We start from the raw sequence: 72,089 nt of genomic DNA on the forward strand, positions 1-72,089 counted from the left end.
GTCCCACTTCGGGCTCCCTGCATGGAGTCTGCTTCTGTATCTGCCTCTCTCTCTCTCTCTCTCTGTGTGTGTGTGTGTCTCTTATGAATAAATAAAATCTTTAAAAAAATAGGGCAGCCCCAGTGGAGCAGCGGTTTCGCACCACCTTCAGCCGAGGGCGTGATCCTGGAGACCCAGAATCAAGTCCCATGTGGGGCTCTGTATGTGCCTGCTTCTCCCTCTGCCTGTGTCTCTGCCTCTCTCTCTGTCTCTATGAATAAATAAATAAAATCTTTAAAAATAAATAAATAAATAAAATAAAAGGCCTCTCTGAGAATGCGGCTTGACAAAGCCCCTCATGGACTGCCTCTAATCTGTTAGTTTTTATTTGGGTTTTTCATATTCATTGTGACTGAATTCTAAAAACAATGAAGTCCTTCATTTGCAAGGCTTTGAGGCTCTCCCATCTGAACCAAAAAGGAAAACATTTTGGCTGAGAATAGAGTGGGTTGGCCACGTGCTAGCGACAGGAGGTCCTTATGGTGAGTTTCTGGAAGTTTATGAAAGAATACGTGTCTCCAGCTTATTTTGATTGCCTAATAAAATGACCACAGTATGCCATTCATATCCTTCCAGTCAAGATATAGCTTGTTTGGGTTATAATATAATGTTTTTTAGTAAACTTTTTGTAATAAAGATTTATTTATTTGACAGAAAGGAGGGAGGAAAAGAGAGAGAGAGAGAAAGAATGCACAAGCAGAGGGAGCTGCAGAGAGAGAGAGAGAGAGAGAGAGAGAGAGAGAGGGAGAAGCAGGCTCCCCTCTGCGAGGGAAGCCTGACATGGGGCTCGATCCCAGGACCCCGGGATCATGACCTAAGCTGAAGGCAGATGCTTAACCGACTGAGCCACCCCGGTGCCCCTTTAGTACAGTTTTTAAATTGAAGTACAACAGAAAGACACACAAGTCAGAAAATCACAAATATCTAGTTTGATGAATTTATCTTAAAGTACACACACCCATATAACCACTACCCGGATCAAGAAAACACTAGCATTCCAGAAGCCCCTCTCAGAATCCTCTTCTGGTCACTATCCCAGCCCTCTCCCTAAACGTAACCACAATAATTTTAATCTTACTACCTCCATATTTTTTATGTATCCGATGGCCCAGACAATTATCTCTGGAGGGCAAAGTTAATCAGAAGCTGAGAGAATTGTTTCTCCACGAGTCATTCTTAAGAACAGTTCATCAGTGAGGATGCTTCCAGCTGCAAGTAATAGAAACCTCAGCTCAAACAGCTTACACAATGAGAAAATTTATGCTCTCCACATAAATGAAGACCTAGGGCAGAGGGAGCTTCAGGGTTAATTGAATCAGAGGCTCAAGTCAACAAGGCCCCATGTTCTTTTCATCTCTCCACTCGGCCATCTTGGTGTCTGCCCCATTCTCAGCTGGTAGCAGGACAGCAGTACTTTCTGTGACTCTCTCTTCCGAGTGGAAGCTTCTTCCAGAGGTATTATCCCACTGGTGAGGATGCGGACACATGTGCAACCAATCAGGCCAGGAGACAGGACTGCCCAATTCCCTTAGACTTACCACATAGGATGGGATGGAGGTCCACCCCAACGCTTCCTATGGAATGCCATGTAGAACTAATGGAAAATGTCAGACTTGATTCATCTATAAACCTGCTTTATAGTACAAAATGGTAACAAAGGTTATAACAGTGGAGGTTTGTGGCTGAAGGTACTGTTGGAGATTCAAGGTTACAGGTAAGTAGCTCTCTGTGAGGAAAAAATAAATTGACCGTGGCAAGATAAACACAGCAGCTCCTGCCCTCTCTCCTCTGAACGTCAGTGATCCTTCCTCTCAGAATTGCCTGTTTGGGCACTGAGTCATAAACATCATTTTAAAAGTTACCGGGATAGTGTCTGTTACCAGTTATGTTAATCACAAGACATAATGTTTCAGTATACACTTAGGACAAATCCTACTTCTTTACAAATCACATGATGGCAAGCAGCACACATTTAAATACTACCAGGTGTGTGAGTCACGGCTCCTCAAAGGACTGCAGTTCTTTCAGTGACCTTGATAATACCCACCTGCCATTTGGTCCCCCTAGAAGTTTGAATATCCTCAATGTTAAAATCCCTATGTTATTTATATTTTTTTAAAAAGATTTTATCTATTTATTCACGAGAGACACAGAGAGGCAGAGAGATGCAGGCAGATGTGGGACTCAATCCCAGGACCCCGGGATCACGACCTGAACCAAAGACTGATGAGATGCTCAACCACTGAGCCACCCAGGTGCCACCCAAATCCCAATTTTAAAATAAATATTATGAGTCATACATATATATATGTATTAATATTCATCTGCATATAGTAGTTGAAAATGTAACATATTTACATCTCTTTTATCACTGTGCTAGTCACATATTATTAGAATACTAGTGAATACCTGGAATCTATCATCAAAGAAGATCTGGGTAAGCAAGCTATATGCACCAGTGAGAAACAATCATAATCATGATGTACAATAGTCATATTCTTTCTGTTAAATGGTAAAATGTGTATGTCTGTATACAATATGACAAATAGAAGATAGGTTACAAAGATAAGGTATTACACTGGATATGTATGTAAATTTTATATATGTAAGTATATGTGCACCAATAATTTCACATTACGTAAAGAAAAAAAGGGTCTTTAAATAATCATTCCTGTGGGATGCCTGGGTGGCTCAGTCAGTTAGGCGACTGCCTTTGGCTCAGGGCATGATCCTGGGGTCCTGGGATCTAGCCCCACATCAGGCTCCCTGCTCCTTGGGGAGTCTTCCTCTTCCTCTCCATCTGCCTCTCCCTCAGCTCATGCTCTCTCTCACTCTCTCCCAAATAAATAAATAAATAAATAATCATTCATAGTGGATAAATACACAACTGATACTATTCCCAGCACCAAGAAAGAATGAACACACGGCAATTCCAACTAAAGAGTAAAAATTCCAACACATCCTCCAGAAAAATACTACAAAACTAATATTTTTTTCAAGATTATTTATTTATTTATTTATTTATTTATTTATTTATTTATTCATGAGAGAGAGAGAGAGACAGAGAGAGAGAGAGAGAGGCAGAGACACAGGCAGAGGGAGAAGCAGGTTCCATGCAGGGAGCCCAATGTAGGACTCAATCCAGGGACTCCAGGATCACGCCCTGAGCTGAAGGCAGGCGCCAAACCACTGAGCCACTAGGAATCCCTAAATGTATATTCTAATATGAGAAAGTACGTCAAGTGCACTTGATCTCAACAGGCCTAACACCCCCCGCCCCGGTTTCAGAAACTGTATTCTCTTTTTTACTAAAGTGAAAATATAAAATCCTGTGATTATCCATCATTTTAAATGTGTTCTAATATCCAATAACCTTCCAATAACCCCTGGATGTTCGAATGTTTGTTCTTGTTAGAATTTCAGTTCTTTCTCAAGAATAACATGAGGTATATACGTTTACTATTCCTTTGTATGTCAACTGGGAGTGTGTCTTTTATTTATAATTCCAAACTACCTCAGTTTGCTTTTTGGTGTTGGTTAGGCCTTTAAAAAAAAAAAAAAAAAAGATTTATTTATTTATTTATTTATTTATTTATTTATTTAAGAGCAAGTGAGAGAGCACACATGCACGTTCATGCAAGTGGGGGAGGGATAGAGGTTGAGGAAGAAAATCCTAAGCAGACTCCTCACTAAGTGCAGAGCCCAAGGTGGGGCTCAATCTGACAACTCTTAGATCATGACCTGATCCGAAACCAAGAGTCCAACACTTAACCAACTGAGCCTCCCAGATGCCCCTGGACTAGGCCTTTTTGAAATAAGTTGAGTATTTCACGATGCCAAGACTCCATAGTCAATTAGAAAATACAGATCTTCTAAGGAGGATCCCAAATGATACAAAGAAGCCCATTAATTTGCTCTACAAAGGTCAGATCAAGGTTGTAGCGATTTTAAAAATACTCTTTTCTGCCATGCCAGCAGAGGGCACATATTCTACGTCACTGTACAGTAGTTCCCTCTTCTTGACAACTAAGTTTCAAGATCCCCAGAGGATGCTTGAAACTGAAGATAATACCAAATCCTACGTGATTTTCCTATACATACACATCTATGATATAGTTTAATCTATAAATTAGGCACTATAAGAGACTAACAACAATAACTAATAATTTAAAAAAGCAATTTTAACAATAAACTGTAATAAAAGTTATTGGGAATGTGGTCTCTCTCTCAAAATATCTTACTGTACTTTACATACCCACACACTCTTCTTCTTGTGATGATGTGAGATGATAAAATGCCTACATGATGAGACAAAGTGAGGGGGATGACAGTCATTGTGAGAGTGTTAGGTTACGACTGACCTTCTGACCATACCTCAGAAGCAGGATCATCTGCTTCCTGACCAGAGGTGACCTTGGGTCACTGAAATCGCAAAAAAGAGAAACCACGGATAAGGGGAGGTGGGGCGACTATCCAACCAAGCAGATGGATTCTGAGCACCTACTATGTGTAGAACATAGAACATTGCATTAGGCTGGGAAGTGACTAAAGTGTACTGCCCAATCCCCAGCCTCAAGGACACTACAGTCTAGTTGAGAAGAGGAACACAGGAACTAGTCTGGCACCAAAGAATAAAATGGCCATGCATGTGATGGGCACTCTAAGAAAAGAGAAGTCAGGGGATCCCTGGGTGGCTCAGCAGTTTAGTGCTGCCTTTGGCCCAGGGTGTGACCCTGGAGACACAGGATCGAGTCCCACATTGGGCTCCCTGCATGGAGCCTGCTTCTCCCCTCTGCCTGTGTCTCTGCCTCTCTCTGTGTGTCTCTCATGAATAAATAGTTTTTTTAAAAAAAACTAAAATAAATTAATTAATTTAAAAAAAAAAAAGAAAGGAGAAGTCAGTGGATGGGAGTAAAATGAGGTTTCATGGGGAAAGTGAGACCTAGCATTTGACCGCAGCCTGGGTAGGATTCAGCTAGGCCAACATGGCAAATGTGCTGCCCATCCACTGCCACTCTTTGTACCTTCGGCAGGCATTGCGAATCAAAGCCAGTGTGGCTCCACTTTCCACTGAGCTCCAGCCCGAATTCAGTGCTACTGGCAACCCAGACCAGTTAACAGGAATCAAAACTCAATTGCATTTAGCCTTAGGAATGGGGTGGGAGGTGGATATTCTGGCTCATGGAGAAGAACTTTCAAGGATATAAAAGGTGGGAAAAGGGCAAGTGGAAGTAGAAGATGGGGAGTGGCTGGCTGAGAGCAGGGTATCTAGGTAATCAAATGTGATACGTAATATTGGGTCAAGTCATATAAGATATTGAAAAATTAGCAGTTCTTGAATAAAGAATGTGTTTGAGAAAGGCTTGGAAGGAATATGCATAGCAAATACAGAAAATGACTGGGTGCACCTACTTTTTTAAAAAGTCTTAAGAAAGAGCCCAAACCTCTGCATAGACTTAAGGGTGATAATTCTTCTCACGAGCAAAAGATTTCATAAGCATCCTGAATTCTAGGTTAGAAGACATATTCCTTTAGAAAGCATTGTTGCACTGTGTTCTCCTCTACGGTGCTGCTGTTCACCGATACCGGTTTCCTGATTCTTTTTAAGTGATTTTTTTTTCCCCCCTCTTTGGAAGCTTTCAGGAGAGTGGTTCTCAACTGTCATCAAGAATCAGGTTCCCTTAAAAAAAAAAAAAAAAAAGAATCTGGTTCCCTCAAAACAGAGATTCTGTTTTCACTGATCTGTGGCAGGACCGGATATTAGCATTTCTTAATGTTTCACAGTGATTTCAAGATGATCCAAAGTGTTACTATGGTCTGTGTTTTGGACTTTATCCTTATCCCTTCTGTTCTAAAATTCCACAATGATCAGAGTGGGAGTCCTTTTTTTATTCTTCTGAGCATTCAGGCATCCTTTCCAGCTCAAAAACCATAATCATTAGTTCTGGGATGTTTTCTTGCATTATTTCTGTGATAATGTCTTCATTGTTCATTTCCAGATCGCCTATTGAGATAGGGTACCTCTTTGTATAAACCTCTCACTTTCAATCTTTTCCTTTCTGTTCTATCTTGTGGGAGGATTTCTTCCATTTTATTTTCCAACCCTGCTATTGCTTCCCTTTTTATTTCTGCTCTCACTAAAACAAAAACAAAAACAAAAACTCAACCAAACAAAAATCTTTTACTTTGAAATAATTTTAGGCTTACAAAGATTTGCAAAAATAGTACAGAGTTCCCAAATAAACTTCATAAAAGCTTCCTCTAATGTTAATATCTTGCAAAACCAAAGTGCAATTATCAAAACTGAACAATCAACATTGTAAAAGTGCTATTATGTATAGACTTTATTTGAATGTCACCAGCTTTTCCACTGGTAACAAGGAAAAAGAACATTATCTTTTTCTGTTTCAGGACCCAATCCAGGATCCCACACTGCATTTAGCTGTCCTTCCTCCTTTATCACCTTCCCTTCCCCCAATCGGTGACAGTTCTTCAGTCTTCCACAACCTTGACAACTTTTGAATACTGGTCAGTGGCTTGGTAGACTGTCCACCAATTTGGGTCTGATTATTTTCTCATGTTTAGATTGAGGTTACAAATTTTGGGGAATCCAGTAGAGGTGATGTGCCCTTCTCAATACATCATTTCAAGGATACATGATGTTATTTATTGCTGGTGGTGTCTGCCAGCTTTCTTCACTGTAAAATTACTGCTTTTCTTTTTGTGATTAGTAAATGTTTTGAAAGAGATACTTTGTGGCTGGGTAAATACTGGATTTCTTCTTAAGCCTTTGTCTACTGGCTTTAGCATTCATTGGTAGCCTCAAGTTTGTAATTTTTAGAATTCTTATTCTCTTAATGTCCCTTTTTTTTTTTTTTTTTTAATGATAGGCACACAGTGAGAGAGAGAGAGAGAGAGAGAGAGAGGCAGAGACATAGGCAGAGGGAGAAGCAGGCTCCATGCACCGGGAGCCCGACGTGGGATTCCATCCCGGGTCTCCAGGATCGCGCCTTGGGCCAAAGGCAGGCGCTAAACCGCTGCGCCACCCAGGGATCCCCTTAATGTCCCTTTTTAAATAGCATTCTATGTTTGTCTTCATGGATATAGATATCCACGTTGTCTTCATGGATGTATCCATGACGTTATCAGGGGTTGTTTTTTGGGGAGGAGGGGGGCTGCTTTTCTCCTGCCTTATCTCTTCCTCTGACTTTTTCTCTATTTGTTTTGGTCTCTATTATGTTAAGGCTTTCCAAAAATGGTTGATAGCCCTTGGCTCTCCACTCATATTCAACTGTTAAGCAAGGCACTATAAATCTTTTCAGATGCTTTGCATCAGCAAAGCTTGTTGATTGACGGATTTCACTGCAGGGTGAGCATGTGGAAGCCACCAAACGTCACCATCTGTAGATCTTCTCTTGAATTGGTGAGTTTCTCCAGAGAGGAATCTTAACTGTATTCTAGGAGCCAAGGGGTGTGGGTGGAGGAGGTCTCAGCAACTTGTATGAGCTTCCACTTAATACCCACTTTCCGCTCCATACTTGCTACCGCCCTCGGCTTTGTCTTGTAATATTACGTCAGGGTTCTCTCAGGTTCAGCTTTGCCCAGGATTAGGCCTCTAACTTTCGTCAGACAGAGAAACAGCTGCCTCCCTGGGCAGGCCAGGTTTGACAGAGGAGGTCTATGTGTGTGTGGCAGAGGCGGGGGTGGGGGGTGCAGTAGTGAAACTCAGTTTTCAAGGCTGCTATACAACTTCTACCCTCACAGGTAAACAGTGCTTCCCATTTATGAGTTTTTTAGGGATCTGTGGTTTGACTTCATTCCTACTGGCTTTTCCTCCTGTAGGCATTTAGATTGTTTTCTATACTCTTCTAAGTTTGTTGGTCTTCCACCTTCCAAAAATGGCTTGAGATCTATCTTTCATCAGCTGAAGTGTACTCTCATTCACTTTGTCTTCGTGGATTTATATCATTCTTTATTCCTTACTCTCATTATTCGTGTGGCTTTTGGAAGGGAGCAGAGATAAGTTTATTCAAACTACCATGTTCAATCAGAACCCCATTTTTTTAGGGTGATCAAAAAATAATTTAAAGGGGAACCTGGCTGGCTCAGTCAGTATAGCATGCAACTCCTGATCTCGGGGTTGTGAGTCTGAGCCCCCGCTGGGTGTAAACATTACTTAAATAAACTTTTAAAAAATGAAATAAGTAAATAAATAAATAAAATTTTTACAAAACAATCTAAGGGCATCTGGGTGGCACAGTCAGTTGATCATCAGACTCTCAATTTTGGCTGAGATCAGGATCTCAGGGTTATGAGATCGAGCCCTGTGTTGGTCTCTGTGTTCAGCAGGGGGTTTGGTTAAGATTCTCTCCCTCTGCCCCTCCACTGCTTGTGCCCTGTCTTAAAAAAGAAATTTAGGGACGCCTGGGTGGCTCAGCGGTTTAGCGCCTGCCTTTGGCCTAGGGCCATGATCCTGGAGTCCCAGGATCGAGTCCTACATTGGGTTCCCCACAGGGAGCCTGTTTCTCCCTCTGCCTGTGTCTCTGCCTCTCTCTATCTCTCATGAATAAATAAAAATAATTTAAAAATCTTTAAAAAAAAGAATAACTTTATAATAAAGAAACCTAATAAACACTACCTCAGTCCATTGATTGAGGTCAACATCAACGGTCATAAGTCATATTGAGAGTATACCCCCCTTGTGATAAAAATGGCATCTTACCTCTGTAAAAGGTAAAATGCCTTCCACCGCCCCCATCCCCTGCCCGCAACCCTACAACCTCTGTCTATAATAAGAAAAATATCAAGTTCCAAGGCACCTGGGTGGCTCAATCAGTTGAACATCTGCCTTTAGTTCAGATCCTGGGATTGAGCCCCACATCAGGCTCCCTGTTTAGTGGAGAGTTTGCTTCTCCCTCTCCTCCTGGCTCATGCTCATTCTCTCAAAAAAATAAAATCTTAAAAACACTGAAAAAAAAAATATCGAGTTCCAACAGATGGCATCCTACAATGTACCTAATCAGTACTCAAAATTATCAAGGTCATCAAAAAACTAGAGTCTGTGAAATTGTCACAGTCAAGAGGAGCCAAAGAAAACATGATGACTAAATGTGATGTGCTATTCTGAAGATTTTTTTTTTTTAAAAAGGCACTATGTAAAAGGTGAGGAAATACAAATAAAGTATGGACTTTAATTGTAAAAATGTATCATAAGCTGTTCATAGGGGACAATAGGTGTCCACTTTATGAGAACTCTGTATTATGTGCATAGTTTTCCTGTAAACTTAAAACTGTTCTAAAAAATAAAACTTAAAATATTTATACAAGACCAATAAATATTGGCAGCTCAATCTATTTACAGAGAAAACAGGATGGTTTGTGGGCATGCATAGGTGAATGGGGTTTTTGGTTATAAGTGATGTGGGCAACATTAGGATTCATCTCAAAATTCTACTTGGGAGTCCTAGATAGTTCTTCAGCAAATCTGGCTATGGTTGTTCATTCACACACAGCGTGATAAATCATAATGAATCTACTTAGCTTAGCCTTCCTTATCACCCAGCTTAACGTGAGGCACCCTGAGAAATGCAGAAGACAGAAGACCTTTCCTTCTAAGAGCTCACAGTCCATTACTGAAGACACTTGAATACACATGTACACACACAGTGTGTGATTGTAGATCTGCCTTGGGTAACTGCTTCCCATATGATCTCCCTCCCATTCAAACCTGGGTCCCCAGGCCCTTGATGGGACCAGAAGCAGACACTGTGATATTACCTGGCCAACTATGTTCTCATTTATAGGAATTAATTTCCATTAGACATTTGGACTGGAAATTATTATAGCCACCTTGGTTGCTACTGATCTTCTGATTTCTAGTCCTAGTTCCTCCTGAAGTCCAACTATGCTTCCTACACTTGAGTTCCATCAGATATTCATAACTGATTCATAACAAATAGGTTCCCTTCCACCTATATTAGCTTATATAGGTTTACCTTATTCTATGAAAAAAAATAATTGAGGTGCCTTGGTGGCTCAGTCCATAAAGCATCTGACTCTTGAACTGAGCTCAGGTCTTGACCTTAGGGTTGTGAGTTCAAGTCTGGCATTGGGCTCCATAGTGGGCATGGAGCCTACCTTTAAAAAAGGAATAAAAAGAGAGGCATGTAGGTTGCTGTTGATGAGGCATCTGATTTTGGCTCCAGTCATGATCTTGGGGTCCTGGGATTGAGTGGGGCTCCACTCAGCAGGGAGTCTGCTTCTCCTTCTCTCTCTGCTTCTCCCCCTGCTGGTGCTCTCTCTAATAATAAATAAATGGAAACTTTGGGGGGGGGTGTGCGAAATCTGTGTATCTTTTTAAAGTGAATAATATTTCTTCTTTCCAAAGATATTTAGCACAGAACAAAATGTGAGTTTCTGGCCTATGGTAACTAGGGTATACTTGGGAGAAGCTGAATCCTTACAGACATTACCAAGGCAGGCATTTACGGTTAGATGGATTGCAGAGGCCATAGTGGTCAGTATATGGGTCTCAGAAACCAAATTTGAATGAGCTTAAGACAAAAAAACAAATTTACTGACTCATATGTGAAAGGTCCAGAGGTAGAATGTAGCCTTAAATGAAAGCCAACAAAGATGTTCAAACAGAACTCCACTAGTTTACATGGATGGTCCAGATCATAAACAAATTGGCTTTATTTCTTCCAAACATTCTCTAGGACAGACTAAAGGGTACATTTTTGTACCACGATACTTTAAAGTGAAAAGAAGCATAGCTGAGGTGTTAGCTTATAAAACATAAGGCAAAGTGGTTCAATGAAGGGCAGGACAGGGGTTAGGATAAGACTTAAGGAAAAACTCAAGAGATTTTTTAAAGAATTCAGGGGGAAAAGGGGGGTCAGATTGGGAGTTTGGAAAGCTTATGCTCCTGTGCTGTTCAGGGTGTAGCTTCCCATTTCTTTATTTGTTCTTTCTTGGGTAGTTGTGTCTGGGGGCAGATTTGTGAGAAGCTTCATTTTTACTGTGGACACCATCCTGTTGCTCTGTAAGGTAACACAACTTCCCCTTTCTGAAAAACTCAGATGAGGAAGCTAGGTAAAAAACAACAACAACAACAACAACAACAACAAAAAACAAAGGTAATCTTCACTAAGGAAAAGTGAAATTCAAGCACCTGGGTTTCTTTGTGTTTCTCTTTCCCAGGCCATGTGGTTTTAAAGTGAATATCAGTGTTTCAGTGACAGAGATGAGGACCAGGAGCAAACAAGAGGAAATGGCTTTGAGACTGGCACCAATAAAAAAATGCCATATCACACCCATTACAAACAGCATTTGTTATTTACTTTATGTTGTGCTTCTTTTAATCATACATAAACTTGAATCATCCTTTCATGGTGTAACAATCTCAAAACCTGGAAATGACAATGTCCAAACCATAGGTACTGGCATAAAGTACAGGATTTCCACTGCTCAGATGTCCACATGATTTGTAGAGATAGGTTCCAAAGAGGCTAAGTTCCAGCCAACCAATTACCAATTCTCATTTAAAAAATATAAATTTAGGGATGCCTGGGTGGCTCAGCAGTTGAGCATCTGCCTTTGGCTCAGGGCGTGATCTCGGAGTCCCAGGATCGAGTCCCGTATTGGGCTCTCTGCATGGAGCCTGCTTTTTCTCCCTCTTCCTATGTTTCTGCCTCTCTCTGTGTGTCTCTCATGAATAAATAAATAAAATCTTTAAAAAATAAATATAAATAAATAAATAATATAAATTTAGAGGCACCTGGATGGCTCAGTTGGTTGGGCATCTGACTCTTGGTTTTGCTATTTTTTTATTTTTAATTTTTTTTTAAAGATTTAATTTATTCATGAGACAGAGAGAGAGAGAGAGAGAAAGGCAGAGACACAAGCAGAGGGAGAAGCAGGCTCCATGCAGGGAGCCCAACGTGGGACTCGATCCTGGATCCCCAGGATCAGGCCCTGGGCCAAAGGCAGGCGCTAAACCGCTGAGCCACCCGGGGATCCCCTGACTCTTGGTTTTGGCTAAGGTCATGATCTCAGGGTCATGAGAGTAAGCCCTGCATTGGACTCTGCACTCAGCAAGGAGTCTGCTTCAGGATTCTTTCTCTCTGCCCCTCCCCCTGCTCATTCATGCAAGCTCTCCCTCTCTCTAAAATGAATAAATCTTTTTTTAAAAAAATGTATCTAATAATGTAGTTCAAATCCAAATTCTCATGAATGTTTTCAAGAGACTTTTTTTGCAAGGGATGCAAGGATCATTTTAAACAAGTTGTTTCCAGTGAAACAACATCTCTTCAACAACCAAGATTTTTTTAGGGACTCCTAAGACAGTGGCTATTTTTTAGTAATCTACTAATTCAGAGAAAATGATTATTATTGATCCCATTTCATTGACCATACACAGAAACACCTATATATGAGAATTAGTAGTAGATACACTGAGCACATTATTAATTATTGTACAGTTGAAGCTTGGTTTTTTTTTTTTTTAAAGATTTATTCATTTATTCATGAGACACAGAGAGAGAGAGAGAGAGTGAGAGAGAGAGGCAAAGACACAGGCAGAGGGAGAAGCAGGCTCCAGGCAGGGAGGCCAACGCAGGACTCAATCCTGGGACTCCAGGATCACGCCCTGGGCCGAAGGCAGGCGCTAAACCCAAAGCTTGGTTTTTATATGAGAACCATCAGTAGAGGAAACAGAGAGTCTAGGACTAGATTTGGATCTAAACTCTAGATCTCATCTTAGTTATGTGGCCTCAGGCAAGTTGGTAAAATTTAGATACCTCCATCTACTGTGTAAGGATGCTTATAAGGGTAAGGATCAGATATGCTATCAAAGGTACTGCATGGCACATAGCAGGTGGCACATAAATAATAAATAGTATTATAGCTGTATCCTCATGTTTCATCTGAAAGCAAGTCTAGTCTTTCCTGGATGCATTATAAAAGAATTAAATTTTTAAGGAGCACCCGGCTGGCTAAGTTGGTGGAACATGCAACTGTTGGTCTTGGGGTTGTGAATTCAAGCCCCACATTGGGTGTAGAGATTACTTTTTAAAAAGTCTTTAAAAATTAATTTTTTTAAATGCTGGAATATATGTGATTAAGTTGACTTGTCCTTTCAATACAAGGACCAGTACAGGTATCTTTTAAGTAAATTAATGTTAGGTTACCAAAAATATCTGCAATTACCAACAGTTTAGTAGACTGTGTGGGTATTTCTTACCTTAAATTTACATAACTGGAATCACAATCATCTGCCTTAGGCTTTCAGGAAAAAACCAGGATTTCTCAAGCACCTGCCAAATACTCAGTATCATGAAGAGTGTAGTCATATGAATTATTAGGACTGGAGATTAAACATTAGATTCAAACATTAGTAGTAAGAATGGGACTATCCTTTCCTGTAATTCATGTGACAGTGAAATAACCAAGCCCTAATGAACGATATCTCTTTAGTAATGTTAGAAGGCTATCAGTAGGTTTTAAAGGTAATTACAAAAATTGTTTATTTCCCTTGTTTAATTAACACAGTCGCTAGAACTTCAATCTCAGTGTTTAATTTTCCCCCAACAGTTTAGCTATGTCCAAGAAAAACAAGCATTTGAAGACTGGCATTGCAGATAACAAAATATTATTACCTTGTACTGGCTTCTCCTTACCAGATGGTTTCAGTAAAAACAGAACTCCCAATTGGTCTACTTGGTTGCCACTTCATGTCCATTAATACAACCAAAGTCTTGATTTTTGCCTCCTGTGATTCTCAACTGAGCAACTAACTTCAAAGAAAGAGCAGCAGAAGGAGTACTAAAGAACCACAAAACTCTCCATAAACTTACACCAAATACAACATTAGCACAGATACAGGTAACTTTCATGCTTCTCAATTTCTTTTCTTCCAGAACACCCTAGGATTACAGAGCCAACACTTCTGCTTTAAAAAAAAAATTAATAACTGTAGTCAGGGCAAGAAAAGGAAAACAGTATCTTTATTGTGTGTAGTTCTAACAAACATTCACTGTGTGCACATTCCAGCAGAAAGAGACAAAGATCTTTGTTCCAAATATGCTGAAATAAAATAGGTAAACAAACTCCATTATTGAATACACAAAAAGGAATGTTAATATTACTCGTTCACAGTTGAGGGTGAAGTAAAAAAGAAAGGAGGTTAAATAGTCATAATATTTTGTCCAACGAGCACATGTAGACTATAGGTACAGAAGAGCAGCTCCTAAACCTTATGAGTAAGATGCTAGATATTGGGTAGGTAACTTGACAAATACCTCTCTGCTTTCTGGAACCTCCCTCTGAAATCACCCCCACAAATTCCAAACCAGGCCCTTTCAGAGAACAACAGCCAAATGTGAACTAAACTCCCCATTACTCTTGTGATATCTGGCAACAGAATGAGATGGTTTAAAAAAAAAAAAAAGTCAATCTCTTGTTGAGACAAGACACGTCTGAATCTATTTCTCCCAGGGAAGGAAGTAATGAAGGTTAATATTTCTGCATTTCAATCTCCTAAATGGAATTTAATCAGATAGGTATCACTTGAGACTTGAAGCATGAGATACCATAAGTAATGATACACCTGGCCTATAAGTATAAAGCCTTTCTCATTGCTTCACATCGGAACTAAAGGAGTATAAACTCAACAATGCTCTTGTCTAACAACATATGCGTTTATGGCAACTGCTAAAAGAACTTTACAGGCTCAAATTAAAGGTTCCAATGGATTTTTGTTTCTGTTTAAGAGGTTACATAAGAATTAAACACAGTTTCAACTTTGTCCCTACCACTTTCTTGTCTTTACAAATGTGGAGGTATTTAGAAACCAAAACCAGTGACCAAGGGGCAGCGCTAGGAAATTTTGGAGACCTGGTACTAATATCCCCATTTGGGCGGCACACGTTTTCCCTCCTCTCCTTTGTGATCTCCAGCCATCATGTGTACAGTGTGGTGTACGGCAGTAGCTAGTTCTCCTTGGGAACAAACAACCCACCACCCCAGAGACCAACTCTCAGGGGCCAATGGGGACTGGCTCCACTTGCTCTCCAAAGGGGTTTTCATGACCTACCAAAGTTGAGACTGTTACGAGAATTTGAGTCTACCTCTTAAAATAAGTCCTTTTTGATAGACTTGGCTAACATACTCTATTACTTTACTGTTTACAAAAATCTCTGCAAATTCACACACCAGCTCTACCTTTTGCCTGGCTGTTCGTGCAGGCAGCAGAATAGCAGTAAATGGACCCCAAAGTGGTTTTTATAATACAAAGTGACATCAGTAGTAGATCAAAAGAAGCCCTGGGTATTGGACGGATTTCATGGATGGTAGAGACAAAGTCTGAAAATCTTTTCCTCTGGCTCTAAGTAAAAACAAGTCCAGATATAAACAGGAAAAGACAAGCAATTTTAAATAGAAAAACATACCTTTTGTGTTGGTGTTTACCTTAAAAATATTTTTTTAAAAAAACCACCAATTTTACTTAAGACTATCACTCTTTAACATTTCTTATAAGCCAGATGTTTTTCATTTAATTTTGGAGACTGCCAACATACTTTTAATTGATCCAAGTTATCTGCTGGCTTAGTTTCAGCCTGAATGTTCCCCTTCCAGGTCCTCAATACTCCTTTGTTCTTCATTTCATTTCTACCCCAATGTGGCCCATGTAATCATGCAGCTTAATTATTATAGCAATTATATCCCAATTCTTATTCAAAGCAACCCTTCCTTATGTCTTCAAGTGGGAGGAGCATCATAGTCACACCACTTTTCTTACATAATACCCAAAGTTTTTTTTCAATAAATTGTCTAAAAGTGGCATCTGATACAAAATATTTTCTAAAGATAAAAGTTTGACTATTCCCATATCCCTGATATATAAAAGTCTGCCAAAAAATCCCCTACAATTTCTCCATAATATCATGTCCGAGTGTTCAAATATAAGGTTAATATTATTTTGATGAATTCTGAATTCACTCTACTGCAGGACCTGTGCTGAACCTTTTTAAAAATAGTTTCCATGGGCGGACGCTGCTTTGCAGGGCACTTTCCTGTCTTGTCAACGCCATGGCAAGCTGGCGGGGGGAGGGCTGCTGCAGAGAGGAGATACTGAGCAGTGCCCATGGACCTTCTAGAACCAAACTGCTCCTTGCTGCATAGAACAATGGCTCAGAAGCAAACTGGGATTCCTTAAAAGATGGGGAGAAAAATCACCACAGTTGTGTTGGCATAAAACAGCCCATATGCTGTCTCCTCAGGTGCTTCCACAGAGAAAAAGAGGTGAAGTCAAGCCAGAGAAATTCCTGAACTAAGAAGAAACACTAACATAATTCTAAATAATGACCTACTCTTCAATTAAACATTCATCTAAGGAACAAAACTACTAGTTGGTTTTGGGTTCCCACCCCCACCAATGGAAAAACAGCAAAACCACAAATTAGAACCATGGAGGTAAAATAGGGATGAAATAGAAAACATTCTGTTGTCATGCTCTCCCCCTTTCGAATGCCACTTGACTGTGGAAGTTATTTTACTGGGGCTAACAGAAGATCAAATACTGTGTCTTTGATCAAGCTGGGCTCTCTTGCTTTTATAAGCAAGAAAAAATTCACTAAGCAATAAATAAAAAAAGCAGGAAAACCCCTGGTAAAGTTCTACAGATAGAATTATAAATTTGTCCCTCACCAATAAAAGACAATTGGAGGGAATAGAAAGAAGATGGCTAGAAAGCAGTGCCACACCAAAGCAGAGCATGACATCTTCAGAAAAGAGAGAAAAAAAAAAGAAAAAGAATGAAGTCTTTGGTGCTCTTCCTAAACTCCCGTCCTCAAGTAGTGTCTTCAATATTTTGCAAAAGAGGACTAGGAGTTCACCCTATCACCCCAATTCATCTCTCTCCCCCTCCTTCTCTCTCTCTCTACTCCCAAGAAATACAAGGGAAGCATGGTTCTGTCCAGCACCACTTGGCGGACTTGGGCGATGACAAGGGCTATCTGCTCCATGAACTTATTAGCAGGGAGGACAGAAGTTCATGGCCCTTCCTAGTTCTAACAAACATAAACAAGGAACAAGATCATTTGGCAGTTGTGTTTTAAGTCATAGGTGTGCAATTTTACTTCATTAATTAAGACCTTTATGATAAATAATAGAATTAAGTCAGAACTAAATATATATATACATATATATATTTACTTCAAAGAAAAATGATAAAAGGAAAGCTTCAAAACCAGAGTGTGTTGCCCTGTTAAGAATGTCGAATGTGCATTCAAAAATTGAAAAGCAGGCATTTTTACCAAAGGGCAATGTCACTAGGACATCTGGGATTGTAATTATAAAACGAAGTTGGGAAACGCAAAGGGGCTGGTGGAAGCCAGCAGAGAGAGGGGCCACTGGCAGGGACACAGAACAATGAGCAGGTACTTTGGGAATAAGGCTCTGGGAAGTGAAGGGCTCTGGCCCCAGGTCTGGGGTGGATGTCCGGCCAACCATTTGGGCTCCAAAGGGGAAGCACATACTCCGCAGGATTCAAGAAGAGGGCATCGCTCGGCCTCCAAACAAGTCTCTAGCTCACACTCCCAATGGATATGCTTTCCAACTTCCACACAGTCTCCTCAGGATGATTTGCTTTCCGACGTGTAGTAACGGTACAGGAAACCTAAGACAATGGCGCCTATGATGGGCAAAATCCAATACGACCAGCAACTAGAAGTGGGGGGAAAGCAAAGAAGCCATGAACACCTGATACCAAACATTTGCTACCTTTCAACATGTACATTTTAATATTTCTTATAAGCAAAGAATTTTGATTTACTCTGGGGAGTTTAACTGCTTTTATCACCCAAGTAGCAGGAAAAAAATAAAAATTTGGATTGGCACGATACTAATTTTTAAAAGAATAAAAAACAATATATAGTATGACACTAAAAATATACACATATGTACACACCTCTTTATATGTTTTTACAAAGACAAGTAGTGGTTATTTTTGGGTTACAAGATTGTGGATGGCTTCAATTTTTCCTCTTTGTGCTTTGTTTTTATATATTCTACAACTGACATTCTTAAGCAAGAAAAAAGCCACCGTTTTATAGATATAATTATAAATTTAGAAACAATATCATCAAATACAACTATTGGCAATGTTACATCTGTCTCAGGTAGATTTTCTAAATTTAATCCTCACAACAACCCTATGAAATAGTTGCTACTATTACTCTCATATACGTAGAGAATACAAGCATCACACACAAAATCACAAAGCAAAGGGAGTCAACCAGTCTGATCCCAGATCCATCCTCTTAATCTCTAGTTAAGTTTGGACACTAACAAGGATATATATCGACACCGAACACATTGAAAAGTAAAATAAATGGCAGGTGGCTTAAGAAAAATTGGGGTGCCTGAGTAACTCTGTCGGTTAAGCAACTGACTTAGTTTTGGCCCAGGTCATGATCTAGGGGTCGTGGGATCGAGCCCTAATTGAGCCTGCTTGAGATTATCTCTCTCCCTCTTCCTCCTGCTTGAAAACAAATAAATAAATCTTAAAAAAAAAAAAAAGTTAAATAAAGTTAAATAAATGGCAGTTGGCTTGAGAAGTCCTTCCTGTAAGAGACTTTCCTTGGAAATTTTGGAATAAGTTGTCACTCTTCTTAAAACAATTCTTCCCTGGGGCGCCTGGGTGATTTAGTTGGTAAAGTGTCTGCCTTTGGCTCTGGTCATGATCCCGGGGTCCTGGGATCGAGCCCCGCACTGGGCTCCCTGCTCAGTGGGAAGCCTGCATCTCCCTCTCACTCTGTGTGCACACACACTCTCTCTCTCTTTCTCTTAAATAAATAAATAAAAATAAAATCTTTAAAAAACCAACAATAATTCTTCCCTAATAAAGCTCCTTAGCACTGGTGGTCTTAAAGTGTAATTTCTCCATGATCCAAATGACCTGCATGCCCTTCTACTAAGACATGTCCAGCCTTAGTATTAAAAGGTTGTGAAGCCAATAAAACCAGCTAAGGTTCAATAATAAAAGTGATTCTCCTTGCCTAAACATGCCCAGCACTTTGTACATACATACTTTGTATGGCTGAAAGCTGTTCCAGAGAAGTTTAGAATGTCAGCCAAGTAGCTTTGTGTAAAGAAAAAGAAAGCAAGCAAATTGGCATGTACAACAGCAATACTGCACATGGGAACTGTGAAGTAACGTCCCCATAAAGGTAATCAATTCAGATTATCTTGGAGAACAACCACAAGAGACAAAAGAGCTTGAAGGTAAGGTCCTTAAGAAAACTCCAAAAAGAAATTCTTCAGTACAAAAGACTGAGAATGGTCGACCACCAGCCCTCATACAATCCTCTGTAATACTTGTCACTGAGACAGAAGCAGAGGAAATGGATTTACGCTGCACCAAAAGAATTTTAGATTCAAGAGAAACTTCCTGGCCACGAGACAGAACGTCTCTTGGAGATCTGCTCACGTTACTGCATGCAGTTGTGACTCATTTGTCTTTACTGCTTTGTAGTATTCCGCTTTATGAATATACCAGAATTTTATGATATAACAGAATGGATTCATTTTAAATTTTTTATTAGTTTATTAATTTATTAATTTATTGATTGGATTCACTCATTTTATTAAGGAATGGTTATTTGGGTTGTTTACAAGATTTCACTATCTTAAATAACGCTGTTATGAACATTCTAGTGTTTCCTGGTATACCTGAGCACTCATTTCTCTCAAGTATATCCCTAGAAATGGAATTTCTGGATAAAAAATTATTCATATTGTCAAATTTACTAGATAACATCAAATTGTTTTCCAAAGTGATTGTACCCACTTATGGTACCCTAAGAGGGCCTAAGAACCTTAGTGGTTCAATTCCTCAAAAACATCCTCTTATTTGTAGAATTTTTAATTTTTGCTAATCTTGTAGCTGTGAAATATACTTTATGATTTTGTTTTATTATTTTTAAAGATTTTATTTATTTGAGAGAGAGAGTGAGTGTGTGTGAACTCAAGCAGGAACAGAAGGAGAAGGAAAGAACCTCAAGCAGAGTCTGTACTGAGCGTGGAGCTGATATGGGGCTCAATCTCACGACTCTGAGGCCATAACCTGAGCAGAAACCAAGAGGTGGACACTTAATCAACTGAGCCACCTGGAGACCCTACCTTATGATTTTAATTTTCACCTCTCTGATAACAAATGAAATCAAACCTTTGTTTCATGTGCCTATATTTGGGTTTCCTCTTCTGCGAAGTGCTTAAGTCTTTTTCCCATATTCTATGAAATTATTTTTAACTGATTTGTAGGAATTCTTATGTATTCTGCATAATAATTCTTTTTTTGAAGATGCATTTATTTATTTCAGAGAGAGAGAGCAAGCACAAGTACATGAGTAGGGGGATGGGCAGAGGGAGAGAATCTCAAGCAGACTCCCTGTTGAATGTGGAGCCTGATGCAAGGTTCGATCTCATGACACATGAGACCATGGCCTAAGCTAAAACCAAGTCAGATGCTTAACTGACTGAGACACCCAGGCGCCCCTGCATAATTCTGAATGAGTGTTATGTGTAGCCTAAGCCCATTGCAAGTTTATGGCTTATGTTTTCAAATTCTTTATGGAGTATTTGGCTGAGCATAAGACCTTAATATTAAGGAAAGTCAACTTATTAATAGTTTTCTCTAAGTTTAAATATTTTAAATTCTCTGTCCTACACCTCAAATAAAAAAGAGGGAATACTTTTGTGGGGGGAAAAAACATCACGTTTTCTCTCTCTCTCTGAAACACTTTAAGTAGGATCTCAGAAAGATAGAAGAGTTCTATAAAATCTCTATAAAGATTTTTTACAAGCCACGGATTCCAGAGTTATCTCAAGTACCTTTAAGGGATGGCAAATGTATACCTTTCAGAGTTCATACTACTGTATTACAAAAACCATGGCAAGGGCTATTTATAAGTAAACCTTTGAAAAAAAAAATCCCTAAATACACATGCAATACATATATTTTCCTTTCTATAAAATGCAATAATAGCACCCCCCCCCCCTTAGATGGTTGTGAGGATTAAATGAGATTAAGTTTTAAGTGAAAGATGCAGAGCTGGGCTGAGCTACAGAGCTTGACTTCACAGTAGTTACTTGTCCATGCATCGGCCATTCACCCAACATGACTCCAATTTATGTTACAACATGACTTAAAAATTATGTAAGGCATGAACTTTTGAGATTACTCAAAATGACTGCAACTGCCAAAACTTAATTTTGCTAATAGTAAGGAACTACTGAATTTGCAGTAAATTTGGCCCCTCTAAAATTAATTGTTAAACTGTACTTTCTAAAAATTGAGATATAGCTAACATATACTTGAAACACAGTAACACAATATTGCATTCATTTTAGGTGTACAACACAGTAATTTAATAAGTTTATACTTATGCTTTGCTCACCACAAGTGTAGTTACCATATGTCACCATACAACACTCAAAATACCCTTGACTATATTCCCCAAGCTGTACTTCTTATTCTCAAGTCAAACTGTACTTTTTAAAAATATATTTTATTTATGTATTCATGAGAGACAGAGAGAGGCAGAGACATAGGCAGAGAGAGAAGCAGGCTCCTTGTGATGAGCTCAATGTGGGACTCGATCCCAGGACCCCAGGATCACACGCCCTAAGATGAAGGCAGATGCTCGACCACTGAGCCACCCAGGCGCCCCTCAAACTGTACTCTTAAGTTATGTTATACATGTATATTTACAGAAGAGTCTCTAGCCAGACATTATGTTGAGCATAAGGAAGTCCATTAAGAGTATACTAACCTTTTGCACGTGGCATCTTTCGAAGGGTCCTAAAGAAGACACATATTCAAAAGTTACCAACAAAAACAAAGAAGATTAATAGAATACATAAATCTTCTTAAATGTCTATATAAACTCTGCAACTAATAACACAACTTCATTGTTCATGCAATTTGACATTTATGAATCTAATGTACTGGGAGGACCAAGGACTCTATTTCTGATAACATACTGGTAACTCCCAACTGAAGAACAGGTAAGGAAAGCATAGAAAAATGGCCTAAACTTTCTTATATGAAAAAAAATGTTGTTGACAGAGACTATATTGAAATGAACTAACTGGAGTCACAATAGTATGCCTGGTTCAGCTGGGCTTGCCACTGGCAGTAGCAGACTGTATTTTCTGAAAAAATATACTTAAAAAAAATAAAAACTTGTGACAAACAGATCAACTGTGAAATGCTCTAGAGCATACAGATAATTGTTTTGTGGCTTATAAAAATGAACTGGTTTACTCTCTGAAATCATAATTATGATTAGAAACCCTAGGGCTTATTTAACAATGAAATGGGAAGAATGAAATTAAGGGGGAAAAATACCAAAATAACCTTAAAAACAAAATTTTGGCAATAAAAAGTAATGAACTACTGATCCATGCTTCAACATGGATGAACCTTGAAGACATTTATGCTAAGTGAAAGGAGTTAGGTATAAAACACATCATGTTATACAAATACGATAGAAATCCATTTGTAAGAAAGGTTTGGCACAGGCAAATCTAGAGGATCTGTGGTTTCCTAGGGCTGTCAGGGCAGCAGGAGAAGAATATGCGGAGGGAAAGGGCATGGCTGCTAATGGTATGGGGTTTCTTTCTGGAGTGATGAAAATGTTCCAAAATTGTGATTATGGTGGCACATTTCTATGAATATACTAAACTCCCCTGACTGGCATATCTTAAATAGGTAAATTGGATGGTTTGTGAATTTTATCTTATAAAGCTGTTATTAAAATTTTCAAATCCAGCTCTCTGGGCTCGGCCCTGGCTGGGAGCGACATGGCCAAATGCACCAAGAAGGTAGGAATTGTGGGTAAATACGGGACCCGATATGGGGCCTCCCTCAGAAGGATGGTGAAGAAGATTGAGATTAGCCAGCACACCAAGTACACCTGCTCCTTCTGTGGCAAGACCAAGATGAAAAGGTGAGCATTGGGCATCCGGCACTGTGGCTCCTGCATGAAGACCATGGCCGGTGGTGCCTGGACCTACAACACCACTTCTGCTGTCACAGTAAAGTCTGCCATCAGAAGACTGAAGGAGTTGAAAGACCAGTAGAGGCTCTGCCATTTGAAACATTCCTAGCCTATAATAAATGGGTTAATTTATATAATAAAATTACTTGGGCTTGTTGTTAAAAATTTTTTTTTTCAAATCCAATTTAAGTAAATATTCAATGAAGTTCTTGAGTCCATTAATTAAGCTAGATACACAAAAGGCCTGCTAACTTACTGCCAGAGGACAAACCCATTAGCATAGGTTACTGCTGCCCAAAATTATCCTCTTTGTCATTATGGAGAAGTATGTGAAGGTGTGAACACGAATAACAACTCTGTTAAACCACAATTTTCAGTAATCTCCAAGAATTTCCAAAAACCCTACATACTGGTCTAGACAGAGGTTGTGAAATGAGTTTTAATTTCATATATCCGAAACACTGCCATGCAAATGAATACATGCCCTAAACTCGAAAGACATTAGCCCACAGGCAAATAAAACTTTTAATAAAAAGTTTCAGATAAACGGGGATCCCTGGGTGGCGCAGTGGTTTAGCACCTGCCTTTGGCCCAGGGCGCGATCCTGAAGACCCGGGATCGAATCCCACCTCGGGCTCCCGGTGCATGGAGCCTGCTTCTCCCTCTGCCTGTGTCTCTGCCTCTCTCTCTCTGTGTGTGTGTGGCTATCATAAATAAAAAAAATTAAAAAAAAAAAAAAGTTTCAGATAAACCACATTAAAATACTACTATACTTCTTCGCGACCTTGATGATTACTGCTACCCAGGACATTTCTACTAGAATATCATGAGTCGGGTTAATTAAAATGTGTCACAAGTCAATCTTTGAGAAATACAGCAAATGTTTTATAAATTTGAAAGGTGATGGTTGTCGTAGTTATGGTAGTATGGGTATCAGATTAATTTCTAACATTGTCTTTTAAAAGATCCCACTATAGTAGCCATGAAATAACTGAATTCCATCAAGAAAATATCCATGGTCTTTTATGCCTTATCCACATATATACCAATGATTTTAGAACAAAAAAATGTACAGTCAGTATTTTAAAAACAGAGATAATCTGAAAGGCTTACATGAAAGCGTTATGGACTAATATATGTATTATGTTTAACCTGTAATCATAGTAAAAGCCAAAGTTCATATAACTAGATTCTCTAGATTTCAAAACTCTAGCCTCTTTTACAAATTAAAACCTGGTATGTGTGCTAACTGGAGTGAACCTCAGGAAACAACTAAAGTGAACAATGCAGGAAGCAACTGAGAAAAGAAAGAAAGACCAGAGAGATCAAAATATGCTCCAACTGTAAAAGTTTCTAATAAGCAATAAAAAAATTTAAATATAGTTTTTTTTTTTTTAAACTAAGTACCTCAATTCCTGTTTTAAGATCATTTCAGCCCTAGAGGCAAAAAGGCCAACTTCCCTACCGCTGAAGGAAAGAGAAGAGAAAAAAGTGGACCCTCTCTTTAGGACACTGACAGCCAAGTAAATGCCAAACTACAGCAACTCCATTTTTAATCAACCATAATGAAAGAGTTGTTTAAGGCACTGCTCTTAGAAGCCAAGTACCTCAGCCAAGTTTGGAAATAAGCCAAGTAAGTTATTTTTAATTTAACAAAACTAAAAAGAAGGTTTTGTTAACACAAAACCTTCATTCACCCCCACTCTGCTGTTCTCTCTATGCTCAGCTCCCCAATTCTCATTTCCACTCCAAAGCTCTGTGCTCAATCTAATGGATGCTTAAGTGAAATTCCTACAGTTTATGATTGACTTTAACCTACCCTTTTGTGTGTTCAGGCATATCTGGCTGGTTATATCCTTGCCCACATTTTAATTTACATGCAAGATTTTTGGTCAGGAGAACAGGAACTGCTCAATCTTTGGCATGGAAAGCTGTAATTGCAATACTATATGATTTTAGTTATAAGAGAGCAGATCAAATCCAGAGTTCTTCTACCAAAAGCCTTACCAAGTAATTAATATGCATGTTTCTGGAATACACTTCCAAACAACTAATTGTTTTAAGTCTAATTGCGATTTTAGCTCAAAATTAACAAAAATGAACTGTTTGAATAAATTGGTTTTTTAGGTTCAAAGTTCATTAAGACTTAATTTCTTCATCAAATAAATAAATAAATACATATATACATTCATACATACACGAAACATGGACTCTGTAGGATAAAAGGAAATATTTCATAATATGAGTTGCCTTTTTATTAAGCTGCTCATTAAGTGAAACTGTCTATTGTCTTCAAGTTCAACGCTAAATCAATTCCCTCATTTATACAAATGAAAGGCTCAGATAAACTCTCGTTCTAAAGCCATATTTAATTAACTCAACACAATTTTCTGACCCAAGGGCATTTTAGCAAAATCTGTAATAGCAGCCTTCTAAAGGATAAAGAGAAGGAAACGCTATTTTCCATGTTTGGAAAGACTGGAGGAACGCTTACCCATATGTAGAGTTTTCTATCTTGCACCTGGTATACAGAGATATGCTCTTCTAGACACTATTCCAAGAGGCACTGTACTGTGTGGACTCTCTTTGATATGGTTAAGAGAATGACAAAGAAATATAGTAATTGGCAAATGTATAGGAAGGGATTTGGGGGTCAGTGGGCATGGTTTCACTATGAAAACCGTTTTTTCTTTTTTTTTTCTTTTTTTTTCATATTTCTTTTTTTTTTTTTAATTTTTATTTATTTATGATAGTCACAGAGAGAGAGAGAGAGAGAGAGAGGCAAAGACATAGGCAGAGTGAGTAGCAGGCTCCATGCACCGGGAGCCTGATGTGGGATTCGATCCCGGGTCTCCAGGATCGCGCCCTGGGCCAAAGGCAAGCGCCAAACCGCTGCGCCACCCAGGGATCCCTGAAAACCGTTTTTTAAAAAACATGAGAAACACAAGCTAAGGAATAGTGTACTCTGTCATCAGGACATTCACATAGGAAACAATGCACCAGAATTATTATTATAATGCATTAAATTATACAGATAGGGCATTTTTAAAGTGAATCTTCAGCCTAAACAGGTTTAAACAGAAGGGAAATCTATTGTAAGGTGTAGAAGGAGATTTGGCGGGGGGGGGGGGGGGGGGGGGCTTATGTTTTAATTCCTAAATTAGATGCTTGCTATTCCAAGAGGATTCCAAGTATTTAGAGTTGGAAAAAGTGGATTTTTAGCCACATGACAACTTTGGTGAAGCTAATGAGTATTTGGGTGGTCCAACAGTTTTTGCAGCTTTTTATTTAGAACACTTTGGTTTCTATGTGGCCAGTAACTTATGAAAAACAACTCTGGAACTTTTGGTTTCAAACTCTACTAGAAAGGATTTTTCTCCCGTAACACAATGGACTTTATGGTATGAACTGTCACAATATGAATTTCAGCATTAATTTCTTAAAATCTAAAAAGTTTGACTTGAAAATTGAAATACATGATTGAAATATTTGAAATACATGATTGAAATACATGATTTTAACATTTTATAGTCCCAACTATGACATGGCCATGTATGGATCTTGAGGACAGCCTTTTCAAGAAGCTCCTAAGTATTAACACTTATGTTTTGTAAAGTACATATCATCCCTAGAGGCAGCCCAGTCAAGTGAAAAATATTTCCCTGCATATAAAGGCAAAATTCAAAGATGAAAAACACCCTTTAAGACAAATTTCTGTACAACTCTCTTGAGAACCCACTGTGATATCATATTTAAGACATCACTGAAGAAAAAAATTCAACATTCAGAGTAATTTCCATTGGGACCAAGGAGTGAAAAACTTGTTCTAACACTAGAGGGCTGATTTGAAAAAAGATGTTACCTTATCCCCTTCTAACACCTTTTGCAAAACTACGCACTATTTCTAAATAAAGCATTATGAGAGAACATTAATCCTTGAAATGCCTCAGCAATGGGCATTTTGTTTTTCAAGAGGGATTTTGCCATTACATTCTATGCTTTATTTCAAAATATTAATGTTTCAAAAATGAAATGTTAAACAAAATCAGGAACAATGAATCAACCATGCAAAATTATTTGGTTAAAGAGCAATTAGTACTCATCTAAAGGGCATCTACATAACCATTCCAAACTTAAATAAACTAGGTTTTATGTATGACAGGAATATTAAACAATACTTTGAAGGAAATTTTTGGTATGATGCAACTAAGTAATTATATTACATAATTATAAACAATGTATTCTTTTTAGTTTCTCTCCCATAAAACAGAAGGTAAGCTGAATGTTATATATGTGTACCGGAAAATTGTTATATAACAAAAGTCAGTAGCATCAGTAAGAAAAAAATGTATCTGCTTTTATTTTTTATTTTTTTAAATATTTTATTTATTCATGAGAGACACAGAGAGAGAGAGAGAGAGAGAGAGAGAGGCAGAGACACAGACAGAGGGAGAAACAGGCTCCATGCAGGAAGCCCATCACGAGACTCGATCCTGGGTCTCCAGAACCATGTCCTGGACTGAAGGTGGTGCTAAACGGCTGAGCCACCCGGGATGCCTATATTTGCTTTTAAATGCAACTTATAGATTGCTTCTAACATACATGGAATTTACTAGATTTCAAAAGTTAAAATTTTTATTATTTATTTATTTATTTTTAAAGATTTTATTTATTCATTCATGACAGACAGAGAGAGAGAGAGGCAGAGACACAGGCAGAGAGAGAAGCAGGCTCCATGCAGGGAGCCCAATGTGGGACTTAATCCCAGGACTTCAGGACCATGCCCTGAGCCGAAGGCAGGCACTAAACTGCTGAGCCACCCAGGGATACCCAAAAGTTAAAATTTTTAAGTTAAAATATGAAGTTTAAATAACATGCTAAGCCTTTACGGAGATAATCTTATTTGGTTTTTATTTATTTATTTTTAAAGATTTTATGTATTTACTTGAGAGAGAGAGAGAGCAAGTAACAAAAAGAACGGGGTGGGGGGCAGCAGGCAGAGAGAGATAGAAGCAGACTCCCCACTGAGCAGAGAGCCAGATGCAGGGCTCCATCCCAGGACCCTGGGACCACGACTGGACCCCAAACTGAAGGTAGATGCTCAATTAAATAAGCCACCTAGGTGCTCCACAATCTTATTTGTGTGTTGTTTTTTTTTTTTTTTTTAAGATAGTCACACAGAGAGAAATAGAGAGGCAGAGACACAAGCAGAGGGAGAAGCAGGCTCCATGCACCAGGAGCCTGATGTGGGACTCGATCCAGGGTCTCCAGGATCGCGCCCCCGGCCAAAGGCAGGCACCAAACCGCTGCATCACGCAGGGATCCTCTTATTTGTTTTTTTTTTTTTTAAAGATGTATTTATTTATTTATTCAAAGAGAGCGAAGAGAGAGGCAGAGACACAGGCAGAGGGAGAAGCAGGCTCCATGCAGGAAGCCAGATGTGGGACTCGAACCTGGGTCTCCAGAATCACAACCCAGGCTGCAGGCGGCGCTAAACCACTGCGCCACCAGGGCCTGCCTGATTTGTTTTTTAAAAACAAGTAAGAGGGGCAGCCCCGGTGGTACAGCGGTTTGGCGCTGCCTGCAGCCCGGGGTGTGATCCTGGGGACCAGGGATAGAGTCCCACATTGGGCTCCCTGCATGGAGCCTACTTCTCCCTCTGCTTGTGTCTCTGCCTCTCTCTCTGTGTGTCTATGAATAAATAAAATCTTTAAAAAAATAAAAAATAAAATAAAATAAAAAACATATCAAATCCTGTTACGTACAGCAAATGACATCTCATCAAAATTCTTGTCTATGGAATACTGTTAAAGAACAATCACTGGGGATCCCTGGGTGGCACAGCGGTTTGGCGCCTGCCTTTGGCCCAGGGCGCGATCCTGGAGACCCGGGATCGAGTCCCACATCGGGCTCCCGGTGCATGGAGCCTGCTTCTCCCTCTGCCTGTGTCTCTACCTCTCTCTCTCTTCTCTCTCTCTCCGTGTGACTATCATTAAAAAAAAAAAAACAAAAACAATCACTAATTGCACTGTATGGTAAGTAATTCAAATTTAAATAAAGATTTGAAAAAAATTAATCGGGTTTCTTGTAGAAAAAAAAGAACAATCATTATGATGAAATTTTTAAGTAAAAATAAGGCACAGAACAGTATTGTGATTTTTTAAGGAAGGGATGGTTGATTGGCCTATCAATGGACTGATCAATGGATCGATATGTCCGTCCACCTATTTATATTTATGAATGCACAGAATCTCTTGAGAAGAATAAACAAGAAAATGGTAGCTGGTTACCTCTGGGGAGGAGGAACTGGGAGACTGAGAGTTGGAGATGGAAGGAAGTCATTTTATATGTATAATAAAAAATATATATAGTTATATATACTTATACATTTAATATATAATTTATATTATATATCATCTTTATATCAGTATATATTATATTTATTATATAATCATATAAATATATGCATGTTACTTATATAAAATTACACATATAAAAGTATACTTTTTTGCACTATTTCAGTTTTTTTGCCATCATGTATTACCCATTCAAAAATTTAAATGGGGGGCACCTGGGTGGCTCAGTGGTTGAGCTCAGGTCATGATTCCAGGGTCCTGGAATGGAGTTCCGTGTCAGGCTCCCTGTTCAGGGGGGAATCCACTTCTCCCTCTCCCTCCGCCCTCCCCCACAATTCACACTCGCTCTCTCTTGCTTTATCTCAAATAAATAAATAAATAATTTAAAAACATTTTAATGGGATAATGGTCAGGTTACTGAGTCTATTCATTGTAATGATATTTTAAGCAGCTGAATTGCTACCTAGATAATATCTGTTGAAGAAATGAATGAAACGGTACTGACTACTTTTATTAGGTTAGCATGCATATGTACCTCATCTCAACTGCCAGCAGCTCAGTTAACCTACAGGTGAACCCACCATCAAGGGAGAGACCTCGGGGACAGCAAATGGATCTAGGTTACTCACAGTACAGCAGACAGGCAGGCAAAATGGCACAGGAAATACCAAGTGTTTCTAAGGGGAGTTTCACAATGCAAAGCAGACCAAAAAAATGTTAAGTAGGAATGGAAGCCTGATGTTTCTCAGCATGGGGACTATTGCAGGGAGGAAGAGATTCACTGAGACAAAAAGGTTTTTAATTCTAGACCGTTAGCTAGGACTGAAGAGGTGAGAAAAACATCTGTTGCCAGATCTATAGTTTCTACGCTTGTACTTTTTAGTTTTGTAATATTTCAGGGCCTTGGACCTCAGGCATTATCAGTCGAACAAGAAAACAATGGGTGATTATCAATTATTTAGATGTTGTAGCAGAAGCAGTATGAAAGGTAGTTGCAAAAAAACTGGGGAAACGTTCCTGATTTAGACTCTCCAATAGCAGATATCTGGATGGCTTTTTTCTTTTTTTTTTTTAATTTTGCGGGGAGGGGTGTCCTTGCAGGCAGGGAAGAGATGGGAAATTGTCGGGGGAGGAGAGAAGTGGAGAAATGAAAGAAGGGAGAAGGGAAGGGAAATGAAAACTGTCCCCTGAGGCAGAAGATACCTCTTAATTAGGCTTAAAAAAAAAAAAAAATACACACTTCTTTGTAGAGGTTTAGGAAGCCTTAGCCAAAAGCAAGTATTAATGAAATGAATTTTTACATCCAATTTTTCCACATGCTTCATGGTGAGTGAAGAAAAATTAAGAAAAGAGACAGCTACATCATAGATACAGAAGTACTTATTTAAAATCTTTGTAAGAAATAAGTCTGAGGAACCAGGACTTTCTTCCTGGAACTGAAATCAGGTTGGAATCTAGCTTTATGAAAACCTATGTGGATGGCCTTGAAATTTTTCCCAAAGGTTTTCCTTGCCTGATATGCCTTAAGTACAGCAATGTGACTGGAAACACTCTATAATGTACTCTCCACTTAATAAAGACTGTCCTCGGGTACAACAGACAGGCGGACAACAGCTCTGAATATACTGCCTTTAGTTTATACCAGGCACACCAAACTATATTTGAAAACATCTAAATTAATGCAGAATTCAGTGAGTTAAAAGAGTTTCTTTTTCTGAATTTCTTACCAAAAGTCCAAGACTCAACAGATTTCATTTAGCTGAGACATCTCTAACTCATTCTTTGCTCTACAGGGTAGACAGTGCTTTCTACAGAAGAGAATTTAAGTTTTCCAAGTTTTCCAATGAAAAGATGGGCACATCATTTAGCAAAAAGTCTGGCGCATGGCTACCTGGGTTGCGTCAAAAGCATATTCCCAAATCCCACCTCCAGAGATTATGAATCAGTAGTAGTGGAAGCCTAGGGAACAGACATTTCGGAAAGAGCCCAGGGATTCCAACACAGGTGGCTCAAGGGACAGAATTTGAAAAACTCCGCTCTCCATTCCTAAGAATGGTCCTCACCATATATTCAACTACCAAGGAAGAAAAATAGCAACAAGAAGCAATTGTAGACTTTTAGACAATTATAATTCCAAAATTTTTTCCTATTATTTTAATAAAGGTGCTTTCATGATTGTTGTAGGTTATGACTCCTAGATACTAGGTATATCACTTGTACAAATGGGAATATCCCTTGAATTCAATGTTTACTTTAACTGAGACCAATGTTTTCCACATGTTTGATATACTCAGCAAGGCCACATGCAGCTCAAACTTTACCTTTGTTACACGTGCCAGAGAGGGAAGACAGACCCACAGTGGTCATGAAGCATTTAAAGGAATCATTTCATCCCCCGCTTCAGGAACAATTCAACAAATCAGAGTAGCAGAGTGGAGCAAGATGGAAGAGATTATTTCCACAAACACTCTGGATTGCAGAGCAACAGACGGCAGACACTGTCAAGCAATCTCGAGTCGAAAGAACTCTATGTCTGGGCAGACTTTAACTGTCGTATCAAACATGTTTGTGATTCCAGCTCAGTGAGGAAAGAGAAGCAAGATGCTCAAAGGAGGAAAAGCTGCTACCATGAAGCTCTAGTAGCAACTAAACTGCTGTCCCTTGAAGTGAAAGGGTAACCTGACAGCTCTCTGAAGGCGGAAGTCAAGAAAAGCAGGAAGTAATAACGGAAAGGAACAGCCCCACTTGTGGGAAGCTAAAAGGCTTTCCTATTTTGTTCCTGGTATGTTATGCGGTACGCGTTAAGGTTTTCAAATATTTAATCTTTTGTTTTTGCTGTATCACTGAGTAAGTAAAATGGGTACAGGCCTATTTGAGCCCATACGATGAAAGGATTAAATCTGAGTAAAAGGGGCAGAAAGGCCATTCTAATCAATTACTTCAATCTAACTCCTGAGCTTTTTAAGTGAAAATCAACTTTCCAATTATTTTTCCAACACAGAATTATTATCACCTGCACTATTTAATATAAGAATAAGAAATACTTTTTCTACAACTGAACCCATAAACTAATTTCTTTCAAAACCATACAAGGCATGGCTTTCTTTTTTTTTCCAAGCAAATAGAAGCATAAACAAAATGCTTCCTACTGTTCAAGACTTAGCTATTTTCTTTTTTCCTAAGATGGCACGGAGTCCAAATTCCTGAAAAATAGGATTTTTGCTTGGAAGAAAAGTAAACACTTCTGTTGTTAAGATAATTTTTTAAAAAGCCATTCTATTTGAGTAAATAGAAATATAAACACCAAGAGAAACAAGTGACTTCTTACCTTGCTACCACTTTCAGGTTTAAGGTCATCCTGTTAAAAAAGGAAAACAAATAATATTCTAAGTCATATCCAAACGAATTCTCACTCGGTGCACTATGTGCTTGTTTCTAACCTTAGACCGTGAGACTACATTCTGGGAATAGAGAATTCTCTGAGAGACGTCAAGGTCTGTAGAAGGATAGATGCTCCCCCACCCCCAACTCTGAGCCTATCAGGGTCCCCTGTCTATAGTTACCACCTGTAGCAAGGAACTTTCAAGAACAACCAAATCATCATTTTAGCCCAAGATGTAATTGTATTACAAAAATCAATTTTAAAAAATTCCCAAAACCATTTCCCTTCACATTTCTGATACTACCGGTGTTGCTTTCCACACAAGAAGCTGTATTTCAGCAGAGCAAATCAAGCAAAATGATTGGGAGGATATGTAGCCTGATGGCTGGGTTGAATGAATTTCCATTTTAATACTGCATTCCCCCTTGTTGTGTTCTGTGGCTGTTCAGCACGCCTCGTTCAGTTGGTTCTTACCGGATGCACATCACCAATATAGTACTGCTTTAGCATTTCTCTGGCATCAGAGGAGTGGCCTACATCTTCAAAGCTTTCACTCGCATCTGCACCAGCTTGTTCCAGCAGGACCTCTTCTCCTCCAGGATGCTACAAAGAAAAGGTATTTGCTGAACACAGGGTCCTCTGAAAAGCAAACTAATAGAAGTTATTTTCCCCTCTTCTGCTCCTTTTTTCTCTTTTCTTCCTTTAATGGGAGCCATGGGACAAACTGACATTGTATGCCACCTGACGGGATGCAATGGGAAGAACATAACATGTGATATTCATACCAAAAAAATGTATATTCTTCATGTAGTTGTGAGGAAATCTAGGACAATAGCAAAGGGAGATTCAGCAAAAATGACTGGCCTATGCTCACCCAAAAAATCAAGGTCACAAAAGCTAAGGAAAGACTGAAGAACAGTTCCAGGTTGAAGGAGGCTAGCAAGACAGGACAACTGGGAACAATGTGTGCTCCTGGCTTGACTCTCTTTGGCAACATTATCGAGATGGCTACAGAAACCCGGATGGAGACTCTGGTCAAAGAATAGATGGAATTGTTTATTCTATTCTTGCAACTTCTAAGTTGGAAATGGTTTCAAAATAAAAAGTTAAGTAAGTGGTACCAAAATAACCGCCTCTATACCTAGGAAGTAGATTACATCTATAACTGACAAACTATATGACCCTGGGCAAGTTACTAAGAAACTAAGAGGTAACTTTTCTTCCTTGTTTATAAAATGGAGGTAACAGGAAGTTCCTATCTTAACTACTATTGTATCAAATGAGATAAGGATATGAAATATTTTGTACTCAGGAAGAGAGGAGAAAGGTGTAACTTCTATAATATGCTACCACCTGTGACTTAAAAGCAGATACATATATGTGTAATACACACGCATAAAATCTCTCTGAAAACAATGAAAAGGACCTGAGGGCTGGGAGACATAAGGTAGAAGGAACATTTTTCACTGCAGACCCTCTTGAAATAGTGTTACCAAGTAAAGTACTACCTATTGAGAAAAGATTTTAAAATTACCTTTATCACAGTCTCTGACTTAAACATTCAATGAATATTTACTTAAAATGAGCAAACTAAGAATTTACATTTTATGACATATCCAAATCTGTATTTTTAAAATATCAAGTAATCCTTTTAAGGAGTTACTTTTTACAACAACCTTTTAAGCAGGAATAATATTATCATCCTTATTTTAAATAGATGTTGTTTATTGGGGGGAGCAAGCAGGGAGAGGGACAGAGGGGGAAGGAGAAAGGGAGACAGCTTCTGAATGAAGCAAACTCCTTGCTAACAACGCAGAGCTCGATCTCACAACCGTGAAGTCATGACCTGAGCCAAAACCAACAGCCAGAAGCTTAACCAACTGAGCGAGCCACCCAGGTGCCCCCATCCTTATTTTAAAGGTGAATTCAACTGAAACTTGCCTATGAGGCTCCCTGAGGACAAGGATAACTTCTATATTTCTCTCCTAAAAGATCTTTGTCCAGTGAGTGGGTCTCTCCTTCTAGTACTTAAACATGCTGTTTTCAAGCAAAATGGTGGCTCTTTTTTTCTTTTTCCTTTCCTTTCCTTTCCTTTTTTCCTTTCTTTTCTTTCTTTTCCTTTCTTTTCTTTCTTTTCCTTTCTTTTCTTTCTTTTCTTTCCTTTTCTTTCTTTTCTTTTCTTTTCTTTCTTTTTTTTTTGTGGCTGTTTCCCACCACTCATCTGTCACTCCAACTGAGCTTTCTCAGCCATGGTAAGCTTTGGAATTGTGTCCCAATGTGCTCTATATATACCTCAACTATGGACGATGGTTTTTCCTTATGATATGTCCCAACTATTATGTTGCCTTTCAAAGCAAAAGGATAACAAAATCTCTTAACAGCTTGAGATATTTCAGGAAATGGTTGAATTTATGACTTCTTCACTGCTCTTTCTACAACTACCCATCTCTCACCACTTATAAATAAATAAGAAAGTGCCACACTTGGGGTGCCCAGGTGGCTCAGTCCATTAAGTGCCAACTCTTGACTTCGGCTCAGGTTGTGATCTTAGGGTTGTGAGTTCAAGCCCTGTATGAAGAGGGATTCTGCTTGAGATTCTCTCCCTTTGCCCTCTCAACTCCCTTCTCACACACTTTCACTCTTTCAAATAAATAAAATCTTTAAAAAAATAAAATAAGGAGATCCCTGGGTGGCTCAGTGGTTTAGCGCCTGCCTTCGGCCCAGTGCATGGTCCTGGGGTCCCGGGATCGAGTCCCACATCGGGCTGCACAGAGCCTGCTTCTGCCTCTGCCTGTGTCTCTGCCTGTCTCTCTTTCTGTGTCTCTCATGAATAAATAAACAAATAAAATCTTTAAAAAATAAAATATAAAATAAAATGGCAGCCCAGCTGAAGGCAGCACACTACGCCGGAGGACAGCACAGCCAGGGCCAGTCCTAGGCAAAGGTAATGCCCAGGCTGAGGGCCTGGCCTGTGACCCTGACTAGGCTGGCTCTCAATAAAGATGGTGGGAGGAGCTCTGGGCTGGCCCAGTCAGTAGAGCTTGCAACTCTTGATCTCAGGGTTGTGAATTCAAGCTCCATATTGGATGTGGAGATTACATAAAAATAAAATCTTGGGAGGCCTGGGTGGCTCAGTGGTTGAGCATCTGCCTTCCGCTCAGGGTGTGATCCCGAAGTTCCAGGATGGAACTTCAGATGCTATCTTGCATCAGGCTTCCTGCGAAAAGCCTGCCTCTCCCTCTGCCTGTGTCTCTGCCTCTCTTGCTGTGCCTCTTATGAATAAATAAATTCTTTTTAAAAAATAAATAAAAATAAAAATAAAATCTTTAGAGGCTCCTGGGTGGCTCAGTTAAGCATCTGACTCTTGATTTCAGCTCAAGTCACAATCTCAGGGTTGTAAGATCTCCCCATTCCGGTTCCACACTGAGCATAAAGCCTGCTTATGATTCTCTCCCCCTCTGTCCTTCCACAATTCTCTCTCTAAAGAAATAAAATAAAATCTTAAAAAAAAAAAAAAAAAAAAAAGGGCAAGAGCTGCAACTTAACTCCAATGTGAGTCTCTGGGTTGTCCCGCCCTGTTCATCATCATGCTCTCTGTGGGCATGATTCACCACTGTGTCCATCCTGCTGTAGAGTGACAAGCAGCTCACCCAGGGGCAAGTATTTGACAGCTGAAGTCCTAATTCAAAGCACAGTCCTCAGGAAAATGGAAATTATAGTCCCAAACAGTCCTTGACGTGAAAATACTACTTCCGACAATCCAAAGGCTGGATTTTCAAAAAAACAACAAAAACAAACAAACAAAAAGAACGAAAAGGAAAACAGTATTACCTTCTCTTATGATTGATCCCACTACGCTTATAGACATGATGAAAGGGAATTTAACAAATGTCTTCCCTGATTCCTTCTAGTGAATGGATAAACATAACATGCTCAGGCTTTGTTACAACCAGAGTCCTATTTCCACTGACCTTGTTTTAAGCATATGCTATAGCAAAGAATTCAACTACTCTCATTAGCTGTGTCCTGGTGAATTTTACATCCTGGTACATCTATGTATTGGGCTTCGGAGCATTTATTCTCTCATTTTGGGCCAAGAGAAAGCTGATGACCAATCCAGAATAATCCAGGCAGATGACTAGAGCAGCCATGGCCATGTCCACAGACTGCAACAAAGCCTTCAAGGCCAAGTGGAAGGTTCTGGAGCCATTGGGTCACCAGTGAGCACTTGATGATGTCAAAGAGCTCATGGCCAAAGATCTCCACTTTGAAGGGATGTTCAAAAAAGAATTATAGATCTCCATTTATTGAAGCAGGGATTAGCTCTGTTGGGAACACAGTGTAGCCCTTAATCTTGTAAGATGTTTGAACTGGGCCTCTCAGAATAAAAAGGAGAACATGTGAGCTTGTGGACGTGCAGCAAGGATCATTCTTGTCTGAGCCAGGTTCCCCTTCATGTTTGAAAGTGGAGGAAATGATTGTGTTCAGGGTGACTTACAGGGAAAGAACTATTTTTAAAATGTTTAAAAATTTCCTTCTGGTTGACAATAGAAATAAAAGGCAGAGCAAGGGGAAACTCAAGCCTGTAATAATATATAAAAACTTAGCAAAAATTCAATCTTTGGAAGTAACTTTGCCAATTATAATATGTACAATTAGCCTGACATCTAAGCCAAAGTAAACTCCTGTTTCTTCGGATCCAAATGCCCTACATTTTTACATCTAATTTATGTGCTGGTGTTTTAATAATTTCCTTTACAAAAGTAATAATTTTTATTAATAAAAATTTACTATGTATAAGCAAAACAAATATCTCTGTATTGTTTATTTTGAACCTACAGTATGACATAAAGAGCAAATGTATAGAAATTTCCTTCAAATAAGTTATTTTTCAGAGTGAATACTCAGTGTTAGGATAGACTTAACAAACCTTCTATGTCGCTTAAAACTGTCCAGGGAAAATTGGTGACCCTACACACTGCTGGATTCTCAAATGCCTTAAAGAATGATCACCTATAGGCTAACTAATGGGATATTCTTCACATGTAGTTCAGAATATATCAAGTCAACTGAAAAAAAATCAACAGCTCTGTACTGTAATATGGTGACTCAACTGTACTAAAGAGCCAGTTATTCTGGAAAAGAGTTTACATACCATTATAAGAAGGTGGAGAGGGCAACTGCTGGCAGATACATAGAAAAAAGTTGCCCAGGAATAATCATCTGGGTTAAATGTCCTAGGGAAGTGGCAGGGTGCCACTTCTGTATCAAGAGGTAAATGTAATTTGCATGTTGAGTACTGTAATCAAAAGTGAGTGACTCAACTCTATAAATTAAACCACATTGTTTTTTCTTTAAAAGACAAATCAGTTTTATAGAAGTAAAACTGAGGAGGTCAGAATAAGATCTGTGGAACCAATTAATGTCAAAATCCTGGTTGTGGTATTGTACTATGGCTTTTTTTTTTTTTTTTAAGACTTTCTTTCTTTGAGAGCACACGAGCAGAGGGAGTGGTTGTATAGGGAGCCTGACATGGGGCTTAATCCCAGGACCCCAGGATTGTGACCTGGGTTTCAGAAGGGTAGATACTTAACTGACTGAGCCACCCAGGTGTCCCTGTAATATGGTTTTGCAAAATGTTACCATTGGGGGAAATGGGTAAAAGGTACAAGGGACCTATTATTTTTTTACAAGTACATACGAATCTACAATTATTTCAACAAAATTTTCAATTAAAAAATCAAATTGAGGGGCACCTGGGTGGCTCAGTCAGTTAAGCATCTGTCTTTGGCTCAGGTCATAATCTCAGGGTCCTGGGATAAAGCCCTGTGTCAGGCTCCCCACTCAGTGGGGAGTGTGCTCTCTCTTACTCTCCCCACTCAGTGGGGAGTGTGCTCTCTCTTACTCTGTCTCTCAAATAAATAAAATCTTAAAAAAAAAAAAATCAAATTGAATTCCCTAAGTATATACCCCCCAAAAATGTATATAGATATATGTACTTATATACACACACAAATGATCATAGCAGCATCATTTGCTATGACCCTACTTGAAAACCCAATGCCTGCGGTGCTGGGTGGTGCAGTCAGTTACATGTCTTACCCCTGATTTTGACTCAGGTCATGATCTCAGGGTTGTGAGATGGAGCCCCACATTGGGCTACAGACTCAGCAGGGAGTCTGCTTGAGATTCTCTCCCTCTTCCTCTGCCCCTCTCCCTGCTCACATACTCTCTCTCAAATAAATAAAAATCTTTAAAAAAAATTTTAAGAAAAAAGAAAACCCAATGACCATTAGCAGAGTATAAATAAATTAAGATATAATTCTACAGTAGAATCCTAATCAGTAATGAAAAAGAACCACTGCAATATCCACAACATGAAAGAATATAAACGGCAAACAAAAGACAACAGACATAAAACAACATAAGCATTGGAAGTCAATAGAGTGGGTACCTCAGGATGAAGAAGAAAGCAGTGATTAGGAAAAGGCAGAAGGAAAGGTTCCAGCGTGCTATAAAGTTCTAGACGGTGGTTATCCAAATGTGTTCATTTACTAGAGTGACATCATATGACTAAATCTCAGCAATTTATGATTAGTGGGAAAATAAGTTCCAAAATATCACATACACAACTACCCTTGTATATATAGTCAAATTATCTTCAACAAGGGATGTCAGAACCACTCACAATAGGGAAAGGGCAGTCTACTGAACAAATAATCCTGGGAAAACTGGATATCCACATACGAAAAAATGAAGATGGACCCTTCTTTTATCTCACAGACAGGAATTATCTGAAAACGGACTAAAGATCTAAACATAAGCCCCAAAACTATAAAACTCCTAGAAGAAAATTTTAGTACATTAGATTGGATAATGCTTTCTTGGATGTGACAAGAGCATAGACAACAAAAGTAAAAATTGACAAATGGGAGTACATCAGACTTAAAAATTTTTATGCACCAAAGGACACAATCACCAAACTGAAAAAACAACCTATAGAATGAGAGAAAAGATATGTAAATATCATAAGGGGTTAATACCCAAGATATAAAAGAACTCCTAAAATTCAACAACAAAAACATCAAATAACCTGATTAGAAAATAGGCAAAGGACTTAGACATTTCTCTGAAGATGATCTACAGATGACCAGCAAGTATAGGAAAAGACACTCAACATCAGTAGTCACAGGGGAAATGCAAATCAAAACACAATGAGATCCCACCTCACACCCACTACATTATTATAAAAACAAACAAAACAACAACAACAACAATAAAACCCAGAAAGTAACAAGTGCTGACAAGGATGTGGAGACGTTAGAACCCTTATGGATTCTCAGCCATATAAAATGGTGCAACCAGCAGCAACATTCATCTCCAGACCACTTTTCAATTTTAAAACAAAACTCTATGTACATTAACTTTTTTTTTTTTAATTTAAAGTCTCCTTCCTCTGATATTAACATAGCCACCACTGCTCTCTTCTGGTTACTATTCATGTGAAATATCTTTTTCCCTTCTTTCTTTTTTTTTTTTAAAGATTATTTACGTATTTATTCGTGAGAGAGAGAGAGAGAGAGGCAGGGACATAGGCAGAGGCAGAGGCAGAGGGAGCGGGAGAAGCAGGCTCCATGCAGGAAGCCCGACAAGGGACTCACGCCCTGGGCCAAAGGCAGGCACTAAACCACTGAGCCACCCAGGCGTCCCTTTTTCCATTCTTTCACTTTCAACCTATCAGTGTCTTTGGATCTAAAGCGGGTCTTCTGTAAAAAAACAACTAAAGTGAGTCTCCTATAGACAGCATATTGTTGGATCCTGTATTTTTATCCATTCTGCCAATCTCTGTCTTTTAAGAATCTAATCCATTTAGAGGCCCCTGGATGGCTCCGTTGATTGAACATGCAACTCTTAGTTTTGGCTCAGGTTATGATCTCAGGGTCCTGAGATGGAGCCCCACATTAGGCTCTGCAGTCAGTGGGGGAGTCTTTTTGAGAGTCTCTCCTTCCCTTTCCCTCTGCCCCTCCCTTCCACCCCTCGTGCATATGCATACATACTTGCTCTCTCTAAAATAAATAAATAAATCTTTTTTTCTTAAAGGAATTTAATCCATTTCCATTTAAAGTAATTACTGATAAGGAGGGACTTAACTCTTTCAAATTTAAAAACTTCTGTACATCAAAGACATTATCGGGGCACCTGGGTGGCTCGGTCAGGTAAGCGTCTGCCTTCTGCTCAGGTTGTGATCCCAGGGTTCTGGGATTGAGTCGTGTGTTAGACTCCCTACTCAGGGAGGAGTCTGCTTCAGCTTTTCCCTCTCCCACTCCTCCCTGATCCTTCTCTTTCTCTCTCAAATAAATAAAATCTTTTTTTAAAAGGACATTATCAAAAAAGTGAAATGATAAGCTACAGAATGGGAGAAAATATTTGCAAATCAAATATCTAATAAAGGACTGATATCCAGAATATATAAAGAAATACAACTTAAAAGCAAAAAGACAAACAATTCAATTGGGAAAAATGGGAAAGAACTTACACAGAGGACCAGAAAGTACAAGAACATCATTAGACACTAGGGAACCGCAAATAAAACCAAAATGAGATACCACTTTACATCTGGCTAGGATGGCTACAAGTGAAAAAATAATAAGTGCTGGAAACAGTGTGGGAAAATTGGAACTTTCATCCACTACTGGTGGAAATGTAAAATGCTCCTGTGGAAAACCACTTAAGAGTTTCCACAAAAAGTGCAGAACAGCCATATGACTGAGCAATTCCACTCCTAGGCATATACCCAAATGAACCAAAATAAAGCACTCAAGTAGATATTGTATGCCAATATTCACTGCAGTGTTGTTCACAAATAGCCAAAAGATGGAAACAATCCAAGTATTCATTGATGAACTGCTGAATGGACAAACAAAATACAGTATATATACATATAATGGAATATTATTCAGCCTTAAAAGGAAGGAAATTCTGATATATCTACATGGATGAAACTTGAAGACCTTATACTAGGTGAAACAAGCTAGATACAAAAGGGCAAATATCTAATTATTCAATTTATATGTGGTACCTAGAATAGTCAAATCCCTAGAGACAGAAAAATCCAAGTGATTACCAGGAACTGGGAAGAGAAGCAATGGAGTTATTGTTTAATAGGCAGAGTTTCACTTGGGTATGACAAAAAAATTCTGGAGATAAATGCGGGTGATAGTCACACAATCACATGAATATGCTTAATGCCGCCAAACTGTACAATCAAATACGGTTAAAATAATCAATTTTGTTATGCATATTTTACCACAATAAAAATTTTAAAAACCAAAACATGAAGCAAAAGAAGCCAGACACCAAAGGACAAATATTATACGATTCCATCTATTTGAGGTACCTAGAATTAAGCAGTTCTAGAGACACAAGGTAAATTAGAAGTTATCAGAGTGGGGCACCTGGGTGGCTCAATGGTTGAGTGTCCACCTTTGGTGCAGGTCATGATCCCAGGGTCCTGGGATAGAGTCCTGCATCAGACCCCCCGCAGGGCACCTTCTTCTTACTCTGCCTATATCTCTGCCTCTCTGTCTGTGTCTCTCTTGAATAGACAAATTAAAAATATTTTTTAAAAACGGAAGTCATAAAAAAAAAAAAAAACGGAAGTCATCAGAGGAAGTGATGAGGGGATAGTTATTGCCTAGTGGTTACAGAGTTCTGCTTTGGGTAATGAAAAAGTTTTAGAAACCAATATCAGTATTGGTTGGTTGCACAACACTGTGAACTGTACAACTGATTAAATGGCAAATTTTGTTATATATATTTTGTCACAGTAAAAAAATAAAGCTAAGTTTATATACCTGAAATTACTATTAGCCAAAAATTTACTTTTGTCTGAATCACAGCAAAAAAAAAAAAAAGAGACCCAAAAAGTTTCAGAGGTTAACCTGAATAGTCTAGATTGGGGGTCTACACTATTCAAATCTATTGAACAATCATAAATTTCTCCCTATTTTCATTCAGTAAATCTAATACAAGGCAAGACATATTTCCCACTTTTTCTAGAACCTGCTTGGCTTTTAAATCTCATGTGAACTTACCAAAAATTTATTTTGACTTGGAAGGCCTTTGTGTTTTAAGACTAATGGATCTTGTCCCAGCTTTTATTATGTAAGCAGTTACACAACATAACAAATAAAATGTTTTAAATAAACCACACTTCAACCAAGATCACAAACTTTCAGGAGGGATGAAACAATGACTGTGATCTATTCATTTCTCTCAGTCCAGCAATAATCAAGTGAAATACTTCAAAGATACAAAGGGAATTTTGTAATGTCCTCTGGTGAAGGATTTCAGTTAGTTCATCTGTCCAAAGAATACGTGATAGGGAAGAAGACTTTTGGCTCTTCCGTAAATTTATTGACAAAGTATTATCGAAAAGAAGACAGGCTTAAGGAGGGCACATGATGAGATGAGCACTGGGTGTTATTATACTATATGTTGGCAAATTGAGTTTAAATAACATTTTTTTAAAAACTTAACAAAAAAAGAAAATTTTATATTTTAATACAGAAAAGAGAGAAGACAAATTAGTAATATAAAATATACTTTCAGATCACTAATTTTAGGCAAATGATAGGAGTCAGATGGCAAAAAAGAAGAGAATGCAAAGAATGACAGTTATGGAATAAAAATCTTGATGGGAAAAAAAATCTCACAAATTCTCTGAGTGGAAATCCCATAATGATGTAATAAAAATGTAACAATAGGGAAATGCTAAAGACCACTTGACTTAGAAAATAGAATCTAGAATCATTAAGATTTTGGAAGCTGCAAAATTAAGTTGGGTGATGCAAAGGAGGACCTCTAGCCAATTAGATTGGCAGGTTACCACATCAACAAGAGATATGGAGGCTGAAATTCTAGAGGACAAAACAACTTTCAAAAAATAGTCTGACAGGGCAGAGAAAGATGACAGACCTGAGTGGAGAACAGGAGGAGATGGTGCAGGTCCACAGGTGTTCATTCGCCTTCAGATTAGACAGAGTCTAGTAAGGTAGAGGTGTCCTCTAGAAGAAAATAACTCGATGGCTGCCAGAAAGGGTATAACTTTGGCAGTCACCACTGCCCAGGATCAAATTGCAGGTCTGCAGATCCAAACATAACTTATCCCCACCAGAGTAAATCCCACTGCTATAGATTTTCACAATTCCTTAGGTACCTTCACAGTATTCATTTATCACGACTGCCATTATTTATTTGATGTCTTCATTTACCTGCTAGTCTATAAGCTCCACAAGAATAGCGACCATGCTTGTCTTTTTCACGGGTGCATTCTAGAACACAGTATGCCTGGAACATAGTGAGATCTAGAGACAGCTCACTCTGCCCTCCTTCCCTGTCTCGTGCCCTCTCTCCCTGTCTGGTATATATGCCACACCCATGCCCACATGCAAAATGAATAAACGAAAGTCAATTTGTTCATCAGAGCAACTCACCCAGACAGTACGGGAGGTTAAATTTTGCCTCATTTTATTTCTAGCCTTCCCTGAGACTAACCACTTGCAACTACTCAAGGAAAGAAAGCAGTCTTCCCATAGATTTGTTAATTTTACAATCTAGATGACAATCAAACTACAGTTTCTTTTCACCAGCCTTGAAGAAATCCAATAAGAATTGTTATTATCTGAAGCTTTCAGGGGTGCCTTCAGTACCCTGATATCAAACAGAGCCTGCATTCTGTCTTTCTTGCATGACAATTAGTTGTACACAGATTTCATTCTCCCTCACATGTCCAAGACGTCTAATTTACCTTTACATCTTCAGAGTATCTGCCACTTAAGCACTCAAAAGATGCTGCAGGGAACAAGTAAATTTTATTATGAATAAAAATAACCTCAATCAACGAATGGCCCCTAAGACTTACTGAGCTCTTTATGCCACGTAACGTGAGTCTTTACACGTTATCTATATTAATTGTCACAACAACTTTGTGGAGTAGGTACTATTATCTCTATTTTACAGATGGGAAAGGGTCTTTACAGAGCTATTTGCCCAAGGCTATACAACTGTTAGATGGTATAGTGGAAAATTGACATTTGGACCCCAAAGCCAGTACCCAGACATTAAAATTATATTTCATCTATACAAAGAACCAAATTTTCTTTAAAAAACACAATAAAGTGGGGCACCTGTGTAGCTTAGTCAGTTAAGCTGCCAACTCTTAATTTCAGCTTGGGTCCTGAACCAGCATCATGGGAATGAGCCCCAAGTTGGGCATTGTGCTCAGCGTGGAGTCTGCTTGTGATTCTCTCTCCCTCTCCCTCTGCCCCTCCCTCCACTCATACTCATGCATGTGCAATCTCTCTCTCTAAATAAGTAAATAAAATCTTTAAAAAAACAACTCACTATTAAGAAGATGAAAAGGCAAAATACAGACTGGGAGAAAAAAGTCACGATACATAGATTGATGCTTAAACAATACAGGGGTTGAGGTGCCATCAAACTCTATTCTCTAAACACAGCTGAAAAATCTATATAATTTTGGAGTCCCCAAATACTTAACTACTATTAGCCTCCTGTTTACTAGAAGCCTTACCAATAAAAGTCAGTTAACACGTATTTTGTATGTTACATACACATACACACACACACACACACACACACACATATATGATATACTGTTCTTACAATAAAGTAAGCTAGAGAAAAGAAAATGTTATTAAGAAGATCATGGGATGCCTGGCTGGTTCAGTTGGTAGAGCATGTGACTACTGATCTCAGGGTCATGAGTTCAAGCCCCACATTGGGCGTGGAGCCTAACTTAAAGAAAAAAAAAAAAAAAAAGTAAGATCATAAGGAAGAAAAATACTCTGTAGAAAAAAATCCATGTGTAAATGGACCGGTGCAGTTCAAACCTGTTATTCAAGGGTGAACTGTATCTGAAAGGAGTTGCATCAAAATGTATCAGGAATGTTATCCCTCAATCATAAATGGGCCAAGATAGAACAGATACTTTACAAAAATCCATACAAATGGCCAATCACACCATGATGATACTCAGTATCAATGGTCATCAAAGAAATAGAAGTTAAAACCATAATTCATACACAAGCACACATCCATTAGAATGGTTAAAGGTACAATGACAGATACCATGTCAGTGAGAGTGTGGAGAAAGTGGAAAACTCATACACTGCTGGTGGTAGTGTAAAATGATACAGACACTTTGAGAAAAGGCCTAACATTGCTTAGAAAGTGAAAAAGGAAGTATGACCTAGAAATCTTACTCCTAGGTATTTAACCTTAATGAAAACATAAGTCACACAAAGATTTGTACATGAACATTCACAGCAGGTTTATTCGTAATTGCCAGAAAATGGAAACAACCCAAATGGCAATGGACAGGTGAAGAGATAAATTTCAGTTCAATCATACAATGAAATAAATATATAAAATTAAAATTAAATAAAAAGCAATTGAAACTGCTGATACATAGGAAAAAAACAAAGATAAGTGTCAGATATGTGAAAAGACCCAAGAAAGTGATATTGTTGTTCTATAGTACTAGAAATAGAGGCACTTGGGCGGCTCAGTCAATTGAGTGTCCGACTCTTGATTTCGGCTCAGGTCATGGTCTCAGGGTATGGGGTCAATCTCCACATTGGGCCCCTTGCTGAGTGAGAAGTCTGCTTGAGATTCTCTCCCCTTCCCTCTGCACACTCTGCTGAAAAAGTCTTTTTTTTCTTTCAAAGGATGAGTTGTTAGAAGTTAAGAGAACTTAGTCAAGCACTCAGAATAATAAGCACCCAGTAAATACTATTTGTACTACTGAAACAAACCAATGAAAAGATACTATAATTCAGTTAAGGAATACTCTGATCAGGATGCCTGGCTGGCTGTCAGAGGAGCCTGCCACTCGTGATCTCAGAGTCATGAGTTTGAGCTCCACATTGCATGTAAAGATTACTAAAAATAAATAAATAAATAAACTTTAAAAAAAAAAAGGAATAGTATGATTCTACTCCCATATTTATTTGTACATATTTGTATATATTGGTATATGCCAGAAGATGTGGAAAGATCAAACAAATTCTTGGGATGGAAAGTTTTACTTTCTTCCATTCTGTATTGCTTTTCCCTCCAACTTATCCTCAAGTTCTTGGCCAAAGTAATCCACTGGAAAAGTAAAGTGCTTTCATGTCACTTCCATTTTTTTTTTTTTTTGAGATTTTATTGATTTATTCATGAGAGACATAGAGAGAGAATGGCAGAGACAGAAGCAGTTTCCCTACAAGGAGCTTGATGTGGGACTCGATCCCAGGTCTCCAGAATCCCGCCTTGGGCTGAAGGTAGCGCTAAACCGCTGAGCCACCAGAGCTGCCCTAATGTCACTTCCATCTTAAAAGGCTTCATTGGTTTTCTAATACATTTAGGATCAAATCTATATGACCTACTTTGTCTTGCCTGGCCTGTCTCCCACCAAGCTCTCTGGCCATTCTTGACCTTCATTGGCTATCCTACAGCCACAGCTGCTTTCAATCCTACTAATGGGCCAAACTCTTGCTTGACTCTGGCCAATGCTGTCAGAAAGCTCTTTTCTCTAGTCTTCCGAAGCTAGTTCTTTCTTAGCTCAATTAAAAGTCATCTCACAGAAGCTTTCCAGATCACTCTTACTAAAGTAGATCTCCTGGGTCGCCTGGCTGGCTCAGTCAGAAGAGCATGTGACTCTTGACCTCAGGGTTGTGAGATCAAGCCCCACAAAGGGGACAATAAAAAAAGTTATTATTTTCAAAAATGTTATTTATACATAAGATAATGGCTTCCAAATTTCTCTCACCTGTGATACAAAGTAAAAAAATAAGACTATTAACTGAAACAAAGGTTCACAAAATCATACATATCCTTGCTAAGGGAGCTGTACTTGGATATTTTCTAGTCTATGTCATAAGATAGTATAATCATTTTTTTTTTTAAAGATTTTGCAAGGTGGGCAGCCTCAGTGGCGCAGCGGTTTAGTGCCGCCTACAGCCCAGGGTGTGACCCTGGAGACCCTGGTCGAGTCCCATGTCAGGCTCTCAGCATGGTGCCTGCTTCTCCCTCGGCCTGTGTCTCTGCCCCCCCCCCCCCCCGCCTCTCTCTGTCTCTATGAATAAATAAATAAAATATTTTTAAAAAATGTTACCAAGGTTTTGGTTTATCGTTCATGATTTCAATAAATTAAACTAATATCACTAATTCAAAAACGCAAAATTAATGTTAGGGGAAAGATAAATAATTCAATTACATTACCAATTCAAAATTATCACATTCAAACTCCAGAATAACATTATATCCATAGTTACTAAAAAAAAAAAAAAAAAAGCAACTTACAGACAAGATTTTCAGATTAGGAACTCCTGTCTACAGAGGAACCTAAAAGTGATTTCAGATGGTAAAGAGAAGAATGAGAAGATGGGTCTTCCCATCTCTTTTTTCTTTTTTTAAGATTTTTTTTTATTTATTTATTTATTCATGAGAGACACAGAGAAAGAGAGAGAGGCGGAGACACAGGCAGAGGGAGAAGCAGGCTCCTTGAAGGGAGACCGATGTGGGACTCGATCCCGGGACTCCGGGATTATGCTGAAGGCAGGTGCTCAACCGCTGAGCCACCTAGGTGTCCCTTTTTCCCTTTTTTTTGGATAGGTCTTCCCATCCCGTGTAATAGCAAGTCAAAACCCTTGGTGCCATCTTTGACTTCTTCTGTCACTCCTCAAATCCAATGCATCATCAAATCCTATTGGCTCTACCACCAAAACACTTCCCGGGGTGCCTGGATGGTCCAGTTAAGTGACAAACTCTTGGTTTCGGCTCAGGTCATGATTTTCAGGGTTTTGAGATAGAATCCCACATGGTGATCTGCTAAGACTCTCTTTCCCTCTCCCCTTGCCATCCCCCTGCCCACACCTGCCAAAATAAATGAATCTTAAAAAAAAAAAAAAAAAAAAAAAGCCCACACATCCAAAACCTGATACTTCTTAGCACCCCTCACTGCCAAGCCTGGTCCAAGCCACTATGACCTCTTGCCCAATTACAGCAGCCTCCTACCTGGGCTCCTCAATTTTCCCTTTGTGATACAATTAAACCATTAAGTCACATCATGACTCCCCTGCTCCAGCGTGGGTTCCTATTCCAAAAGTCAAAATCCTTCCTAAAGCCTACAAAACTGTGTATCTGTCCTCACCTGATCAAGCAGACCTCATCTCCTCCCATCCAGCCACTGTGGCCTCCCTCACTGTCCTTAAACAAAACCAGACACACTCCTACCTCAAGGCCTTTGAACTTGCCCTCTCAGCCAGGAATGCTCTTCCTTCAAATATCCACACGGCTAGCTCCTTTAACTTCCTTCTGGCGTTTATTCTTGTCATCACCTTCTTCTTCTTCTTTTTTTTTTTTCTTTTTTTTTTTTTTTAAGACTTTATGTATTTACTCATGAGAAACACAGAGACACAGGCAGAGGGAGAAGCAGGCTCCATGCAGGGAGCCTGCTGCGGGACTCGATCTTGGAACCCCGGGATCACGACCTGAGCCAAAGGCAGATGCTCAACCACTGAGCCACCCAGGTGTCCTCTAGTCATCTTAATAAAACCAACTCTGGCCATCATATCTAAAATTTCAACCCTTTACCCTTACACCCTCACCCCTATAGACATCCACAGTGCTCTTCTCTGCCTTATTTTTCTTCTTAGAACCTATCGCTTCCTAAAATAGCATATTTTACAGTTACTCTGCTTATTGTCCACTCCCTGGAGACTAGTTTCCATGAGGGCACAAATACAGCTCTCCACTGTGTATCCTAAGCACCTAGAGCAGTATCTGACACGTAACAGGCACTTGATAATTATTTGAACGAGCAAATGAATGAAGGAATGGGCTTGGGATGAACTAGAAAATCGGAACAGAGACGACAGAACAGGTAAGAATTGCTAAGGGCAGATAAACATCTGTGGCGCAGGCTTCGTGGGCAGCTCTGGCACACCTGCGAGTGTGAACCCCCCTTAGCAACCACTACTCAAACCTGAACTAAGGGTCCACTCCAGGCACTGAGTGTTCCTTCCAAGTTGATTATGTATTCTAAATCAGTCAAGAAGAAATTTGGGGGCAATGGAAGCACAAAAACATTATTACCTACCATTATGAACTATGCTTTAACAGGCTACGACCCACAATTTTAACTTAAAATGAGGCATACGCCAAAGGACTAAACTAAGGGTGAATTCTGAAGAAATGCTCTGTACATGAGAGAAATCAAGGAATCTATCTAAACCAGATTCTGCTACTCATCAATTGCCCAGCCAAAATCTCTGTGAACCTGTTTCTCACTCTGTTAACCTAACAATCACTACATCCAAGTCACTCTCAACTAGTTATCCAAGGATGAAATAAATGGGGAAATACTTTTAAGGTGCCTTTTAAAAGCATAAAAAGCCATACAAGACACTATAAACTCTAAGATGTTTCCTGGCCATGACGATGATTTATTAAAAACAATGTCCTTTTGGGAAAACTTTACATTTCAAAACTTTTTATAGATTTACGAATCAGAACGTAGAAAAAATATTTTACTGGTACATTTGATTCACAGAAATAACTAACGGAAATTAAGTTTTTTCTCAGGTACAAGGTTACATTGCACAGGAATTCCCAAGGAATTTACTACAAGATTATTAATCTATTACTCAAAATGATACACACTCAAAATTGATATATGTTAATGTGAATACATGTAAGTACCACAAAGTCTCAGGAGCTGGGTGGGTGGACTGTCTGTCTAGGAGTAAGAGGGAACTTTCCTGGGTGATGGTAATGCTCTGTCTTAACTGGGATTGTGATTACAGGAATATATTTGTCCAAATCCAATAAATTGTACATTTTAAATGCTCACAATTTTCGTATGTACGTACACCTCAATAAAGTTAGACAAAAGTCTATCCTGCTTCCTTAAATTAAAAAAAAAAAAAAACCCTCTCAGTGCACCACGGTCTCAAGAAGTTGCACAACGCAACAGGCTTGAAGATTTAACAAAGAGGAGGAGTCAACGGCCAGAAAAGTTAACTCATGACCTTCTGGCCTCAAGGTCAACTCCAATTAATAAAAGATAAAGGCAGCATAATGAAGGAGTAAAAAAAAAAAAAAGAAAGAAAGAAAAGTCTCAGGGTCTTTTCAAGAAAACCAGAAATGAATTACTTCAGAGGGCGCAGTGGGAAGAGCACAGGCTCAGAGCCCTTCGGACCTAGCCTGGGACGGTTACAGGCTGTTAAACGTGTGACCTTGAGGCTCAGTTTCCCTTTCTGTAAAATGGGGATGATGCTGGCTCCGCGGTCTGGGCTCGCGCACGGCCCAGTACTCGATATGTGATAGGCAATACAGGACATCTATGAAGCCTCTGGCATTTAGCGCCGGCCAGAACTGCATGCAGAACCAAGGCCCCGCGGCGTCGGTCCGGGGGAGCCGCGGCCGCTTCGCACGCCCCTGGCCCGCAGCCAGGCCGGACTTCCCTCCTCCTCGCCCGCAGCTCCTCGGGTCGGGACCACCCCTCACCGGCGCAGCTCCCAGGGGCCGTCCACCTCCCGGGCCCCACCTCTTTAAGGAAATCGGTGACATCGTAGACTCGCCCGTGGATCACCAGCCAGATCTCCTTCAGGGAGTTGCGCTTCGCCACCTCCTCCAATCGGTAGTAGGTGACGGCGGTCTCGCCCCCCTGCCCGTTCCCATCGCTGCCGCTGGCTGCCTCCGTCGCCATGGGGCCGGGGATTCCGCTCTTCGCCGCCGCTCTCCGCGTTTCCGAGGGTAACTTCCTCCGGGGGGCCCTGCGCTCAGCCCTGCCCGGCTTCCGTAACCCGGGCTCCCACGGCCGTCGGGGGCTCCTGGCAACAGCCAATCGCGATTCCGGAGAGTTCCTGGTCCGGTTTTCTCTTCGCCAATGAAGCACGGATTCAGCTTCAAGTCCCGCCCACCCCTCGGCCGCTCCTAGCGGCGTCGGCCTGGTTCGAGGTCCAACTAACCAATCAGGATCTTCTATCCCTCCAATCTCGCCAACCAGGTATCGCGATTTTGGAAAGCCGCCTGGTGGCCCCGGGGTGGCGGGTGTTACGTAAGGGAAGGTCTCCTTTCGCCCCGCGTGCGGGCGTGCGGGCCTGCGGGGCCGGAGAGCCCGGGGAGCGGGGCCCTTGTGTCCCTTGCCCCGTTTCCCTTCGCCTCCCTTCCTTTCGCCGCGACCTGCTGTTCCCGCACCTCCTGTGCAGCCCGTATCCCAGCCCGGGCTTACATCTTTTGATTTGATTTGATTTGATTTTTTTTTTTTTTTTTGCAACCTTCAGGCTGTGACCAGGCGATCCCCATCCCAGTCTCCTTTTCCTCAGCAGTAAAAGGCGAGATGACCTTGTTTAGTCGATGAAATGAGAGAGTGTAAATGCACAGCGCTTGGCACACAGTGCTCAGCACCTGCGTGACCCCGGTGCTAGGAAAGGGCGGGGGGTCACCTAAGGTCACGGATGGGTGGTATCCCAAGTTTCCCAAGTTTCTGCCGCTACTACGACTGATTTTGGTAGACGTCAGTCATACCTTGAAGTTGGGCAAGGGGATCTGATTTTTAAACGGATTATCTGGTGATCGGAACATCGCTGTGCTATTTTAGTTTCTGTGTGTCCTAAGATCCACCTCCGCTGTTCCCAGCTAGAGGTCCCCGCATTTTGAAATTCCAAGCTCGGTTGATGTGCAGTGTCGTCAGCTCCTCACCTTTAACTGCCTTTACAAGTGACCCATGACATGTAATGTGCTTTTCATCCTGTCACTCTCCAAGACTTGCCACAATCCATCCCCAACCTCTTTTGCTAACGTCCTCCACCGTTCCTTTTGTTAAGGCTCCTGTACCAGCCACGGACTCCTAGATCTGCTGGTTATAAAACCACTTCTGCGATCGTACCAGGTCCACCAACCCCTCCCTCCCAAAGCCTACTCACTTTCAAGCTCCTCCTGAAATTTTTTCAAAAACTCTCCTGCAGTCCCAGGCTCCAGGGGTTCCCACCTCCTGCAGCACCTAAGCATATTACTATTTCAGGAAACCCCCTGTATCTGTAAATCTTAACTTCCCAGATCTCACGTCCCAAATGAGACTGAAATTACAAGAGAAAACCCTGACAACCACCACAACAACAAAAATCTCAGTTTCTTCCGAGAAATCCCATACGATTGTTAGGATCTTCCACAAGCTAGATTCAAATATTTACGTTCATTTCAGAGGTATTTACTGAACATTTACTGTGTCACAAGTACTGAGATAGGGAACATAAGAAATAAGCCTTCTGGGGGCGCCTGGTGGGTGGCTCGGTGGTTGAGTGTGTCTACCTTTGGCTCAGGTGGTGTTCTGGGGTCCTGGGATCCAGTCCCTACTTCTCCCTCTGCCTGTGTCTCTGCTTCTGTATGTTTCTCATGAATAAATAAATAAGATCTTCAAAAAGAAAAAAAGCCTTCTGAAACAAAAACATTCACATATATATAAATTTAAGTTCTAGAAATAGAGATTCGTTTCGAATGTAATAGGAACACATATTTGTTAAATGAATAGTTCACACTTAACCCCAGTGTGCATATGTCACCCGAGGAGGCTGTTTTAAAAATACAGATCCCCAGGAGCCTGAGTGGCTCAGTCAGTTAAGCCTCTGCCTTTGGCTCAGGTCTTGATCCCAGGGTCCTGGCTCCAGTGGGGAGTCTGCTGCTCCTTCTCACTCAGCCCCTCCCCCCGCTTGTCTTCACTCACTCTCTCTCAAATAAATAAATAAAAGTCTTGAAAAATACAGATTCCTTCCTGTCCAAACATGAGAGTCTCTTCCTCACCTTGAATCTTGGCTTACTTATTACTTACTCTGACCAATAGATTGTGGCGAAAGTGTTGCTGTGCAAGATATGGAGTTCAGACCTCAAGAGGCCTTGAAGTTTCTGTCTTCAGCACATTAGACCAAGATCAAGATGCTGTGAAGAAGCCTGGGATTAAGGACCCACCATTTAAACTCTAGACTGAGCCCACCCCTTCATCAACTTTCAGCTGAGTGTGGAACACTGAGTGAGCCCAGGCTTACTCAGCAGAACTGCCCAGGCAACCCACAGAATCCTGAGACATAATAAAACATTGTTTTAACAACAACAACAACAAAAATGCAGATTCCCAGCCCCACCTCCAGAGATTTAGGCCCAGTGGGTCTGGATATAAACCCAGAAATGAACATTTTTAACAAGTATTTGTGATGACTCTGATGCAAGTGATTTTTAGACAATTTTGGGAAATGCTGAACTTTTTCTGAAGCAGATATGTCTTTATCTCTCATACAATAAATTAGTAAAATTACACAGCATTTCCTTTACTATCTCCACCTTTAGGAAACCGAGTCCAATAGTGTTTGTAAAGACCCTAAGATGGTAGTGTAAAAGAACTTCTCAACAAAGGGAAGGGTTACAGAAATATATTTGGAGTACCATAATATCAAAAGCAGGTTTTCTGAGACTGGGAAGAGAAAAGTGGTTTGGGATTCCTCCAGTAACAGCAACAGGAAACCCACAAGTTTCCTCAAAGGGACAGAGTTGGAGACGGAGGGGAGCAGGGGAGGCAAGAGGCCATCAGAGGGAAAGGGCTACATGCTGTACCCAGGGAGATCAGACCTTCTGTGCAGGGCTCCCAGCTAGCAGACTACTTGAGACCCAGTGCAGAATCTATCAGCTCCACAACAGAGCTTTTGCGAAATGAGCCGTGTGGCCTGAAGGCTAGAGTGCCCTTCCTGAATGTTTTGCACTATGTAAAACCCCTGCGGAGGAGCGGAACTGCTCCCATAAATGAGTAAGACTGAATTTTTCATCATCGTGCCAAATGGAATTAGGACCACACTAACTTGTTTTGTTTCTTTTTTAAGATTTTATTTATTTTCTTTTTTTATTTTTATTTTTTTTTTTATTTATGATAGTCATACAGAGAGAGAGAGAGAGGCAGAGACACAGGCAGAGGGAGAAGCAGGCTCCATGCACCGGGAGCCCGATGTGGGATTCGATCCCGGGTCTCCAGGATCGCGCCCTGGGCCAAAGGCAGGCGCCAAACCGCTGCGCCACCCAGGGATCCCGATTTTATTTATTTTCTAACTTTTTTTTTTAATATTTAAATTCCCCCTTTTTTTTTTTAGAATTTCAAACAGGTACGGTGAAAGAATAATACAATGAACTTCCATATACTTTTAACTTAGATTACTGTGACTATTTTTCCATATTTGATTTCTTCCATATATATTTATTATTGCTGTTGTGAATAATGTTAGACCATTTCACAACAGGTTGCAGACATTGTGACCTTCACCTTCAAATAATTCCGTATTTCCTAAGAACAAGAACATAGTCTTACATAACCCCAGTATGATTTTCTTCTTCTTTTTTTTTTAATGTTTTATTTATTTATTCATGGGAGACACAGAGAGAGAGAGAAAGAGAGAGAGAGAGAGGCAGAGACACAGGCAGAGGGAGAAGCAGGCTCCCCTCAGGGGGAGCCCGATGTAGCACTTGATCCCAGGACTCCGGGGTCACGATCTGAGCTAAAAGCAAATGCTTAACTGGTGAGCCACCCAGATGCCCTCTCCACCCCAGAGCCCCCCCAACCCCACCCACCCAGTATGATTTTCAAATTCAAGGAATTCAACATTCATACAAATCCAGGATCACACATTGCATTTACTTATGTCTCCTTAGTTTCCTTGAATCAGATGCATTTCTTCAGTCTTTCTTCTACTTTAAAACATTTACATTGTTTAAAAGTATGACCTCTGGACACCTGGGTGGCTCAGGCGGTTAAGCATCTGCCTTCTGCTCAGGTTGTGATCCAGGGGTCCTGGAATCGAGTCCCACATCGGGGTCTCCGCTCAGCGGGGATTCTGCTTCTCCCTCTGCTCTTCCCCACTTGCTCATGATCGATCTCTCTCTCTCTCTCTCAAATAAAATCCTTAAAAATATAAAAAATAAATAAAAGTATGACCTCAGATTGAATTTGATTCGGAAAAATAATGTGGCCTAACTGTATGATTATTAAATTCATATTCACCATTACTGCGTGTTAGCCAGAAAGTCTAACTGGGAATCCCCATCCCTGCCACTTACAAACTTGGTTAATATTAGGTAGCTTTCTTGATCTCTTTTTTTCCAAGTGGATACCCAATTGTACCAATACCATTTAATGAAAACATAATTCCCCAATGAATTGTCTTCATGTTTTTCTTGAAAATAGATTTACCATACCAGTGGGGGTCTTTTTCTGAATTTTCTATTCTGTTCAGTGTTTTGTCTATTCTAAGGCCAAGTCCACACTGTCTTGTCTACTCTAGCTTTGTAGTAAAGCTTGAAGTCAGTCAATGTAAATCCTTCACCTTTGCTCTTATTTTTCAAAATTGTTTCTGCTATTTTAGATCTTTTGTGGTTCCACATAAATTTTAAAATCAGCTTGTTGAACCAAGTAAGCAAAGTTAATGTCACCAGTGATAAGTCATGTTGATAGCATGGTATGTGATAAAGAGAGCACTTCATCACTATGTAGTCTTCCCAAAAACTCTTGATCCCAGCGGAAGCATGAGAAAAACATGGACAGACCCAAATTGAGGCGCATTCTACAAAATACCTGACCAGTATTCCTCAAAACTGTCAAACTTATTAAAAGCAAACAAAACAAGGAAACACTTAGAAATTGTCACAGACCCAGGTGGACTAAGGACATATGACAACTAAATGCAATGTCATATCCAGGACTGGCTCCTACAACAACAAAAAAAAAGGGCATTAGAGAAAAAACAGTGAAATCCATAAAAAGTAATAGTAATGTTCCAGTGTTGATTTCTTAGTTTTGACAAAAGTACTATAGTAAATGTAAGATGTAAATATTATGGGAAGCTGGGTGAGGGGTATAGAAGAACTCTCTGTACTATTTTTGGAACTCTTCTGTAAATCTAAAATTATCCCAGAATCAAAAAGATAATTTTTAAATCAGCCTGTTCATTTCTATAAAAGGTTACAGACTAATTTATAGAGAATAAACATCTTAACAACCCTGACTCTCATAATCCACAAATATGGTGTACTGCTCCATTTATTTGAATCTTATTTTAATTTGGAGTTTTCCGCATGAAGGTCCTTTGCATCTTTTGTTAAGTTTAGTCCTAAATATTTTATGATTTTTATGCTATTATAAGTGGAGCTATTTCAGTTTTCAGTTGTTTGCAGCTATAATAGAGAAATAGAATTGATTTTGTACACTGACTTAAGTGTCCTATGACCCTGCTAAATTCACTTAGAATTCTAGTGGATGTTTAGTATATTTCTTAGAATAACCTATGTAGCTATCATGTCGTCTACTAATACAGACAATTTACTTCTGCCTTTCTAATCTGTGTGCTTTTTCTTTTTTTTCCTTGCCTTATTTTCTGGCTGTGACTTCTAATACAACATTAAGTAAAAACGATGAAATGAGCATCCTTGCCTTGTTCCCAAACTTAGAAAGAAAGTATTCAGTCTTTCATGATTAAATATGATGTTGTCTATAGATTTTTTCAGTTGATGCCCTTTATCAGATACAAAGCAGAATTTCCCTGTGTTTCTAGTTTCCTATTTTTTTTTATCATAAAAGAATATTGAATCCTGTCAAATATTTTTTTTCTGCATCTTTTGGGATGATCATAGGATTTTTCTCCTGTAGTCTGTTAATATGGTGAATTACTTTGGATGGTTTTGAAAAACTTAACCCTCTTTGCCTCCCTGGGATCAACTTCACTTGGTTACAATATAGCCTTTTAAATATATTGTTGGTTTTAATTTGCTAGTATTTTTTAAAGATCTTTGCATCTATATTCATGAGGAATATTAGCTATAATTTTCTATTCTTGAATGCCTTTGATATTTTTACCAAGCTATTTGATGAATATTTACTACAGCTAAGTACTGTGTCAACATGAGTATTATACAAAACTCCTCACAGTGCCTGCCACAAAGTGTCCTCAGGAAATGCTGGATATTTTGGAGTTATTATTTCTAGATGCTATAAATGAGACCCACCTCCTAAAGAAACTTAGAGAAAGATGGCACCTACTATATAGAACTTTTTTTCTTTCTTTCTTTCTTTTTTTTTTTTAGGTAGCCTCCTTGCCCAATATGAGGCTTAAACTCACAACTCTTGAGATCAAGAGTCGCATGCCCTACTGACTGAGCCAGCCAGGCGCCCCACCCTATAAAGCATTTTTACATTAACATTTTACTTTTAGGGTTTCATTTATTAGAAAATCTCCCCCCAGCCATCCAGGAGCATGCTCTGAAATTTATCTCAGATGAGAGTGGGATCAGGGAGCACCTGGATGGTTCAGTTGGTTAAGCATCTGCCTTTGGCTCAGGTCAGGATCCCAGAGTCCTGGGATGGAGCCCAGAGTTGGGCTCCCTGCTCAGCGGGGAGCCCGCTCTTCCCTCTCCTCCCCGTTCATGCTACCTCTATCACTATCTCTCCCTCTCTCTCAAATAAATGAATAAATCTGAAAAAAAAAAAAAAAACCCACAGTGAGATCACTGTGTGAGAATCTGCTGCAGGGAAGTTGTTGTTTACCTTGCAAACTCATTCTACTGTTTTTGTATAAAGAGTGGAATTGGAAAAGGAAACAGTCAAGGAAAACACTGTGTATGCTCCATGAGACTAGAGCAAGAAACAAGGATTCTGTGTCATCTTTTGCAGACAGCAAACACAGCTCCTGTGTTCTCACACCTTTTTGAGGGGGGAAGAGATCCCCTTTCCTGTTCCGGGAATAGAATACAACGAAGTAGCCTTAAATCTGCTCTTGCCCTTCTCAGAGTACTATATCCCCTGGCAACCTATTCCCTTCTCCTGCCAGAAGGAAGACAAACTCTTACAGCCTTCACAGTCCAACACTCTCCTTCCCTTCCTAGGGCCAGGCCTAGGTCATCCAGTGCAGGGAAGCTTCAGGAAGTTGATGCAAAGTTAGAAGCCTAATCCTTCAGGGTATGCCCTCAGGGAGGGTTTGGTTGCAAGCATCTTCGAGTTTTTCCATTCCTCAGGTCAGCCAGACATCCCTGGCCTGTTGGGTGGACTCTTCTGGAGCTTCCCCCTGGACCATCCCATTCAGTCTCATGCCGGTGGGGCCCAAACCCCAACAGCCCAGCCCAGTTTCATTTCGAGAAATGAGAGAAACTATCATTGCATAAATAGCTGTTAAAAAGGACGGTTTCTACTGGGGTTGGTTTTCCTGGTTTCAGAACACTCACTTTTTTTCCCTTCTGGTGTTTCTTAGTTTACTCTTAACAGGTAATAAGTACTTCATGTGTTTCAAAAACATAGACGTGTGTGTATAAATATATCTGTGTCCATTTATATTAATGTGTATATAAAAATAAGCAAATTACCCTTCGTATGGATGTATTGATTTACATCCCCACCCACAAGGTGTGAGAATGCCTGCTTTTATAAAGTCTCACCAATAATGTGTGTAATCAACAGACCAATAAAACAAAGAGTCCTAAAATGCATTCAAGAATAGAAGACGTGGGACGCCTGGGTGGCTCAGTGGTGGAGCACCTGCCTTCAGCGTGATCCTGGAGTCCCAGGATCGAGCCCCACGTCACTAGGATGGCCATCATTAAAAAGAAAAGAAAAGAAAAAGACAGACAATAACAAGTGTTGATGAGTATTCACAGAAACTGTGAATACTGGAACACTCTCCTATACTGCTAGGGTGAATGTAAAATGGAGCATCTACTGTGGAAAACAGTCTGGCACTTCCTCACAAAGTTACACGTAGGGTGACCCTATGACTTAGCAATTCCATTTCTAGGTATATACCCAAGAAAAATGAAAACTATGTGTCCATACAAAAACTTGCTTACAAATGTTTATAACAGCACTGTTCATAATAGCCAAAAAGTGTAAATAATCCCAAACTCCATCAACTGATGAATGGATAAATATAGTATGCTATGGGGATCCCTGGGTGGTGCAGTGGTTTGGCGCCTGCCTTTGGCCCAGGGCGCGATCCTGGAGACCCGGGATCAAATCCCACATCAGGCTCCTGGTGCATGGAGCCTGCTTCTCCCTCCGCCTGTGTCTCTGCCTCTCTCTCTCTCTCTGTGACTATCATAAATAAATAAACATTATAAAAAAAAAAAAAGTATGCTATGTCCTGACAGTGGGGAATTATTCAGCAGTCAAAACAACATGCTAGGGCAGCCTGGGTGGCTCAGCGGTTTAGCGCCACCTTCAGCATGGGGAGTGATCCTGGAGACCCGGGATCGAGTCCCACCTCGGGCTCCCTGCATGGAGCCTGCTTCTCCCTCTGCCTGTGTCTGTGCCTCTCTCTCTCTCTCTGTCTATCATGAATAAATAAAATCTTTAAAAAAAAAACATGCTAATGGATGTACCTTGAAAACATCATGCTAAGTGAAAGAAGCCAGTCACAACAGGCTGCATACTGTATGATTTAGTTTATGTGAAATCTCCAGAAGGGTCATGTTTTTAGAGAGACAGAAATTAGATTTAGTGGTTGCACAGGGCTGAGAGGATTGGGGGTAAAGAGGGGAGGGTAATGACTGCTAACAGGGTGGGGAGTGAAAATGTTCCAAAATTAGTTTTCATGGTGGTTGCACATCCCTGTGCCTGAAGATACTGAATTGTACATTTTCACCTTCCTACCTTATTAGAAGTGAAAACTTTTCTCTCTGTAGCATTCCAGCTGTTCTCTCTTTAAATCTCAGGTCGAATTCATAGGTGTTCAGGATGTTTTGAAAGTTATCTAGGTAAGTTTGTGGGGCCAGGGGAGTTGAGGACCCCTACTCTCCCGCCATCTTTCCTATATCCCGAATTATACATTTTCAGTAGGTGAATTGCCTAGTATGTGAGTTACATCTCAATGAAGCTATGGTAGAAAAAATGGACAGAACTTAGATACAATGTGAGAAGTTTGGATTAGTGTTTGAAGAAGGGCAGGAAGAAAGGGAGGGAGAAATATTTTTTAAAAATATAAAAAGGCTGTAATAATTCCCAAATGTGGAGCCAATGAAAAAAGATGTTCAAATGTTGAAGTTTTTTACAATGTTCTTTTTGATAAAAACAATCTAGGGACGCCTGGGTGGCTCAGCAGTTGAGCGTCTGCCTTCGGCTCAAGGTGTGATCCTGGAGTCCTGGGATCGAGTCCCACATCGGGCTCCCTGCATGGAGCCTGCTTCTCCCTCTGTCTGTGTTTCTGCCTCTCTCTCTCTCTCTCTCTCTCTCTCTCTCTCTCTCTGTCTCTCATGAATGTATACATAAAATCTTTAAAAATAATAATAATAATTTTTGTGTGTATCCTTCCTGAGTTTCTCTATGCAAATGCTAATAAATATTTATGCTTAGTTTACTCACTTTTATGTAAAAAATAGCTCAGTTCTGTGTCTTGCATTTTTTACTTAATGATATCTTGGAGATGTTTAGACAGTAATACACAGAGAGCTTCCTCATTTGTTTATACAGTTGGATAGTTTTCCATAGTTAATATTCATTGTTTGATATGAATGTTTCAAAACTTAACTAGTCTCCCACTGGGAAATTTGGGTTTCCAGGCCTTTCAAATGCTGTAATTAATAACCTCAGTCTTACATCATTGTCCACACGTAAAAGAAAGAACTAGGACTTCCAGGTCAAAAGTGTATGCATTTGTAGGGTTAACAATTGCATCAATTTATATTTTCACTGGCGATGCATGTAAGTGACAGCTTCCTCACAGCCCCACAGAGGGTGTCATCAAACTTTTTGAATTATACCAATCTGGCATTTAAAAAAATGCTATCACACTGTAGTTTTGATTTTTATTTCTCTTCTTACAGGTGACATTGAACATGTATATAGTTAAGCTTCAGAAAGGAATTTATCAACTTTCTATCTAGATCAATTCCTGAAAAATAATCCTAATAGCCAAGAATTTCTTTTTTTAATATTTTATTTATTTATTCATGAGAGACACAGAGAGAGAGGCAGAGACATAGGCAGAGGGAGAAGCAGGCTCCATTCAGGGAGCCCACTGTGGGACTTGATCCCAGGACCGCGGGATCACGCCCTGAGCTGAAGGCAAACACCCAACCGCTGAGCCACCCAGGCATCCCCAAGAATTTCTTTTGAGTTGAGATGGTTTATTTTCTACATGCCAGCCATGAGTCTAGCTTAGGGGATATTCCTTCTACCTGGAATGGTCTCCCATCCCGATGTCAAATCAGATTTATCTCTCTAAACTCAAGTCAAATGTCAATCCCTCAGGGAAATTTATGAGCCACCTCATCATTAAGTGGCTACCCATTCTAATATGTCATTCTGTTTTCTTTTTGTCCATAGAACTCATGGCTACACACATTCTTTTGACTTATGTATTGATTTATCTGTATGCCCACCATGGTAGCCCCAGTATCTTCGCACATAGTAGGTATTTACTAACCATCTGTTGAATAGATAAATACCCAGCTTCCGAATGAGGGAGAAAGGGTTAAGTTTCTAAACAGAGTTTTCTGAAACTGGAGTGTGGGAAAGGAATTTGGCCTTGCCACTGGATTAAGAATGCCTACAGGCAGCCCCTAACCCCGAAATGTTATTCTGAAAGCGTTTTAGCTTCATGCTAACTTTGAGCCGCGGACGTGAGACCCACCCATGGTTAAGTTCAGGTTAGGTTTGGGACACTGGGATATTTTCTTTCATCCGTAATCACTGGATCAAGGCCTATAAATCAAATAGTTGAGACACAAAACACAAACAAGGTCGTAATTTGTTTCTTCCTGCCCTCTGTTTTTCTTGGCATGGAAAAACTCAAGCTTTTCCTGCCTGGGGATGGGTAATGACACTGGGGGGTGATTCATTAAAAGTGGCCTGAGTAACTGGCCTTTTATTTCTTCTCATTCTTTCCCTTTATTGTCCCAACTCATGTAAGGAAACACATTGAATAAAATAATTCTCCTGCTGATAAAGAACTTTCCCTTGACTCTTTGTTCACTTGCAGTTACATGTTCCCAGAATCAAAATCTTGGCGCTAGGGAGGCCAAAGTGGCTAAGGGTGGATGCACTGTATACTTCTGATAGAGAAGGAAGGCCAAGAGTCCTGACTTATGGAAGCCACTTTTTTTGCCTCCTTTTCTTAACAATGTTGCCTATTTTACTAGGAAATTGTCCCAGTCTCCAAGGAATCTGGCAAGCGTTAGATGTGGGTGTGGGTAAGTCTGAGAGCCTTAGTTCCCCAACTCTAAATTGGGTGTCACAATTATCAGTACTTTCCTCTCAAATGAGTGCCATCAATGTCAATCACTCCTAAGGCCAGAGAGAGAAGAGGAAGTGGTAAAAATTCAATTTAATAGTACACATAGATCATAATATTAAGAGAAATTGCAGAGTACACTATTTTCATCTTTTACATTACACGTTTCTATTTTTTTAAGATAATTTTTTTTTTTTTTTTTTTTTTTTTTTTAGAGACAGAGAGAGAGAGAAACAGGCAGAGGAAGAAGCAGGCTCCATGCAGGGAGCCCGACGTGGGACTCGATCCCAGGTCTCCAGGATCAGGCCCTGGGCAGAAAGTGGCACTAAACCACTGAGCCACCGGGGCTGCCTGTACACGTTTCTATTTTATTTGAAATATCTTTATATACTTTTTAAAAACTAAAGAATACTCCTAAAAATATATATAGAAAAAAAAGAAAGAAAGAAAAGCTGGACCATAGACCATAACAGACCAAAATGCTGACAACAGCTATCTCGGGGTTGAGGGCTTGGAGTGGATTTTCATTTTCATCTTTATCCCTGTCTGCATCTTTTTAGTTCTTTTCACAGATTGTGTATTTCTTTTGTGATTAAGAAGAAATAGTAACAAATTATTGTTCTATTTAAGTTGGTCTGTGTGCCCCAACCTCCTGCATCTCTTTGTGGAAGTGGAACAATTCATTTTCCAAGAGGTGGGCAGAGAAGGACACAAGTGGGACTATGATCAGGGTCAGGGTCAGACTGTGGAAAAATACCAGTGATGCCTCACCCTCCGCATGGTTCTGCTGAAGGCCACTATTAAATCACTATTAAGTCATCCCTCCTTTGGTTTTTCCCCCCTCCACGTGAAATAATCTCAGTTCGTCTCACCTGCTGTTGTAAATCTGTTGTAAATCGCAGAGCCTGCTCCTAGAGCTCCACGGTCTCTGTCCATTCCCAAGGCAACCAGCTCCTCGGCGGGGACCTATGTCGTCAGGGTGAGAAGTGAGACGAATCTATGGGTCCCTGATGTTCTAAACTGGTGGCTGTTGCTGACTTTTGAGAAGGGGCCTCAAGGGACAGCAGGCCTCCTCTTCACTCAGGCCCCAGGTCCATTAGGGGTCCGGGTAGTCAGAAAGTGGATTATCTTCTAATATGGCTACACATCGGGTTGGAGAGTGTGGCTCAGGACGTGAGCCCAATAGGCTCCCTTGTTTCCTAATTAGGCAGACTTTCCTGCCAATCCCAGGCAGCAGTGGACTAGGCTGCCGTCCCTGTGTGGAGTGAGACCAGAACCTGTGCTCCTTCCCAGCCTCATGGCTTGGTCCTGAGAGACCGGGCGAGGGAGGCACTGGCAACTCATGCCCAGTTTCTCCTTATGTTCTTCCTTCCCTACGTATAGAAGGAGAAAGGGGAAAAGAGGGGCCTAGAGCATTAGTGTTGATAACCCTCTACAGGAAGGAAATATCTAGAGAGGGAAGGAAGTATTTTCCTCTCCAGAAGTCCTTAGTGTTTCTTGGATTATAGAATACTTCGAGGATATGAAGCAAGCTGTAAACCACCACCTCAGAAAAGCGCACATACGTGCTGGACTTTGATATTAGTAGCTTGTATATGCCTTCTTTGCTTTTCTTCTAGAAGCCTGCTTTTTGTCTAAGGAACTGTTCCTATCCTACTCTATGCAAGGCTATACTGTCCATCAGTAGGCTCCACCTCCCCTTGCTTTCAGGTGAGGCATGTGATCCAGGCTATCCAACCAGAGAAGCTCATTGCACCTGGCCCTGTTGTTTCAGGAATGGGCACTTGATTTAAAGCAACCAAACAGGGAAAGAGAACTAAGAGAGGGTAGGGGGGAAGACCCATTCTTTTTTTTTTTTTTTTTTAAGATTCTATTTATTTATTCATGAGAGACATAGGCAGAGGCAGAAGTAACCTCCCTGTGGGGAGCCTGATGCAAGACTCTATCCCAGAACCCAGGGATCGGGACCTGAGCCAAAGGCAGACGCTCAACTACTGAGCCATCCAGGTGCACCAATACCCCTTCTTTATCCGAAGAATACTAAACTGAAGAAAAGTAAAGCTTGAGGCTGTCCACGGCTATTTTGTCTGACTAGTGGAGTCTCAAGAATAGAGCCCAATAAAGTGGAAAGGTGCCCTCAGGATATCATTAAACCCTTGAAGCCAGTCGTAAATGAAACCTAAACATAAACAAGCCACATAATTTCCTTTTTTTTTTTCTCCTCAAGCTAGTGTGTGAGGTAAGTTTCTGTTCTTGCAACACATGTGCCCACATAGAACTTGGCCTCCTCTTTCCAGCGGTGGTCAGACTCTAAAGCCCAATCCTCCATGGGGTTAAGAGCCCTTTCTGTTAGTGGTGCCCCTTATACATTTGAAAATTGATCAAGTATTCTAAAAGATTCAGATACAGCTGATAACTGAATTTGTGGCAGCAATATTTGCTTCTTCATGCTGGCACCACTTCTGCTTAGCAGCAACTTGAGAACCATACTGGGAGCACAACCTGGAGGGCCTATAGCTTGAGAGATGACAAGTAGCATGGGTGTGTTAGAATGTAGGAAATGCGAGGAGAAAGCGACTAATCCTCTTTTTCTTTTCTTTATTATTTTTAAAGATTTTATTTATTTATTTATTTATTTATTTATTTATTTATTTGACACAGACAGAGAGAGCACAAGCAGAGGGAGCGGCAGCAGAGGGAGAGGGAGAAGCAGGCTTCCAGCTGATCAGGGAACCTGATGCAGGGCTGGGTCCCAGGACCCTGGGATCACGACCTGAGGCGAATGCAGCCACTTAACCCATTCAGTCACCCAGACTTTTTATTTTCATATAATTCAAGAGAATTGCAGGTGGAAAGGAGAGAGAGAGAAACCTACCCAAACCAGATGGGGGCAAGTTAACCTGCAGAAAGGCACTAGGAATTTGATACAGGGTGGTGTAGAAAAAGCTCTGGGCTATAAGAGCTAACATTTTATTAAGTATTTACTCTAGGCTAGATGTTACACTGAACATTTTCCATACATTATAACCATTCTGGGTGGTGGGTACTATCATTATTTCCATTTTGCAGATGGAAACACTGAGACTGAGAGGGAGTAGGCATTCACAAGAGCGTCCCACAGCTCTACAGCCAGTGGAGCCAGCTCCCATGTCAGGGCCGTCTGAATCCTACACTTCCTAACCACCACATCCCTCCTCTTTAGCTAAAGACCTGGGTTGTAATCAAGGTTCTGGCACTTGCTGGTTGAGTGACCTTGAGTAAATCAGCCTGAGTCTGTTGCCTCTCCTGAAAAATTCAGATACTATATTACATAAACTTAATCTCTTTCAACTCCAAAATTCCAAAAAAAACTTTCAAAAATTTTCAAGAACATAAAAGAAATTCCCAGCTCCCCAAATTAAGATTTGTATGGCTGGCCTGCGCTTTTCCCCCTCAAGACCATATAGATTGGTTTTCCCATGGATTTAGGATCAAAGGGCTCCTTCGGGTTATGTATTCCTTTGAAATGAATTCAAAGGCATGCATTTTCAAAGTGCAGGGGGAACTGGAAAGCCTTCATCCTTGCTGAGTGAATCAGCATCCTGGGAGCACAGGTGACAAGTCCTGACCCATCCCTTCACTGTCAGATAAGCTCAAGGGTCACAGCTCTGAACTTGACCCCACTTTTCCTTCTTCCTGCCCCTTTTGTGGGTTTTCTGATAAGGTGCCCTAAGTCAGCTGTAGCACTGTTGTCTCTCTCTGCAAACATAGTCCCCCAGGGCGTGCACTCTGCCTGTGAGCTCCCCAGCTGCTTCCAGCTCTCCCTCTGCCCACAGCCCTTTAATTGCTGCATTCCAACAAATTAGCCATGTGACAGAAGATTATTTTTAACTTCAATAGAGCAGCTCCCTCTCTTTTAATATATCATGCTTGGCCCACATTCCCTCGGTGAAAAGGGCACCATCGGCTACTTCTGAGAACTTTTAATTACTCCAATTGTTTGCAAACCTCTTAGAAGCTTGGAAAAAAATACATTTCTTTCGCCTTTCCCAGGTTTCCCATTTCTTATTTAATGGGAGCTGAGGCTGAGTCCAACATGGGGACTTAGCAGCTTCAACAGGTCTCCCAAATCCCCTCCAGCCTCCTCCCACCCATTCTCCACAGGACTTTTTTTTTAAAGTGCAAATCCACTGGGAGGATGAAGGGAGAGCAAGTTCTAGAATGACAGGGACTCCTACCCCAATGCCACACAGAGCCCCAAGGCGGCAGGAATGGAGGTGGGGCTGGTGACCCCAGGAAGACTGAGGGCTCAGCACCTCCTAGGTTTTGGGATCCTGTTGATTGGGCCTGATTCTGAGTCTGAGCCTTCCAGTTTTGAGTAAACCACACAGAACAATAAGCATCTCATCAACCATCACCTGGACCAAAGGACCTTCTCCAATTTTTCTGAATGTCCTAAGCTCCAGATATTTCTCTAATCTCAGGAGGCCAAGTGGGCTGTGTGGCCAAAAATGATTGGGATTATTATCACCCACCTCCACCCAGAAAGGTAGAGAAAGATTTGCATTTGAGTCCCCTCAAAATTGAGAAATATGCAACTTCTTATATCTGAGTTTTGCAAAATAGTTCAAATAGGTTATATCAGTATGGAATCATTCCAGCCACTTGCTATGCTATGTGTATTTTGACACACAGTGAATTATAAAAAGATAAGGGTGTGTGTGTGTGTGTGTGTGTGTGTGTGTGTGTGTGAGAGAGAGAGAGAGAGAGAGAGAGAGAGAGAGAGAAAGAGAGAGAATGGGTGTAGTTGTGTGTTGGTAAAAGGAAAGAAAAAATGTTCCAGGCAGTGGGAACAGCATATATGCAAGCTGTTGGGTGGGAAAAGTCAGTGTGTTTGGGGAATTTAAAAAAGGGCAGTGTGCCTGGAATCTACAGAGAGTAACACATTATGCTCCCAGAGCCCAGTTCTCTCAAGTTTTCAAAATTGAGGTATATTTTACATAAAATAAAATGCTAACATTTTTGTGTATAGACCAGTGAGCTTTGATAACTGCAAACACTAACTGCTACCCAGATCAAGATTCAAACTTTTCCATATCTTCAGAAAGTTCCCTAGTGCGCCTTATCCAGTCAATGCCCCCAACCTCAGGCAGCTGCTATTCTGATTTCTATCACCATAGATTCAACTTGTTTGTCCTGGATTTATCATCACAGTAATAGGATCATACAATTTGTACTTTTTTGTGTGCACTTCTTTCTATAATACATCATCTGTTTTGTTCCAACAGTTCCAATCTGTATGGTGTTTTTCTGTTGGATTTGCAGGAATTTGTGAGTTGGAGTCCCGTGCTGGGTGTAGAGTTTACCTTAAAAAAAAGTCTTAAAAAAAAAAAAGAATAAAATCCCTTCCTTCATGGAGCTTCCATTTTAGTGGCAGGGGTGGGAGAAAAACTAAACAACTGAAAAATGTATTTGTATAGTGTGCTATCACTAATGTAAAACAGAAGAGTAAAAGGGGGAGAAGAAAGCATAAATGTATTATTTTATTTTTTTAAGATTTTATTTTTGGGGACCTGGGTGGCTCAGTCGGTTAAGCATCTGCCTTCGGCTCAAGTCATGATCCCAGAGTCCTGGGATAGAGCCCTGCGTTGGGCTCCATGCTCAGCGGACGGTCTGCTTCTCCCTCTTTCTCTGACTGCCACTCCATCTACCTGGGCACTCGTGCTCTCTCTCTCTTTCTCTGTCTCTAGCAAACAAAATATTTTGGAAAAAAAAAAGATTTTATTTTTAAGTCATCTCTACACCCAACGTGGGGCTTGAACTCAAGACCCCAAGATCAAGAGCCACATGATCCACTGACTGAGCCAGCCTTGTGCCCCATAAATATGTTCTTTTAAAGCTGCATCAAATTCCTCTCTCAGAGAAGATACACCAGAAACTGGTAGCACTGAGGAAGGGAGCAGGGCAGCTGGGGAGGATGCAGGCAAAAGAACACATCACCTTCTGCTCTGGGTATCTTCCTAATTTATAAATGATTGAATGTGTTATCTAATCCAGAATTAACGGATATAATTACAATAGCTTCATGAAGTTGGAAGAAATATTTGGCAAAATTGCCAAGCACCTGGGTCCTGAAGTTGTGGGAAATGCTTCAGGGCATTTTAATCAGTGCTGGAGGAAAGGGCTGGCTCCCAACTGTCACTCACTGCAGTCCTGAGCCGAGTCGTAGCATCGCTTCAGTAAGATAAAAGAGGCACTGAGAGGACAGAAGGAAACAAAATCAGTCTTGAGTCACATATGTTTCTTGGGTATTTATAAAAGGCTTAGGCAGCTCCTTCCTAAATTTGAATTAATGTCGAAAGGGAATCATTTCAGGAAGTATGAGTTCCTCTCTTCAAACTTTTTGGGACCATCCCACTCTGGGATGAATAGCACAGAGCCAAGTTCATTCATAGGGAACATCTGCGAAGGGGTGGGGGGGGGGAGCACAATAAAGAGACCATCTGACACTGAACGTGGACACCTATTGAATTTTTTTTTCTAGCTTCTCTCGGGATGTTCAATTGTTTGGTGATATGGGAAGGAAGGTCTATACAATGTTTATGGTTGTTATTGGGGTTTGTTCATATAATATGTAAAAATGCCAATTTGGGAGAGAAGCTTGACTAAAATCTGCATTCTTTGTGAATGTTTGTGTTCCAGAAGCTTCGCAGAGTTGTTGGAAAGTGGCTTTGTGATTTCTTTGTGGCCTCTAGTCAACCAAAATGATAAAAAAGGGGCACCCTGCTGGCTTAGTCATTGGAGCCTATGACTCTTGATCTCGGGGTTGTTGGTTAAAGCCCCACTATGGATGTAGAGATGATCTAAATATAAAATCTTTAGGGACTCCTGTGGCTCAGTGGTTGAGCACCTGCCTTTCGCTCAGGGTGTGATCCTGGAGTCCTGGGATTGAGTCTCACATAAGGCTCCCCTCAGGGAGCCTGCTTCTCCCTCTGCCTGTGTCTCTGCCTCTCTCTGTGTGTCTCTCATGAATAAATAAATAAAATCTTTTAAAAATAAAATAAAATAAAATAAAATCTTTCAAAACAACAAACAGGGGGATCCCTGGGTGGCTCAGTGGTTTAGTGTTTGCCTTTGGCCCAGGGCATGATCCTGGGGTCCCGGGGTGGAGTCCCACGTCGGGCTTCCTGCATGGAGCCTGCTTCTCCCTCTGCCTGTGTCTCTGCCTCTCTCTCTCTCTCTCTCTCTCTCTTTCTGTGTGTCTTTCATGAATAAATAAATAAAATATTTAAAAAACAAACAAACAAACAAACAGGGGCATCTGGGTGGCTCAGTCGATTAAGCGATTAAGCGTCTGACCCTTGGTTTCAGCTCAGGTCATGATCCCAGGGTGGTGAGTTTGAGCCCTGCCTCATCTACTTGAGATTCTCTCCCTCTCCCCCTGTTCCTCCCCCACTCGTGCATGTACTCTCTTTCGCTGTCTCTCAAAGAAATAAAGTCTTTAAAAAAACAAACAAAAACCAAAAATGATTTTAAAAAGCTTAACTTTGAATATTAAGCCTATAATTATTTATCTTAACTCAATAAATTAATTCTTTCAAAATCATGCCATTATTTTTCCTATTTTTAAAAATATTTTATTTATTTATTAATGAGAGACACAGAGAGAGAGAGAGAGAGGCAGAGACACAGGCTGAGGGAGAAGCAGGCTCCATGCAGGAAGCCGGACGCGGGACTCAATCCCAGGACTCCAGGATCACACCCTGGGCGGAAGGCAGTTCTAAACTGCTGAGCCACCCGGGCTGCCCATTCTTTCCTATATTTTTATTGATTTTTAATTGCTAGTTAGTATAGGAATACACTCTTCTTTTTTTTTTTTTTTTAAGATTTTATTTATTTATTCTTGAGAGATAGAAGGAGAGACAGAGCCAGAGACACAGGCAGAGACAGAGCCAGAGACACAGGCAGAGGGAGAAGCAGGCTCCATGCACCGGGAGCCTGACGTGGGATTCGATCCCGGGTCTCCAGGATCGCGCCCTGGGCCAAAGGCAGCGCCAAACCGCTGCGCCACCCAGGGATCCCTACACTCTTCTTTTAAAAAAAATCAGAGTGTTGCAGATAAACTTTTGGTTCTCTTTCATCATTTTCCATAATGTTAATTTAATTGGCCCTGAGTGTGGCTGGCAAATAAATACTTTATCACACTGATTGTAATACACAGCAAAGTGTGAGAATTACTTGTGTAACTGATATAGGACCCTGATGTTTTTGGAAACTTAACACTAGAAATGATGGGAAATGCATATTTTTAAAAATACAATAAATGGGTTTCCTTCTTTAAGTGAAAGGTGAGATTTGCCTTTCAAGACAGACTGCATTTTAGCAAAAATGTTTCAGTGAACTTTTGGATTGTGCAACTAAAAAGCCACTATGCAATCCTAGGATGAAGACTGGAGACAATGAAACCCTAAACTTACCGTATAAAAGTTGTCATTGTCTTGGGCATGTTGCATCTCTGTAGAGTATTAAGATGTAGCTGGAAGCTGGAGATTGAGGAAGAACTGACTGAAGACGTTTCTTGGCTAGAGAAGGAGAGGGCTGTAAGAGTCAGGTTGAGACTTTCGAGGACTATGTTTTCCAACATGGTAGCCACCAACCACATATGGTTATTTAATTTTAAATTTAAGTGGATTGAAATGAAATAAAATTAAAAGTTCAGTTCCTCAGTCATGGTAGCCACATTTCAAGTGCTCAGTCCCCCCATGTAACTAGTGGCTACCATAGTGGGTTCAAATATAGAACACTTCCCTCATTAAAGAAAGCTCTATGGGACAGTGCTACTCTAAAAATCATTTTACATGGTCTTACCTCGTAGCTAGTTTTAAATTTTTATTCGTGAAATGTGGTACTTTGCTTTACCACCAAGCCTTCAACAAAGTTTTAAAATAAAAGTGAC

At 40.1% G+C, this 72,089-nt stretch overlaps 1 protein-coding gene, 1 non-coding gene and 2 pseudogenes across 2 annotated transcripts; 3 read left to right on the forward strand and 1 right to left on the reverse strand.

Annotated features, from left to right (window-relative positions):
* Positions 1 to 14,027: 14,027 nt before the first annotated feature.
* CYB5B (cytochrome b5 type B) lies at positions 14,028 to 51,832 on the reverse strand. Its single transcript, XM_026011585.2, has 5 exons — positions 51,457 to 51,832; positions 33,315 to 33,443; positions 32,787 to 32,816; positions 21,873 to 21,901; positions 14,028 to 17,763 (listed from the first exon to the last, which is right to left on the reverse strand). The coding sequence occupies exons 1-5, from the start codon at positions 51,616 to 51,618 to the stop codon at positions 17,673 to 17,675; spliced, it is 441 nt and encodes a 146-aa protein (XP_025867370.2). The 5' UTR covers positions 51,619 to 51,832; the 3' UTR covers positions 14,028 to 17,672.
* On the forward strand, positions 22,906 to 23,184 carry LOC140594806 (large ribosomal subunit protein eL43-like; annotated as a pseudogene).
* LOC112929510 (ER membrane protein complex subunit 3 pseudogene) lies at positions 35,843 to 37,151 on the forward strand (annotated as a pseudogene).
* Positions 45,577 to 45,649, forward strand: TRNAS-ACU (transfer RNA serine (anticodon ACU)). Its single transcript has one exon. It is a non-coding gene; the product is annotated as a tRNA-Ser (tRNA).
* Positions 51,833 to 72,089: the final 20,257 nt, after the last annotated feature.

Source organism: Vulpes vulpes, chromosome 12, assembly GCF_048418805.1.
Source record: "Vulpes vulpes isolate BD-2025 chromosome 12, VulVul3, whole genome shotgun sequence".
NCBI lineage: Eukaryota > Metazoa > Chordata > Mammalia > Carnivora > Canidae > Vulpes > Vulpes vulpes.

What these genes read in the sequence shown, in the direction of transcription:
- CYB5B (XM_026011585.2), bottom strand. Translation starts at nt 51,618, where the DNA reads ATGGCGACGGAGGCAGCCAGCGGCAGCGATGGGAACGGGCAGGGGGGC. An exon ending in TCACCGATTTCCTTAAAGAG is followed by an intron (nt 33,444 to 51,456) that starts GTGGGGCCCGGG and finishes TTTTCTTTGTAG; the next exon opens with CATCCTGGAGGAGAAGAGGT. An exon ending in AACCTGAAAGTGGTAGCAAG is followed by an intron (nt 21,902 to 32,786) that starts GTAAGAAGTCAC and finishes TGTCTTCTTTAG; the next exon opens with GACCCTTCGAAAGATGCCAC.